This window comes from Oncorhynchus clarkii, chromosome 18 (genome assembly GCF_045791955.1).
Source record: "Oncorhynchus clarkii lewisi isolate Uvic-CL-2024 chromosome 18, UVic_Ocla_1.0, whole genome shotgun sequence".
NCBI lineage: Eukaryota > Metazoa > Chordata > Actinopteri > Salmoniformes > Salmonidae > Oncorhynchus > Oncorhynchus clarkii.
In genome coordinates, this window is record NC_092164.1 from 2,790,126 (window position 1) to 2,857,434 (window position 67,309).

At 40.8% G+C, this 67,309-nt stretch overlaps 3 protein-coding genes and 1 pseudogene across 4 annotated transcripts in view; all 4 read right to left on the bottom strand.

Annotated features, from left to right (window-relative positions):
- LOC139372858 (oocyte zinc finger protein XlCOF22-like) overlaps positions 1-9,974 on the bottom strand; it is an 18,004-nt gene extending 8,030 nt beyond the window's left edge. Inside the window, exons 1-3 of the mRNA XM_071112697.1 lie at positions 9,865-9,974; positions 5,124-5,372; positions 387-635 (exon numbers count right to left, since the gene is read on the bottom strand). Coding sequence (XP_070968798.1) covers positions 387-635; positions 5,124-5,372; positions 9,865-9,967 — 601 coding nt within the window. The 5' untranslated portion in view covers positions 9,968-9,974. The remainder of the gene's footprint in view (positions 1-386; positions 636-5,123; positions 5,373-9,864) is intronic.
- Positions 9,975-21,402: 11,428 nt separating this feature from the next.
- LOC139372856 (zinc finger protein 135-like) lies at positions 21,403-33,584 on the bottom strand. Of its 2 annotated transcripts, XM_071112694.1 has the most exons (4): positions 29,671-29,868; positions 23,919-24,563; positions 23,427-23,750; positions 22,737-23,267 (listed from the first exon to the last, which is right to left on the bottom strand). In XM_071112694.1, exons 1-4 carry the CDS (start codon positions 29,771-29,773, stop codon positions 23,077-23,079), a joined length of 1,263 nt encoding a protein of 420 aa, XP_070968795.1. In that variant the 5' UTR covers positions 29,774-29,868; the 3' UTR covers positions 22,737-23,076. The 2 variants fall into 2 exon arrangements, with proteins under 2 accessions (XP_070968794.1, XP_070968795.1); XM_071112693.1 differs by adding an exon at positions 33,512-33,584 and having other exon boundaries at positions 21,403-24,563; positions 29,671-29,919.
- A 6,868-nt stretch (positions 33,585-40,452) lies between these two features.
- Positions 40,453-49,169, bottom strand: LOC139372876 (zinc finger protein 135-like). The gene is made up of 2 exons (XM_071112729.1): positions 49,070-49,169; positions 40,453-44,402 (listed from the first exon to the last, which is right to left on the bottom strand). Exons 1-2 carry the CDS (start codon positions 49,167-49,169, stop codon positions 43,255-43,257), a joined length of 1,248 nt encoding a protein of 415 aa, XP_070968830.1. The 3' UTR covers positions 40,453-43,254.
- Positions 49,170-55,434: 6,265 nt separating this feature from the next.
- LOC139373919 (zinc finger protein 135-like) lies at positions 55,435-60,268 on the bottom strand (annotated as a pseudogene).
- Between the last annotated feature and the right edge of the window lie 7,041 nt (positions 60,269-67,309).

Consider the following 67,309-nt stretch of genomic DNA (forward strand, 5'->3'; position numbering starts at 1 on the left):
CCAAACAGTAATCCAAGAAGATTTAAATGCATATTCCCATGAAATTGATTGAGATCAAACGATTGGCATGCAGACGCAGCTTGATCATTTCACTGGTAAAACGTGAAGAATTATAATTCAATATTGACAGTGATGAAGCCATGGCCTTTTTTGAAATGAGGTATGCCTAACTTAGTGATTGAGAGTGTTAAACATTTTCAACGTTCTTGAGACAATGTGTGGGCAAAGACAGGAGTTACAAGTTTAAATTGTTTTTGCTTCACTGTGAAGTCTTGAGTTGTTCAGGGATGCGTGATGTCAGAATTACAGAATTCAACCTAGCAATAGACTGGTCATAACTTATGGAGGTCTAATTTATGAAGTTAACTTATAGAACCTGCTCTTACCATGACTAACAGATGTACCAATCTCCTCCTCCTCTTCTTCATCTTTAATGATGACATTCAGCTTCAGTGTTTGACTGCAGTCTTCCAGCTTCACTGATGTCATCTCTGGATCCTGCAGAGCAAACTGGGCTCCACTGTCACAATCAGGACCCAGTGACTGTAGGTTTGGACTCAGTGTGGAAGGAGAGTGAAAGGATTGGTTTGTCCTCACTGTTGATGTTACCGGCTTCAGACTTAATCTGAGTCGGTCTGTAGTAATAAAGACAAACGGAAACAAAAGTTATTTTCTTGACAGTTCTGGCACTTTATTCTGTAAAAATATTTTCTTGTTTATCTTGTTCAATTATCTAATTTCAGTCAATCAGGTAGATAATCCCTGACAATACATTCATTCACATTAGACACAAAGTACACATTTTAAATTGCACAACATAAGTGCACTTAATCTATAGTAGATTTCCTAAATTCACATAAATGTATAAATTACTCAACAACCATTTAGTACAAGATCACAGTATGTTTCAGGCAGCACTATGTACTATTTTATGAATAACCTTGTCTTCACTGTTTTATTTCACTCACAAAAACCAAATGTATTTCCCATTCACACCATATTAAGAATTATCAGGAGTCGTACAGTGGCAAGTCAAATTCAAGGACTTTCAAGCACTAATATTTATTTACTTGAAGCCCCATGTGAAAACCCTGAATTATAGATAAATATAGAAACAACTGAATGTGTCTGAATATTAGTAAAGAACTGATAATCATTACATTCAGCTTCAGAACTGTAGAGCAACTGAAATGTTCTCTCTCTGATGAGGCACTACCTGCACTGAAGTCCGTTGATGCAGACCTCCTATGGTATCATGGAGGTCCACAAACAAACGTTTAAGGTGCATGTCTGTCTAATTCTGTACTAAGAAAATAAAACAAGAAATCCCTATTAACTCCTACCACACCCTCCCCTTCCCCAAAAACCCTCCCACACCCCCCAATAAACTATATCAATAGATTGCTTTCTGTGTTTGCAAACATTGGGGTTTTTATCATGCTGAGACAATCCACCCCCAGATTATCCAGTTTATCAAAAACCATACCGACAGTAACATCTGTTACCCCCAACAACTCTGCTGCAGTTTACAAGATAACTTTAAACCTGGTATTTCTGCTTTACACAATCCAAGTTGCTGATAACCTCACCAATGAAAGCTATGAAGTACATTTTATTCAATATTAAAGTATCCTTTGTCACAGTGCATTTATGGACGCAAGATTTCTGAACAGGCCTCGAAACCATGTCAGGACTAGTAGAAAGACCAGTTCTGACAGTAGGTCCTCTTACTACGGGACCAGCCATGGAAGCTCCATCAGTCTGACAGTAGGTCCTCTTACTACGGGACCAGCCATGGAAGCTCTATCAGTCTGACAGTAGGTCCTCTTACTACGGGACCAGCCATGGAAGCTCCATCAGTCTGCACTGTAGTTCCACCAGTCTGTCTTACAGCCTCTGCATATGATACATCATGACAGATTCTATATCTCTGAGCATCTCTCTGCACCTGGAATCCACCAAATGCTGCTCTTTGTCCTCCACACAATTGCAACACTTAACTGTCACATTGCTCCAACATTCAGCGTAATCAAGTTCCCCACCACACTTGGCACATCTTTTCACTCAACAGCTACATGTCCAATTCTTTGGCATTTAAATATACTGTGATGATTCACCGTTGCTGATCCAGTTTCAACTGTTCTGCCTGCTGTCATGGAACCCTGACCTGTTCACCAGATGTGCTACCTGTCCCAGACCTGCTGTTTCCAACTCTCTAGAGACAGCAGGAGCAGAAGAGAAACTCTCAATGATCGGCAATGCAAAGCCAACTGACATTTACTCCTGAGGTGCTGACCTGTTGCACCCTCCACATGCACTGTGATTATTATTATTTGACCCTCTTGGTCATCTATGAATATCTCCATCCAGCACAGCCAGAAGAGGACTGGCCACCCCTCAAAGCCTGGATCCTCTCTAGGTTTCTTCATTGGTTCTGGCCTTTCTAGGGAGTTTTTCCTAGCCACTGTGCTTCAACACCTGCATTGCTTCCTGTTTGGGGTTTTAGGCTGCGTTTCTGTACATCACTTTGTGACTTCTTTAACCCTCTTTCCTACTGATCAACCTTTAGGCTTCAACCACTCTGTCTCCCATCACATGGTCTTTAACAATATCATCCATGGACATAGATATTGGGACCGCAGAGATTTTTACTCCCTTCAATTTAGCATAAACTCCAGGGTCATGGCTTCTGAGCTTCGTCCCATTATGATTTCCCATTTGAAGAATCTTCCCTTGCTGAACCTGACCAGCACAAGATATTAACAATCTACCATTTTCAATATTTTATTTCACCTTTATTTAACCAGGTAGGCTAGTTCAGAACAAGTTCTCATTTACACAGCTGCATCCCAGTTTAACTTCACCTCTTTTTATGGCCTTGGTTAATCAGGGTGTAAATGAGGCCCTGTGGTCTCCTCAAACACCATCCCAACTTTCCACATTATTACTCTAGCTCCCTACCTTGGGCCTCTAGTTACTATACTACATGCGCCCCTGCTTCCAGTATCATTATCTCGGTTCTTCCTATGTCTTCCCACTACAGACCATTCACATACTAGGCCCTCATCCTCCCGCTCCATATCATCACAACTGTCCCCCACATTGATCGCATTCCAACACAGCTGTTGCTTCTCAAACTCTCCATTTCCATTGTTTCATTGGTGCAAAACTCATTCCATTGAGGGCCAATTCTCACCAGGTGTTCCTTTTTTCCTTTCAATTAAAACCTAGACAATCAGATGAGGGGAGTTCCTTTCTAATTAGTGACCTTAATTCATTAATCAAGTACAAGGGTGGAGCGAAAACCCGCAGACACTTGGTCCTCCGTGGAATGGGTTTGATACGTGCACCGATTCATCCTCATTAATCGACGCCATTCCATGCAGTTGGCCTCTCTCTCCAAATGGTGAAGGATAACTTCAGTTAGCTTCCCTCTATTTTGACACTTCATCACGCAGCCTCATGTCGCCATTTCACCACGAGCAAACTCATAGAAAGACGACCGAAACCTTTGAAGCCGCCATTTGACTTGCCTCGTCCGAATCATCCTGATCTCGCGAGCTTACATTAACGAAACAGTGTATGTAAACTCGCGAGAACAGGATGGTTCGGACGAGGCTATTTACCAGCTCATAAACATTTTACACAAAACCAAGAACATGTAAAAACGACCTCAAATAAGTGGAATCTTAATGAAATGACTTTGACGAAAATATGTACATACACTCAGATAAACCCAAAGTCTAGTTATGTGACTTGTAAAATCGTTTTTAATCACGTTCTTCACTCACTCGGTTAGACTCCAAAATAACACATACAATTAAAACCATTACCAGGCGTGAAACGGATTTGTTACCTAGCATGTTATATATTCTTTCGACATTAGAAAGTTTAAACATGCTATTACATACCTACAATGATACAAACGGAACGGAAAAATGGCTGTGTTTTTTTGACTTGGCTATGACCTAACATGTTGTGCTTTCGCTGTAAATCACTTTTTAAATCGGACACCATGGGTAGATTAAGTGACCCCAAACTTTTGAATTGAGCTCAGGTGCATCCTGTTTCCATTGATCATCCTTGAGATGTTTCGACAACTTGATATATCAAAATATTAAATATATATGTATCAGATATAAATCATCAGGATGTGACAGTCCACTGGTTATGTTCAACACTTCTCCAATCGTTGCCTAGTAAAATAAAGGTTAATAATAATAGTTAGGCTCTCCATGAGCATTAGCTGCTACTTCTCTCAATCCCGTTTTAAAAAGTCTCCCTGTGTGACATTCCTTGAGACCAACCAGAAATGTTTCCTTGGCCAAATATTCCCAGATTGTCATAAAAACAACATGTTCTCTCATTTCTGCATCACCAAATGTTGAGCGAGACAAAAGAGTAGGCTAGGTGAGCATCAATCACTAGTTCGGTGCAGCAGACTGCAGGGGTGTAGTGCTGCAAGAGTGATGAGCCGCCACAATGGTGTTTGTTTAGTAGTTAGATCAATGTCTTGGACGATCACCTAATGATTAATGAGCAGTCCACATCACCAAATATTATAGCATAACATTACTGTTACAACAAAAACAACACCTATTTTCTTAGGAGATTTTAGGATGGTTTGCTGAATCGTCCCAAACTCAACAGCACGCGCCATTAGGCAGAATGTGCTTGGATTAAAACAAAATACAGAAAGTAGAAAATAATTGAACACCATCTGCTCTAATTTGCTCACCAAACAGTAATCCAAGAAGATTTAAATGCATATTCCCATGAAATTGATTGAGATCAAACGATTGGCATGCAGACGCAGCTTGATCATTTCACTGGTAAAACGTGAAGAATTATAATTCAATATTGACAGTGATGAAGCCATGGCCTTTTTTGAAATGAGGTATGCCTAACTTAGTGATTGAGGGTGTTAAACATTTTCCACGTTCTTGAGACAATGTGTGGGCAAAGACAGGAGTTACAAGTTTAAATTGTTTTTGCTTCACTGTGAAGTCTTGAGTTGTTCAGGGATGCGTGATGTCAGAATTACAGAATTCAACCTAGCAATAGACTGGTCATAACTTATGGAGGTCTAATTTATGAAGTTAACTTATAGAACCTGCTCTTACCATGACTAACAGATGTACCAATCTCCTCCTCCTCTTCTTCATCTTTAATGATGACATTCAGCTTCAGTGTTTGACTGCAGTCTTCCAGCTTCACTGATGTCATCTCTGGATCCTGCAGAGCAAACTGGGCTCCACTGTCACAATCAGGACCCAGTGACTGTAGGTTTGGACTCAGTGTGGAAGGAGAGTGAAAGGATTGGTTTGTCCTCACTGTTGACGTTAACGGCCTCAGACTTAATCTGAGTCGGTCTGTAGTAATAAAGACAAACGGAAACAAAAGTTATTTTCTTGACAGTTCTGGCACTTTATTCTGTAAAAATATTTTCTTGTTTATCTTGTTCAATTATCTAATTTCAGTCAATCAGGTAGATAATCCCTGACAATACATTCATTCACATTAGACACAAAGTACACATTTTAAATTGCACAACATAAGTGCACTTAATCTATAGTAGATTTCCTAAATTCACATAAATGTATAAATTACTCAACAACCATTTAGTACAAGATCACAGTATGTTTCAGGCAGCACTATGTACTATTTTATGAATAACCTTGTCTTCACTGTTTTATTTCACTCACAAAAACCAAATGTATTTCCCATTCACACCATATTAAGAATTATCAGGAGTCGTACAGTGGCAAGTCAAATTCAAGGACTTTCAAGCACTAATATTTATTTACTTGAAGCCCCATGTGAAAACCCTGAATTATAGATAAATATAGAAACAACTGAATGCGTCTGAATATTAGTAAAGAACTGATAATCATTACATTCAGCTTCAGTACTGTAGAGCAACTGAAATGTTCTCTCTCTGATGAGGCACTACCTGCACTGAAGTCCGTTGATGCAGACCTCCTATGGTATCATGGAGGTCCACAAACAAACGTTTAAGGTGCATGTCTGTCTAATTCTGTACTAAGAAAATAAAACAAGAAATCCCTATTAACTCCTACCACACCCTCCCCTTCCCCAAAAACCCTCCCACACCCCCCAATAAACTATATCAATAGATTGCTTTCTGTGTTTGCAAACATTGGGGTTTTTATCATGCTGAGACAATCCACCCCCAGATTATCCAGTTTATCAAAAACCATACCGACAGTAACATCTGTTACCCCCAACAACTCTGCTGCAGTTTACAAGATAACTTTAAACCTGGTATTTCTGCTTTACACAATCCAAGTTGCTGATAACCTCACCAATGAAAGCTATGAAGTACATTTTATTCAATATTAAAGTATCCTTTGTCACAGTGCATTTATGGACGCAAGATTTCTGAACAGGCCTCGAAACCATGTCAGGACTAGTAGAAAGACCAGTTCTGACAGTAGGTCCTCTTACTACGGAACCAGCCATGGAAGCTCCATCAGTCTGACAGTAGGTCCTCTTACTACGGGACCAGCCATGGAAGCTCTATCAGTCTGACAGTAGGTCCTCTTACTACGGGACCAGCCATGGAAGCTCCATCAGTCTGCACTGTAGTTCCACCAGTCTGTCTTACAGCCTCTGCATATGATACATCAAGACAGATTCTATATCTCTGAGCATCTCTCTGCACCTGGCATCCACCAAATGCTGCTCTTTGTCCTCCACACAATTGCAACACTTAACTGTCACATTGCTCCAACATTCAGCGTAATCAAGTTCCCCAACACACTTGGCACATCTTTTCACTCAACAGCTACATGTCCAATTCTTTGGCATTTAAATATACTGTGATGATTCACCGTTGCTGATCCAGTTTCAACTGTTCTGCCTGCTGTCATGGAACCCTGACCTGTTCACCAGATGTGCTACCTGTCCCAGACCTGCTGTTTCCAACTCTCTAGAGACAGCAGGAGCAGAAGAGAAACTCTCAATGATCGGCAATGCAAAGCCAACTGACATTTACTCCTGAGGTGCTGACCTGTTGCACCCTCCACATGCACTGTGATTATTATTATTTGACCCTCTTGGTCATCTATGAATATCTCCATCCAGCACAGCCAGAAGAGGACTGGCCACCCCTCAAAGCCTGGATCCTCTCTAGGTTTCTTCATTGGTTCTGGCCTTTCTAGGGAGTTTTTCCTAGCCACTGTGCTTCAACACCTGCATTGCTTCCTGTTTGGGGTTTTAGGCTGCGTTTCTGTACATCACTTTGTGACTTCTTTAACCCTCTTTCCTACTGATCAACCTTTAGGCTTCAACCACTCTGTCTCCCATCACATGGTCTTTAACAATATCATCCATGGACATAGATATTGGGACCGCAGAGATTTTTACTCCCTTCAATTTAGCATAAACTCCAGGGTCATGGCTTCTGAGCTTCGTCCCATTATGATTTCCCATTTGAAGAATCTTCCCTTGCTGAACCTGACCAGCACAAGATATTAACAATCTACCATTTTCAATATTTTATTTCACCTTTATTTAACCAGGTAGGCTAGTTCAGAACAAGTTCTCATTTACACAGCTGCATCCCAGTTTAACTTCACCTCTTTTTATGGCCTTGGTTAATCAGGGTGTGAATGAGGCCCTGTGGTCTCCTCAAACACCATCCCAACTTTCCACATTATTACTCTAGCTCCCTACCTTGGGCCTCTAGTTACTATACTACATGCGCCCCTGCTTCCAGTATCATTATCTCGGTTCTTCCTATGTCTTCCCACTACAGACCATTCACATACTAGGCCCTCATCCTCCCGCTCCATATCATCACAACTGTCCCCCACATTGATCGCATTCCAACACAGCTGTTGCTTCTCAAACTCTCCATTTCCATTGTTTCATTGGTGCAAAACTCATTCCATTGAGGGCCAATTCTCACCAGGTGTTCCTTTTTTCCTTTCAATTAAAACCTAGACAATCAGATGAGGGGAGTTCCTTTCTAATTAGTGACCTTAATTCATTAATCAAGTACAAGGGTGGAGCGAAAACCCGCAGACACTTGGTCCTCCGTGGAATGGGTTTGATACGTGCACCGATTCATCCTCATTAATCGACGCCATTCCATGCAGTTGGCCTCTCTCTCCAAATGGTGAAGGATAACTTCAGTTAGCTTCCCTCTATTTTGACACTTCATCACGCAGCCTCATGTCGCCATTTCACCACGAGCAAACTCCTAGAAAGACGACCGAAACCGTTGAAGCCGCCATTTGACTTGCCTCGTCCGAATCATCCTGATCTCGCGAGCTTACATTAACGAAACAGTGTATGTAAACTCGCGAGAACAGGATGGTTCGGACGAGGCTATTTACCAGCTCATAAACATTTTACACAAAACCAAGAACATGTAAAAACGACCTCAAATAAGTGGAATCTTAATGAAATGACTTTGACGAAAATATGTACATACACTCAGATAAACCCAAAGTCTAGTTATGTGACTTGTAAAATCGTTTTTAATCACGTTCCTCACTCACTCGGTTAGACTCCAAAATAACACATACAATTAAAACCATTACCAGGCGTGAAACGGATTTGTTACCTAGCATGTTATATATTCTTTCGACATTAGAAAGTTTAAACATGCTATTACATACCTACAATGATACAAACGGAACGGAAAAATGGCTGTGTTTTTTTTGACTTGGCTATGACCTAACATGTTGTGCTTTCGCTGTAAATCACTTTTTAAATCGGACACCATGGGTAGATTAAGTGACCCCAAACTTTTGAATTGAGCTCAGGTGCATCCTGTTTCCATTGATCATCATTGAGATGTTTCGACAACTTGATATATCAAAATATTAAATATATATGTATCAGATATAAATCATCAGGATGTGACAGTCCACTGGTTATGTTCAACACTTCTCCAATCGTTGCCTAGTAAAATAAAGGTTAATAATAATAGTTAGGCTCTACATGAGCATTAGCTGCTACTTCTCTCAATCCCGTTTTAAAAAGTTTCCCTGTGTGACATTCCTTGAGACCAACCAGAAATGTTTCCTTGGCCAAATATTCCCAGATTTTCATGAAAACAACATGTTCTCTCGTTTCTGCATCACCAAATGTTGAACGAGACAAAAGAGTAGGCTAGGTGAGCATCAATCACTAGTTCGGTGCAGCAGACTGCAGGTGTGTATTGCTGCAAGAGCGATGAGCCGCCACAATGGTGTTTTTTAGTAAAGTTAGATCAATGTCTTGGACGATCACCTAATGATTAATTAGCAGTCCACATCACCAAAGATTATAGCATAACATTACTGTTACAACAAAAACAACACCTATTTTCTTAGGAGGTTTTAGAATGGTTTGTTGAATCGTCCCAAACTCAACAGCGAGCGATTAAGCATAATGTGCTTTGATTAAAACTAAATACAGGAAGTCTAAATAATTTAACACCATCTACTCTAATTTGCTAACCAAACAGTATTTCAAGAAGATTTAAATGCATATTCCCATGAAATTGATTGAGATCAAACGATTGGCATGCAGACGCAGCTTGGTCATTTCACTGGTAAAACGTGAAGAATTATAATTCAATATTGACAGTGATGATGCCTTGGCCTATTTTGAAATGAGGAATGCCTAACTTGGTGATTGAGGGTATTAAACATTTTCAATGTTTTTGAGACAATGTGTGGGGAAAGGCAGGCGATACAAGTTTTTTTTTTAAATTGCTTCGCTGTGAAGTCTTGAGTTGTTCAGGAATGTGTGATGTTAGAATTACAGAATTAGACCTAGCAATAGACTGGTCCTAACTTATGGAGGTCTAATTTATGAAGATAACTTCTAGATAGAACCAGCTTTTACCATGACTAACAGTTGTCCTAATCTTCTCCTCCTCTTCTTCATCTTTAATGTTGGCATTCAGCTCCAGTGTTTGACTGCAGTCTTCCAGCTTCACTGATGCCATCTCTGGATCCTGCAGTGCAAACTAGGCTCCACTGTCACAATCAGGACACAGTGACTGTAGGTTTGGACTCCTTGTGGAAGGAGAGTGGCAGGCTGGGTTTGTCCTCACTGTTGATGTTAACGGCCTCAGACTTAATCTGAGTCGGTCTGTAGTAATAAAGACAAACGGACACAAAAGTTATTTTCTTGACAGTTCTGGCACTTTATTCTGTAAAAATATTTTCTTGTTTTTCATGTTCAATTATCTCATTTCAGTAGATCGGGTAGATAATCCTTGACAAAACATTCATTCATGTTAGACACAAAGTACACATTTTAAATTGCACAACATAAGTGCACTTAATCTATAGTAGATTTCCTAAATTCACATAAATGCATAAATGACTAGACAACCATTTAGTACAAGATCACAGTATGTTTCAGGCAGCACTATGTACTATTTTCCTGAATAACCTTGTCTTCACTGTATTATTTCACTCACAAAAACCAATTGTATTTCCCGTTCACACCATATTAAGAATTATCAGGGTTCGTACAGTGGCAAGTCAAATTCAAGGACTTTTCAGCCACTAATATTTATTTACTTGAAGCCCAGTGTGAAAACCCTGAATTATAGATAAATATAGAAACAACTGAATGTGTCTGAATATTAGTACACATGTAAAGAACTGATAATCATTACATTCAGCTTCAAAACTGTAGAGCAACTGAAATGTTCTCTCTCTGATGAGGCACGAGCTGCACTGAAGTCCGTTGATGCAGACCTCCTATGGTATCATGGAGGTCCACAAACAAACCTTTAAGGTCCATGTCTGTCTAATTCTGTACTAAGAAAATAAACCAAGAAATCCCTACTAACTTCTACCACACCCTCCCCTTCCCCCAAAAAACTCTCCCACACCCCCCAATAAACTATATCAATAGATCCCTTTCTGTTTTTGCAAACATTGGGGTTTATATCATGCTGAGACAATCCACCCCCAGATTATCCAGCTTATCAAAAACCATACCGACAGTAACATCTGTTACCCCCAACAGCTCTGCTGCAGTTTACAAGATAACTTTAAACCTGGTATTTCTGCTTTACACAATCCAAGTTGTTGATAACCTTACAAATGAAAGCTATGAAGTACATATTATTCACAATTAAAGCATCCTTTGTCACAGCATATTTATGGGCACAAGAACAGGCCTCGAAACCATGTCAGGACTAGTAGAAAGACCAGTTCTGACAGTAGGTCCTCTTACTACAGGACCAGCCATGGAAGCTCCATCAGTCTGACAGTAGGTCCTCTTACTACAGGACCAGCCATGGAAGGTCCATCAGTCTGACAGTAGATCCTCTTACTACGGGACCAGTCATGGAAGCTCCATCAGTCTGACAGTAGGTCCTCTTACTACGGGACCAGCCATGGAAGCTCCATCAGTCTGACAGTTGGTCCTCTTACTACGGGACCAGCCATGGAAGCTCCATCAGTCTGACAGTAGGTCCTCTTACTACAGGACCAGCCATGGAAGGTCCATCAGTCTGACAGTAGATCCTTTTACTACGGGACCAGTCATGGAAGCTCCATCAGTCTGACAGTAGGTCCTCTTACTACGGGACCAGCCATGGAAGCTCCATCAGTCTGACAGTTGGTCCTCTTACTACGGGACCAGCCATGGAAGCTCCATCAGTCTGACAGTAGGTCCTCTTACTACTGGACCAGCCATGGAAGTTCCATCAGTCTGCACTGTAGTTCCACCAGTCTGTCTTACAGCCTCTGCATATGATAGATCATGACAGATTCTATTACACTGAGCATCTCTCTGCACCTGGCATCCACCAAATGCTGCTCTTTGTCCTCCACACAATTGCAACACTTAACTGTCACATTGCTCCAACATTCACCGTAATCATGTTCCCCACCACACTTGGCACATCATTTCACTCAACAGCTACATGTCCCATTCTTTGGCATTTAAAAACACTGATGATTCACTGTTGCTGCTCCAGTTTCAACTGTTCTGCTATGGAACCCTGACCTGTTCACCGGACGTGCTACCTGTCCCAGACCTGCTGTTTCCAACTCTCTAGAGACAGCAGGAACGGTAGAGAAACTCTCAATGATTGGCAATGAAAAGCCAACTGACATTTACTCCTGAGGTGCTGACCTGTTGCACCCTCGACATCCACTGTGATTATTATTATTTGACCCTGCTGGTCATCTATGAACATTTGAACATCTTGGCCATGTTCTGTTATAATCTCCACCCAGCACAGCCAGAAGAGGACTGGCCACCCCTCATAGCCTGGTTCCTCTCAAGGATTCTTCCTAGGTTCTGGCCTTTCTAGGGAGTTTTTCCTAGCCACTGTGCTTCTACACCTGCATTGCTTGCTGTTTGTTGTTTTAGGCTGCGTTTCTGTACAGCACTTTGTGACTTCTTTAACCCTATTTCCTACTGATCAACCTTTAGGCTTCAACCACTCTGTCCCCCTTCACATGGTCTTTAACAATATCATCCATGGACATAGATATTGGGACCGCAGAGATTATTACTCCCTTCAATGTAGCATCAGCTCCAGGGTCATGGCTTCTGAGCTTCGTCCCATTATGATTTTCCATTTGAAGAATCTTCCCTTGAACCTGACCAGCACAAGATATTAACAATCTACCACTTTCAATTTCACCTTTATTTAATTAACCAGGTAGGCTAGTTCAGAACAAGTTCTCATTTACCCAGTTTAACTACACCTCTTTTTATGGCCTTGGTTAATCAGGGTGTAAACGAGGCCCTGTGGTCACCTCAAACACCATCCCAACTTTCCACAATAAAACATTATCACTCTAGCTCCCTACCGTGGGCCTGTAGTTACTATACTACATGCGCCTCTGCTTCCAGTATCATTATCTCTGTTCTTCCTATGTCTTCCCACTACAGAGAACATTCACATACTAGGGCATCATCCTCCAGCTCAATGTCATCAGAACTGTCCCCCACATTGATCGCATTCCAGCACAGCTGTTGCTTCTCAAACTCTCCATTTCCATCGTTTCAGGGGTGTCAAACTCATTCTATTGAGGGCCAAATCTCATCAGGTTTTCCTTTCAAATAAAACCTAGACAATCAGATGAGGGGAGTTCGTTCCTAAATAGTGAGCTTAATTCATTAATCAAGTACAGGTGTGGAGCGAAAACACGCAGACACTTGGTCCTCCATGGAATGAGTTTGATACGTGCTCCGATTCATCCGCATTAATCGACGCCAATCCATGCAGTTGGCCTCTCTCTCCAAACGGTGCAGGATAACTCCAGTTAGCCTCCCTCTATTTTGACACTTAATCACGCAGCCTCATGTTGCCATTTCACCACGAGCAAACTCCTAGAAAGACGACCGAAACCGTTGAAGACGCCATTTGACTAGCCTCGTCCGAACCATACTGATCTCGCGAGCTTACATTAACGAAACACTGCATTAACGAAACACTCGCGAGAACAGGATGGTTCGGACAAGGCTATTTACCAGCTCATAAACATTTTACCCAAAACCGAGATCATGTAAAAACTTAAATAAATGGAATCTTTATGAAATGACTTTGACGAAAATATGTACATAGGCTCAGATAAACCCAAAGTCTAGTTATGTGACTTGTAAAATAGTTTTTAATCACGTTCTTCACTCACTCGGTTAGACTCCAAAATAACACATACAATTAAAACCATTACCAGGCGTGAAACGGATTTGTTACCTAGCATGTTATATATTCTTTCGACATTAGAAAGTTTAAACATGCTATTACATACCTACAATGATACATTTGAAACGGACACAACCACTATCGACACAACAGCACAGCTCTGTCGTTTCGACCCGGAACTTCCTGTTCCCCACCTCGACAATGCAACAGCGTCATCTTCTTCTCTGGTATACTGACATTTACACAAATATAACCTCTCTGCCGCCACCTACTGTAAGGTTAGTAAACTGTAGAAGAAAATACATTTCCTCTGCGGAAAAGGGGAAGGGGAACAACGATATCAAAACCAAATACATAAATAGATAAATAACAACATTCCACTCGTTCAGTCACAGTCCTATTCAAATCACATCCCTACACAGTCTCATGGGCCTCGTAGGGAGGAACATCTTTAAACAGTATTCCCTGCAATTAGTGATGTAAAGTACATAAGTACAAATATTTTAAGTACTTTTGGGTGTCAGGGAAAATGTATGGAGTTTTGGGAGTATCTGTACTTTACTTTTGATATTTTTGACAACTTCCCCTTTTACTCCACTACATTCCTAAAGAAAATAATGTACTTTCAACTCCATACATTTTCCCTGACACCCAAAAGTACTCGTTAGATTTTGAATGATTAGCAGGGCAGGACATTTTTTCAATTCGCGCATCCCTACTGCATCTGATCTGTTGGACTCACTAAACACAAATACTTTGTTAGTAAATTATGGATGTGATCTTAAAAATTCAATCTGGAGTGCCAGAGTGCGCTTGGTCGTTCGTAAATTCAGAGCGTTGTCAGACTGTCAGTTCGTATCGCTCTCGGAGCGTTCAGAGCCACACTGGACGCTCTGGCGGAGGAGGAGGGTTGATTCAAGCGTTCTGACCTCACAACGGCAGTCATGCATCCAAGATAACTGGTTAGCATTGGCTAGCTTGCTAGCTACTTTCAGTACAAATTAGAGAAGTCTGACCATTTTACTCGCCTTAGCAGAGCTGGTTAGGCTGTGTTTATGTTAACTGTGCTACACGCAACAATTTAATTACGCTTTTTTTGCCGACGTTTACTGACACCGGCTGTTTTCAAGGGACGTTGAGCGTTCCTTTTTCATCAATTATTCTGCCCTCTGGCACTTAGACCAGAGTGCTCTGAAATTGGAGTATATAGCCAGAGCGAATTTAGGAACGCACGCCATGCCTGTGTTGGAGTGTGCCCCTGACTATCCGAACATTTACATTTCAAGAAAAGCGTGCTGTCTATTTCTCTAAATATAATGAATTCGAAATTATTTATACTTTTACCTTTGATACTTATGTATATGTCAAACCAAATACTTTTAGACTTTTACTCAAGTAGTATTTTACTGGGTGGCTTTCACCTTTTCCTTGACTCAAGTATCTTTACTTTAACTCAAGTATGACAATTGGGTACTTTTTAACCACTGCCTGCAATGCTTCCAATGTTAATTCCTGAACTCCCAAAAACCTTTCAGCCGCACGAACAATTCATATTTACCATCGGTATCCTTCAACTGGTAAACGTCATTATGATTCTCAACAGGCTGCGGGCCATCCACTGCCATAGCTTCCTCAGCACCAATCACTCTTTAATCTATTTCCCGCGCCTCCCAGTAGGAGAACTACTGTACAGTTTCTTGATGTGGATGTTCCCTGATATAATTGGTCAGTTTCGGTGTTATGAAACTGATGGAGACTATTGGTGAAAAAACAAATATATATATATATATATATATATATTTATTTAACTAGGCACAAAGCATACATAACAGGTTAGGATAATTAAAGTGGAGGTCAGGAGACTGAGGTTAAGGTTAGGAAAAGGGTTAGGGTTAGGGATTTGTTTACCATGCAGGATTGGATAACGAATGTGGCAGGTTATGATAATTAACGGTGGTTATGAGACTGAGATTAAGGTTAGGAAAAAGGTTAAGGTTAGGCATAGCTACAATTCTACAGTTCTCAACAACTGTTGTACCCAACGCAAAAGAAACAGCCACGGACCAATGGGGAGCATCAATTGGTGTAAACTTGATATCATGAAACACCCGATATCAGAGAACGCCCCTAATTGCGGTCTGCAATTATATCCTTCTCGGATCAAGGGGCCAGGCTTCCAGTCTACACGCATGCTTTCCACTGTGCTCAGAGGGCATTTTCGGTACTGCAGTTCAGCTGAATCATGGCCCAATTCCCATTGACGGCCCCATAGCGAAGTCAATTTCTTTTTTTAATTAAACAAGACAAATTACTCATCAAATGTGTAAACAAAACATCCATTGAATTATTCAAGTAATTGCCGTAGTCAGATTTTTTCCCCATCACTCACAGCCAAGGTTAACCATTTTAGATTCATGATGTGAGGTGGGTGAGATTATGCCACATGCAGATGCTGAAGGGAAAACACACCTATTGATCTGGGTGTTTATAATGTAGGTCAAGGAGCAGCCTCGTCTCATAGACTCGATGTAACATAGAAAGTATAATCCAGGACTCTCAAAACAAAATGATATGTTACATTATGGTTCCATAAGACAGATGGTTACTTAATAAATGGAATTTGGTGGTGCTGTACTGTAACAGCGAGCTGAGCCAGTTGAAAGTATTGTCGCCAGGGACATATTGTTGGTGACTGTGTGTTCCTGAAGTGTTGTGGCCCTGTGTGCTCCTTCATTAGTTTTGTGTTTTTTATTCATTTATTTCTGGTACCCTCCTACATGAGAGGCATGAGGCCTGTGTGGCGTTGCACTGTTAAAATCATCCCAGTGTGGAGATGAAACACCTGTGTGTTACAAAGCCACATGCTCTGTCCTCTCTGCTCTACCTAGGTGTTTTAATGTGGGTAATACAGAGATAATACTAATACCAAGAGAACCACTGCCCTACCTAGGTGTTTTAATGTTGGTAATACTAATATATAGATAATACTAATAGAGATAACCACTGCTCTACCTAGGTGTTTTAATGTTGGTAATACTAATATAGAGATAATACTAATACAGACAACCACTGCTCTACCTAGGTGTTTTAATGTTGGTAATACTAATATAGAGATAATACTAATACAGACAACCACTGCTCTACCTAGGTGTTTTAATGTTGGTAATAGTAATATAGAGATAATACTAATAGAGATAACCACTGCTCTACCTAGGTGTTTTAATGTTGGTAATACTAATATAGAGATAATACTAATAGAGATAACCACTGCTCTACCTAGGTGTTTTAATGTTGGTAATACTAATATAGAGATAATACTAATAGAGATAACCACTGCTCTACCTAGATGTTTTAATGTTGGTAATACTAATATAGAGAGAATACTAATAGAGACAACCACTGCTCTACCTAGGTGTTTTAATGTTGGTAATACTAATATAGAGATAATACTAATAGAGATAACCACTGCTCTACCTAGATGTTTTAATGTTGGTAATACTAATATAGAGAGAATACTAATAGAGACAACCACTGCTCTACCTAGGTGTGTTACAAAGCCACATGCTCTGTCCTCTCTGCTCTACCTAGTTGTTTTAAATGTGGATAATACTAATACAGAGATAACCATTGGACATGTATTTTCCATTATGCCATTGTGTTTACCACTTCAGAACCTTACATCTGTAGTTTGAATCATATACAGGGCAATAATCATTGACTTTTTCCAAATTTTGTTACGTTACTTATTTGAAAATGTATTACATTAATCTTTCCCTCGTCAATATAAACACAATACCTCATAATGATAAACCGAAAACAGGTTTTTAGACATTTTTGCAAATTTATACCTCATTTATTTTTTTGTGAATTTTACCTATTTTTCTCCCCAATTTCGTGGTAGCCAATTGTTTTTAGTAGCTACTATCTACACCTGGCAACCTTGGCTAGCGCGCACTGCGCCCGGCCTGCCACAGGAGTCGCTGGTGCGCGATGAGACAAGGATTTCCCTACCGGCCAAACCCTCCCTCTCTTGTGGTGCAGCTGGCGCTGCAGTACAGCGCCCTTAACCACTGCGCCACCCGGGTAGCCTAACTGCGCCACCCAACTAGCCTAACCAGGTAGGCTAGTTGAGAACAAGTTCTCATTTACAACTGCGACCTGGCCAAGATAAAGCATAGCAGTGTGAACAGACAACAACACAGAGTTACACATGGAGTAAACAATAAACAAGTCAATAACACAGTATATATATTTTTTAAATAAAGAGTCTATATACATTGTGTGCAAAAGGCATGAGGAGGTAGGCGAATAATTACAATTTTGCAGATTAACACTGGAGTGATAAATGATCAGATGGTCATGTACAGGTGTGCAAATGAGCAGAAAAGTAAATAAATAAAAAACAGTATGGGGATGAGGTAGTTAAATTGGGTGGTCTATTTACCGATGGACTATGTACAGCTGCAGCGATCGGTTAGCTGCTCAGATAGCAGATGTTTAAAGTTGGCGAGGGAGATGAAAGTCTCCAACTTCAGCGATTTTTGCAAAGTGAGCTCAAGTGCATCCTGTTTCCATTGATCATCCTTTAGATGGTTCTACAACTTGACTGGAGTCCACCTGTGGCAAATTCAAATGATTGGACATGATTGGAAAAGGATCACACCTGTCGATATAAGGTTCCACAGTTGACAGTGCATGTCAGAGCAAAAACCAAGCAATGAGGATGAAGAAATTGTCTGTCGAACTTCGAGACAGGTTTGTGGCGAGGAACAAATCTGGATAAGAGTACCAACACATTTCTCAAATCTCTGTTGAATGGGCTCCCTGCTTGTGCCGTCAAACTCCTGCTTCACATTGGGAGCAAACCTTTCATGGGCTCCCGAGTGGCGCAGCGGTCTAAGGAACTGCATCTCAGTGCAAGAGGCATAACTACAGTCCCTGGTTCGAAGCCATGCTAAATCACATCTGACCGTGATTGGGAGTGCCATAGGGAAGCACACATTTGGCCCAGCATCGTCTGGGTTTTGCCGGGGTAGGCCGTCATTGTATATAAGAATTTGTTCTTAACTGACTTGACTAGTTAAATAAAGATTAATTAAAAACTTTTAAAAAGTGGGATGCATGCCAGCAAATCCACTACACAACACATTACTAAACAATACATTAATTGTAACACAAACTGTTACATAAAGCTGACCAAACAGCATAGTCCCAACAACTTACCACTGCTACACCTGGCTATCAGCGGAACCATGTCTGGCAACGAAACAGTTCAATCAGCCTCATTTACTGTCTTTTAAAGTAACATGGTTGACTTACTTAAACAAATGTGGTTTCTACTGACATTTGAGATGTACAAACTATGGCATAAGGGGACGACAAGCAGATAAGAGGCAATCCGTAATTTCGATTAAGACATTAATGAGCGAGCTAGGACGGACGTAGTCAATATAACTATTTGTTCAGCACTTTTGAAATGTACAGCGACAGAATTCAGAACATGGGCTGTTCTTACAGTGTTCTCCCTGTACGCCAAGTCAGAACCGTAGGATAAATAAAAGGGCATATATGCAGACAATGAAAATTCGTACAATATTAAATTTCTCAAAAACATGTTATAAGCTTCATGTGAACCACCAAGTCAGAACAATAGGCAAAATTAAGAGGTGAAACAAGACCAAAATATTAGGGTGAGGCACATGGGCTACTAACATCTTACTACACAACATACACTTGGTATTACTTTCTTAGCTACAGTACACACATCTCCCTGGCATGTTACATCATTTATGCAGAAGCAAACAAGACATTTTTGGACTCACCTTGTTGTGCTGTGCTCACTCGAACAGGAAGGTGGCGCGGCGGTCCTTCGTGGGTTTATTTTGTCATCAAACTTCATCAAAGTCTGGCATTCTCTGGATTTATGGTGCTTTCAAGACAACTGGGAACTCAGGAAAAAAATGATGACGTCAGTGATTTTCAGGTCGTAGCTGTAGAAAGAGGCCCGAGTTCCCAATTTACAATTCTGAGTTGGATGAAAGTTCAAAACATATTTTCTCAGTCATAGCTTGTTTTTCCCCAAGTCCCCAGTTGTTTTGAACTCACACAAGTCAGATTTTGCAGTACCGAGTTAAGTTGATTTGAGCGTGGCACAAATCAAGCTTCATTGACAGCATGGCCAATGTTGAATGTTTACAGTTTTAAACTAGGAAAAGAGCCCCTTAATCTTAGACTTGGGACCACAGAGCCACTCCACTGAATAGTAGACTAATGATTGCTTTGCAATGCTTGCAGTTTGCCACTGATTCCTTCCAAACCACTCATTGTTGAATTTGCAATTTGTTGTGTAATGTTTATGTCCAATGACCGATGAGCACCGACACATTTTATCTATAATTTCTCATTATTTCTCTTCATATGACAAAGATTAAAAAGGATTTGCCAGTAGACTGTCAACTTGATTCATGATGATGACTGCTAGCTCAGATGTTGAAAGTATGATGCTGACATGATCAGTCCAATCAAAGCGACTGTAGATATCACATGATTTGAAGTTATTCTATCTGTGGACAATGACCTTAAGCCTTCTTGGATGGGCACTTCTCAAGGCAGCACCCAAGAGGCTTGAATTTTCAATTTCTACCCTTAGACTTGGAAGTGACGTATTGTCCCCATGAATGACAGAACACTGAGCCAGTCACGGCGCAAAGCTCCCTATTTTCTGCGGGCTTGCCCCACCTCCACAGAAGGCTGAAGACCTGCATTTTGGAGCTGCCTTACTCAAGAAAACAAAAAAAAGAGTCCATGTTTGTATGCAGCTTTATTAATAACTCAATTATATGTTTTTTAACATTGTTTGCAAACAAATCATTTATTTCACACTGTTTTATCGCTAAAACTGTGGGGCTCACAACAGGTGGCTCACCTGCCCTGAATGATGGGTCTCCACTGAACTTATCTAGAACACTGCAGTCCGTCTGGGTGTTTAACCTTCCCAAGATCCCTCAGGTCACCCTGCTCCTCCGTACATTCCACTGGCTTCCAGTCAAAGCTCACATCCACTACAAGACAATGGTGCTTAATTACGGTGCAGCAAGAGGAACTGCCCCATCTCTACTTTCAGGCTCAAACCCTGTATCCCAACCCAAGCACTCAGTTCTGCCACCTCTGATCTCATGGCCGTCCCACTGCTACAGGAGGTCAAGCTCCCTCTCAGCCCAGTCAAAGCACTTCTCTGTCCTGGCACCACAATGGTGGCACCAGCTTCCCTCTGATGCTAGGACAGCAGAGTCCCATCTGCCCATCTGCCCGAAAAGGTCTGAAACAGCTACGTCTTTAAAGAGTACCCCCCCAAATACAAATACAAATAATAATAATTTAGCACTGACTAATTGAGGGGAAATGTATTTACTGTGATATGTGGTTGTCTCACCTGGCTATCTCAAGATGAATGTACTTAATATGCTGGTGACGTCACAGGGTCAGAGAGAACTCCTGACTGTAGTCATACAAAAACACTCCAGGCACTCAGCCCAAAATAACCATTCATACTGTCAGATCTAATATGAAGAACTGAACACAACCATAAGAACCATTCATACTGTCAGATCTAATATGAAGAACTGAATACAACCATAAGAACCATTCATACTGTCAGATCTAATATGAAGAACTGAATACAACCATAAGAACCATTCATACTGTCAGATCTAATATGAAGAACTGAATACTAAAGAGAAGAAGAGGTTGACCAGTACATATTCATGTAACTTTATTTTTCATTGGCAGATCAATAAAGTTTGCTTCAATGCAGTTATCCAAACACATTCATGATCAGTAACTAAAATAACTAATCTAGTTTAAAAGACCATTAATAAACACATGGATTCATTTCATAAACTGTGTATCATTAAATAAAGTTGTAAAATAATCCCCCCAAACTAGTGGTGAAAAGTGATCATCACACCATCTCTATCTGATACATGTTAGGGGCGGAAGGTAGACTTGTGGTTGGAGCGTTGGGCCAGTAACCAAAAGGTCCCCGAGCTGACAAGGTAAAACTCTGTTGTTCTGCCTCTGAACAAGGCAGTTAACCCACTGTTCCTAGGCCATCATTGTAAATAAGAATTTGTTTTTAACAGACTTGCAGAGTTAAATAAAGGTTAAAACATTTTTTGTTAAAGAAGTGTCTACTAGCTCAATCACACAGAATACTGCAGAGGGACAACTTGGTCTCAGAGCAAAACGTATTATGTATTACAAAAACATCCGTGCCACTCCATTTAGTATGTTAGGTTACATTACAATACCAATAAAAACTGAACTAAAATATGAACTAAACATGTAAAGTGTTGGTTTCATGAGCTGAAATAAAACATTCCAGCAATGTTCCATGTGCAGAAAAAGCTAATTTCTCTCAAATGTTGTGCACAACTTTGTTACTATCCCTGTTCGTGAGCATTTCAGCCTTTGTCAAGATAATCCATCCACCTGACAGGTGTGAAATATCAAGATGCTGATAAAACAGCATTATCATTACACAAGTGCACCTTGTGCTGGGGGACAATAAAAGGCCACACAACACAATGTCACATATATCTCAAGTTCAGGGAATGTGCAATTGCATGATGACTGCAGGAGAGAATTCAATATGTATATCTCTACCATAAGCCACCTCTAACGTCTTTTTAGAGAATTTGGCAGTACATCCAACCGGCCTCACAACTGCAGATCACATGTAACTACGGCATCCCAGGACCTCTTCACCTGCAGGATTGTCTTGGAGGGGGCTGAGTAGTATTTCTGTCTGTAATCAAGACCTTTTGTGGGGAAAAACTCATGCCGATTGAATGGGCCTGGCTCCCAAGTGGGCCTATGCCCTCCCAAGTCCCACCCATGGCGGAGCCCCTGCCCAGTCATGTGAAATCCATAGATTATGGCCTCTTATTTAAAATGACTGATTTCCTTGTACAAACTATAAATCTTTGAAATTGTTGTGTTTAAATTGTTCAGTATAATACGACTTGTAGGACGTATCGTATGTTACGAATTACAATTCTTACGTTATTTTACGAACGTAATATGTATGATATGTTACGAATTCCAATTTGTTGTTGCTAATGTTAGCTAGGTTAGGGGTGAGGGGTTAAATGGTTTTAGGGGAAAGGTTAGCTAACATACTAAGTAGTTGCATGCTAAGCTAACATGCTAAGTAATAGCTAAAAAGTAGTAAGTAGTTGCAAAGTTGCTGATTAGCTAAAATGCTACAGTCCTCCTTGATGAGATTCTAAACACAGCAGCCTTTGGCTAGAAGTTTGAGTTACACGCCCACCCTTCCACAGAGCAGGAGTAAGACTTCTCTCCTGTGTGACTACATTGGTGTGTTAAGTTGCTATGGTGAGAGAAACTCACCCAAAAGTCAGAGCAGACACTCATGCGTGTGTTCTCTGATGAACTATTAGCTCGGTTGCTGTTTTGAAGCATTTTACACAAACAGAGCAGGAGTATGGCTTCTCCCCTGTATGTATACGTTCATGTGATTTTAAGCTGGAAAGTTGCGAGAAACTAGTTCCACAGTCAAAGCAGACGTAAGGCTTCTCTCCTGTGTGTGTTCTCTGGTGAACTTTTAGCTCATTTGATGTTTTAAAACATTTTCCACAGTCAGAGCAGGAATAAGGCTTCTCTCCTGTGTGTGTTCTCTGATGAACTTTTAGCTCATTTGATGTTTTAAAACATTTTCTACAGTCAGAGCAGGAATAAGGCTTCGCTCCTGTGTGTATACGTTGGTGTGTTTTTAAGGTGCCCAGCTGAGAGAAACTCGCCCCACAGTCAGAGCAGAAGAAAGGCTTCTCTCCTGTATGTATACGTTCATGTGATTGTAAATGGGAAAGTTGAGAGAAACTAGTTCCACAGCTAGAGCAGACGTAAGGCTTCTCTCCTGTATGTGTTCTCTGATGAACTTTTAGCTCATTTGATGTTTTAAAACGTTTTCCACAGTCAGAGCAGGAGTATGGCTTCTCCCCTGTGTGTGTTCTCTGATGAACTTTTAGATGAGTTGATGTTGTGAAGTATTTTCCACAGTCAGAGCAGACGTAAGGCTTCTCTCCTGTATGTATACGTTCATGTGTTTTTAAGATGGAAAATTTAGAGAAACTAGTTCCACACTCAGAGCAGTAATACGGCTTGTCTCCTGTGTGTGTTCTCTGATGAACTTTTAGCTCAGTTGATGTTTTGAAGCATTTTCCACAGTCAAAGCAGAAGTAAGGCTTCTCGCCAGTGTGTATAAGTTGGTGTGTTTTTAAGGTGCCCAGATGAGAGAAACTCGCCCCACAGTCAGAGCAGAAGAAAGGCTTCTCTCCTGTGTGAGTCTTCTGATGAACCTTTAGCTCATTTGATGTTTTAAAACGTTTTCCACAGTCAGAGCAGGAATAAGGCTTCTCTCCTGTGTGTGTTCTCTGATGAACTTTTAGATGAGTTGATGATGTGAAGCATTTTCCACAGTCAGAGCAGACGTAAGGCTTCTCTCCTGTGTGTGTTCTCTGATGAACTTTTAGCTCATATAATGTTTTAAAACATTTCCCACAGTCAGAGCAGGAGTATGGCTTCTCCCCTGTATGTATACGTTCATGTGATTTTAAGTGGGAAAGCTGAGAGAAACTAGTTCCACAGTCAGGGCAGAAGAAAGGCTTCTCTCCTGTGTGTGTTGTCTGATGAACCTTTAGCTCATTTGATGTTTTAAAACATTTTCCACAGTCAGAGCAGGAGTAAGGCTTCTCTCCTGTGTGTATTTTTAGGTGTATTCTTAGCTTTGATAGAAATGGGAAAATCTCTTCACAATGTGGGCAGTGATGAGACTTCTTAGCTCTCTGATCTCCCTGCTGTTGCTCTCTGGATGTGGAGAATGTCTCAACATGGTACCCTGTGTGAACATCAGAAAAAACAGTCAGTTGGTGTGATATACATGTTAATCAAATGTATTTTATGAAGCACTTTTTACATCAGTAGTTGTCACAAAGTGCTTAACCTGTCTGGTTCAAATCCCATAATTAAAATTATTTTACACCATTTTAAAGATAAACTTCTTGTAAATCCAGCCAGAGTCTTCGATTTCAAATAGGCTTTACGGCGAAAGCACACCAAACGATTATGTTAGGTCAGCACCTAGTCACAGAAAACTACAGTCATTTTCCAGCCAAGGAGAGGTCTCATAAGTCAGAAATAGCGATTAAATTAATCACTAACCTTTGATGATCTTCATCAGATGGCACTCACAGGACTTCAAGTTACACAATAAATGTGTGTTTTGTTCGATAAAGTTAATCTTTATGTCCAAAAACCATTTGAAATTGGTGTGTTGTGTTCAGAAATGCATTGTCTCAAACAAACATCCAATTAAAGTAAAGAGAGCCACATCAAAAAACAGAAATACTCATCATAAACATTGATAAAAGATACAAGTGTTAAACATACAAATGCAGATAAACTTCTCATTAATGCAACCGCTGTGTCAGATTTCAAAAAGGCTTTACGGTGAAAGCACACTCTGCGATTATGTTAGTTCAGCGACGAGACACAGAAACCCATACAGCCATTTTCCAACCAAGGAGAGCTTCACAAAAGTCAGAAATAGCATTAAAATTAATCACTTACCTTTGATGATCTTCATCTGGTGGCACTCCCAGGTCTCCATGTTAGACAATAAATGTGTGTTTTGTTCGATAAAGTTCATCTTTATGTCCAAATACCTCCGTTTTGTTGGTGCGTTTAGTTCAGAAATCCAAAGGCACAATAAGCACTCTCGAAAAGTCAAAAAACACAATAAAAGATAGTAGAAACATGTCAAACGATGTTTAAAATCAATCTTCAGGTTGCTTTTGTCATAAATAATCAATAATATTTCAACCGGACAAAAGCTTCGTCGATGGAAAAGGGTAAACAAGAAATGCGCGCTCCCGATCACGTGCCTGGCTCATGGATGGAAATTTCCACTGTCCTCTCATTAAAAGCGGTGTAGCTCCCTCATTTTTCAGAGTAAAACCCTAAAACAATGCCTAAAGACTGGTCAAGTGTTGAGGAAGCCATAGAGATCTGAAACAATGCCTAAAGACTGGTCACATGTTGAGGAAGACAGATTTCCACTGGGTCCTAAGTCTTTGTATGGTGGATAGGCTTTCAATGGAAAAACATCCTTTCAAAATAATAGTACTTCCCACTCCTCTTTCTATTCTGGTTAGAGCCAGTTTGCACTGTTCTGTGAAGGGAGTAGGACACAGAACTGCACGAGATCTTCAGTTTCTTGGAAATTTCTCATATGGAATAGCCTTCATTTCTCAGAACAAGAATAGACTGACGACTTTCAGAAGAAAGGTCTTTGTTTCTGGCCATTTTGAGCCTGTAATCGAACCGACAAATGACCCAGATACTCAACTAGTCTAAAAAGGACCGTTTTATTGCTTCTTTTATCAGCACCACAGTTTTCAACTGTGCTAACATAATTGCAAAAGGGTTTTGTAATGATCAATTAGCCCTTATAAATGATAAACTTGGATTAGCTAACACAACATGCCATTGGATCACTGGAGTGATGGTTGCTGATAATGGGACTCTGTACACCTATGTAGATATTCCGTTTTAAAAAATCATCCGTTTCCAGCTACAAGTCATTTACAACATTAACAACATCTCCACTGTATTAATGGTCAATTTGATGTGATTTTAATGGACAAAAAAAAACAATTTTCTTTCAAAAACAAGGACATTTCTAAGTGACCCTAAACTTTTCAACGGTAGTGTATGTATTCATTTCAGTAGGCTGAATGGGAATGGGAATAAAACTATTCTAAAACTGGGTAAGAGTCAAAAACTAATAAGAGGCAAAAGTGGTGAAAATGATTAGCTATACCATCCTCCACTCAACATCACAAGGGTGATAGTAGAATTTGTGTTTAAAGTAATGACTAAGATATTTCACCCTGAAACTGTATCACTGTGTGTAGAAAAGGCCCATGAAGTTGGTGGAATAATCCTTTAATTCATTGCCATTTACTCAGCTGGGCCAGGGGAGCTTTAATTAGGTCAGGTGGAAATGTCAGACAGATCTCAACTCCATAAAAGGAGGAAATTGCCATCGCCTGATCTCGCTGCTTTCTCTTCCTTAACTCCATCTGATCCAGAAGTTCTGTGCGTCCATGAATCCACACTACTCAGTAAATATACCACTTTATGGTTAAAGGAATTCCTGCCTCAGTCTCATCCATTCCTCTGTCACCTGACACGTGTTCACCTTCACTGTCAGACATCCTACCTGTCCAGCTACCCACACAGATTCCACTAATCTTTCACTGTGTGTGAACTCCATTTGACACATAAGACTATAAGTTGGTAATATGTGCAGCGTTGGCAGGATATAATTAGAACACTGTGTTCCTTACAGGACATTCTGTCCCCACCCAGAGAGGAGAAACTGTTAGGTTTGCAGAAAATCATGAAACATGTTGCAGAATATGATAAACAATGTAAGTGTACAGTGGAACAATACAGCCATCCTAAAGCGGGGTGGGGTTCTCGACTGATGTGTGTATAAAAGATGGGCTCTGAACTTGAGAGGGCAGAGCTCTCTGAATAAAGAACTGATCATTTGTATGCTGGGACTCTGTTTATTAAAACTTAGAGCCTTACAACCTCTAGGATACAGATGGAGTTATAAAATAGTTCAGTTAGAACATTGGGATAGAAATTCTCGTGACAAAGGGGATTAGTAACTACACAGACTCATTTCACAGAACTTCAAAACACTGGCAGTTTGTCTACTCCACTTCTTTAGTCTACACTCTGATCACTCCAGATAGCCCAGTGAATAAAACAAATGCTGGCAATACTGTTGTCATCCATACAAGTCTTAGCAGCATGAAATAACGTCTACAATGCATTCAAAAAGGATTCAGACCCCTTGGCTTTTTGTTTTTGTTACATTACAGTCTTATTCTAATTCTCATCAGTCTACACACAATACCCATAATGACAAGGGCAAAAACAGGTTTTTAGAAATAACATGAAATATTACATTTATGTAAGTATTCAGACCCTTCACACAATAGTTAGTTGAAGCACCTTTGGCAGTGATTACAGCCTTGAGTCTTGTTGGGTATGAAGCTACAAGCTTGGCACAATTGTATTTGGGGAGTTTCTCCCATTCTTCTCTGCAGATCCTCTCAAGCTCATGGTTCTTTAGGTGCCTCAGAGTTCTTTAGGTGCCTTTTGGCAAACTCCAAGTGGACTGTCATGTGCCTTTTACTGAGGAGTGGCTTCCGTCTGGGCACTCTACCATAAAGACCTGATTAGTGGAGTCCTGCCGAGATGATTGTCCTTCTGGAAGATTCTCTCGTCTCCATAGAGGAACTCTGGAGCACTGTCAGATTGACCATCGGGTTCTTGGCCACCTCCCTGACCAAGGCCCTTCTCCCCCGATTGCTCAGTTTGTCCGGGTGGCCAGCTATAGGAAGAGTCTTGATGGCTCAAAGTCCTTCCATTGAAGAATAATGGAGGCCTCTGTGTTCTTGGGACCATTAATGCTGCAGAAATGTTTTGGTACCGGTCTCCAGATCTGTGCCGACACAATCCTGTCACGGAGCTCGACGGACAAATCCTTCCACCTCATGACTTGGTTTTAACTCTGACATGCAGTGTCAAATGTGGGACCTGACATAGACAGGTGTGTGCCTAATCATGTCCAATCAATTGAATTTACCACAGGTGGACTCCAAGTTGTAGAAACATCTCAAGGATCATCTCATAGCAAAGGGTCTGAAAACTTATGTAAATAAGCAATTATTATTTAAAAACATTACATTTTCAAGAATTTCTAAAAACCTGTTTTGGCTTTGTCATTATGGGGTATTGTGATGTCATTATGGGGTATTGTGATGTCATTATGGGATATTGTGATGTCATTATGGGATATTGTGTGTAGATTGACGGGGAAAAACATGTAATCAATTTTAGAAGAAGGCTGTAACGTACCAAAATGGGAGAAATGGGAAGGGGTCTGACTGTGCCCTCTGAAAGTATTCAGACCACTTGACTTTTCCACATTGTTATGTTACAGCCAAATTCTATAATTAAATAAAAAAATATCCTCAGCAATCTACACACAATACCCCATAATGACAAAGTGAAAACAGGTTTAGGCATTTTTGCAAATGTATAAAAACAAAAAAAATTAAAACAAGAGACTAAAAATTGAGTTCAGATGCTTCCTGTGTCCAATGATCATCCTTGAGATGTTTCTACAACTTGATATATACAAAATATTAAATATCCACTACTGTTCAAATGTTTGGAGTCACTTAGAAATGTCCTTGTTTTGAAAGAAAAGCACATTGTTCATCCATTAAAATAACATCAAATTGATCATAAATAGAGTGAAGACATTGTTATTGTTGTAAATGACTATTGTAGCTGGAAATGGCAGATATTTTATGGAATATCTACATAGGCGTACAGAGGCCCATTATCAGCATCCATCACTCCTGTGATCCAATGGCATGTTGTGTTAGCTAATCCAAGTTGATCATTTTAAAAGGCTAATTCATCATTAGAAAACCCTTTTGAGGGCCTCCCTGGTGGCGCAGTGGTTAAGGGTGCTGTACTGCAGTGCCACCAGAGACTCTGGGTTTGCGCCCGGGAGGTCCGTGGGGCGACGCACGTCGTCCGGGTTAGGGAGGGTCTGGCCAGCGACTCCTGTGGCGGGCCGGGCGCAGTGCACACTAACCAAGGTTGCCAGGTTCACAGTGTTTCCTGTATGCCTAACTTGCTGATTGAGGGTATTAAACATTTTCAGCATTCTTGAGACAATGTGTGGGCAAAGGCAGGCGTGACAAGTTTTTAAATGTTTTGCTTCGCTGTGACTTTGAGTTGTTCAGGGATGTGTGATGTCAGAATTACAGAATTCAAACAAGCAATAGACTGGTCATAACCTATGGAGGTCTAATTTATGAAGATAACTTATAGATAGAACCAGCTCTTACCATGACTAACAGTTGTCCTAATCTTCTCCTCCTCTTCTTCATCTTTAATGTTGACATTCAGCTCCAGTGTTTGACTGCAGTCTTCCAGCTTCACTGATGCCATCTCTGGATCCTGCAGAGCAAACTGGGCTCCACTGTCACAATCAGGACCCAGTGACTGTAGGTTTCTACTCAGTGTGGAAGGAGAGTGGCAGGCTGGGTTTGTCCTCACTGTTGATGTTAACAGCCTCAGACTTAATCTGAGTCGGTCTGTAGTAATAAAGACAAACGGAAACAAAAGTTATTGTCTTGACAGTTCTGGCACTTTATTCTGTAAAAATATTTTCTATTTTTTCATGTTCAATTATCTTATTTCAGTAGATCAGGTAGATAATCCCTGACAAAACATTCATTCACATTAGACACAAAGTACACATTTTAAATTGCACAACATAAGTGCACTTAATCTATCGTAGATTCCCTAAATTCACATAAATGCATAAATGACTCAAGATCACAGTACAAGATCACAGTATGTTTCAGGCAGCACTATGTACTATTTTCCTGAATAACCTTGTCTTCACTGTATTATTTCACTCACAAAAACCAAATGTATTTCCCATTCACACCATATTAAGAATTATCAGGGGTCGTACAGTGGCAAGTCAAATTCAAGGACTTTTCAGGCACTAATATTTATTTACTTGAAGCCCCGTGTGAAAACCCTGAATTATAGATAAATATAGAAACAACTGAATGTGTCTGAATATTAGTACACATGTAAAGAACTGATAATCATTACATTCAGCTTCAGAACTGTAGAGCAACTGAAATGTTCTCTCTCTGATGAGGCACTACCTGCACTGAAGTCCGTTGATGCAGACCTCCTATGGTATCATGGAGGTCCACAAACAAACCTTTAAGGTCCATGTCTGTCTAATTCAGTACTAAGAAAATAAACCAATAAATCCCTACTAACTTCTACCACACCCTCCCCTTCCCCCAAAAAACTCTCCCACACCCCCCAATAAACTATATCAATAGATCCCTTTCTGTGTTTACAAACATTGGGGTTTATATCATGCTGAGACAATCCACCCCCAGGTTATCCAGCTTATCAAAAACCATACCGACAGTAACATCTGTTACCCCCAACAACTCTGCTGCAGTTTACAAGATAACTTTAAACCTGGTATTTCTGCTTTACACAATCCAAGTTGTTGATAACCTTACCAATGAAAGCTATGAAGTACATTTTATTCAATATTAAAGTATCCTTTGTCACAATGCATTTGTGGTTGCAAGATTTCTGAACAGGCCTCGAAACCATGTCAGGACTAGTAGAAAGACCAGTTCTGACAGTAGGTCCTCTTACTACGGGACCAGCCATGGAAGCTCCATCAGTCTGACAGTAGGTCCTCTTACTACGGGACCAGCCATGGAAGCTCCATCAGTCTGACAGTAGGTCCTCTTACTACAGGACCAGCCATGGAAGCTCCATCAGTCTGACAGTAGGTCCTCTTACTACAGGACCAGCCATGGAAGCTACATCAGTCTGACAGTAGGTCCTCTTACTACGGGACCAGTCATGGAAGCTCCATCAGTCTGACAGTAGGTCCTCTTACTACGGGACCAGTCATGGAAGCTCCATCAGTCTGACAGTAGGTCCTCTTACTACGGGACCAGCCATGGAAGCTCCATCAGTCTGACAGTAGGTCCTCTTACTACGGGACCAGCCATGGAAGCTCCATCAGTCTGACAGTAGGTCCTCTTACTACGGGACCAGCCATGGAAGCTCCATCAGTCTGCACTGTAGTTCCACCAGTCTGTCTTACAGCCTCTGCACATGATACATCAAGACAGATTCTGTATCTCTGAGCATCTCTCTGCACCTGGCATCCACCAAATGCTGCTCTTTGTCCTCCACACAATTGCAACACTTAACTGTCACATTGCTCCAACATTCACCGTAGTCATGTTCCCCACCACACTTGGCACATCATTTCACTCAACAGCTACATGTTCCATTCTTTGGCATTTAAAAACACTGATGATTCACTGTTGCTGCTCCAGTTTCAACTGTTCTGCTATGGAACCCTGACCTGTTCACCGGATGTGCTACCTGTCCCAGACCTGCTGTTTCCAACTCTCTAGAGACAGCAGGAGCGGTAGAGATACTCTCAATGATCGGCAATGAAAAGCCAACTGACATTTACTCCTGAGGTGCTGACCTGTTGCACCCTCGACATCCACTGTGATTATTATTATTTGACCCTGCTGGTCATCTATGAACATTTGAACATCTTGGCAATGTTCTGTTATAATGTCCACCCAGCACAGCCAGAAGAGGACTGTCCACATCTCATAGCCTGGTTCCTCTCAAGGATTCTTCCTAGGTTCTGGCCTTTCTAGGGAGTTTCTCCTAGCCACTGTGCTTCTACACCTGCATTGCTTGCTGTTTGTTGTTTTAGGCTGCGTTTCTGTACAGCACTTTGTGACTTCTTTAATCCTCTTTCCTACTGATCAACCTTTAGGCTTCAACCACTCTGTCTCCCTTCACATGGTCTTTAACAATATCATCCATGGACATAGATATTTGGACCTCAGAGATTATTACTCCCTTCAATGTAGCATCAGCTCCAGGTTCATGGCTTCTGAGCTTCGTCCCATTATGATTTTCCATTTGAAGAATCTTCCCTTGCTGAACCTGACCAGCACAAGATTAACAATCTACCACTTTCAATTTCACCTTTATTTAATTAACCAGGTAGGCTAGTTCAGAACAAGTTCTCATTTACCCAGTTTAACTACACCTCTTTTTATGGCCTTGGTTAATCAGGGTGTAAACGAGGCCCTGTGGTCACCTCAAACACCATCCCAACTTTACTCAATAACACATTATTACTCTAGCTCCCTACCGTGGGCCTGTAGTTACTATACTACATGCGCCTCTGCTTCCAGTATCATTATCTCTGTTCTTCCTATGTCTTCCCACTACAGAGAACATTCACATACTAGGCCCTCATCCTCCCGCTCCATATCATCAGAACTGTCCCCCACATTGATCGCATTCCAGCACAGCTGTTGCTTCTCAAACTCTCCATTTCCATTGTTTCAGGGGTGTCAAACTCATTCTATTGAGGGCCAAATCTCATCAGGTTTTCCTTTCAAATAAAACCTAGACAATCAGATGAGGGGAGTTCCTTTCTAAATAGTGACCTTAATTAATTAATCAAGTACAGGTGTGGAGCGAAAACACGCAGACACTTGGTCCTCCATGGAATGGGTTTGATACGTGCTCCGATTCATCCGCATTAATCGACGCCATTCCGTGCAGTTGGCCTCTCTCTCCAAATGGTGCAGGATAACTCCAGTTAGCCTCCCTCTATTTTGACACTCTATCACACAGCCTCATGTCGCCATTTCACCAGGAGCAAACTCCTAGAAAGACGACCGAAACCGTTGAAGCCGCCATTTGACTTGCCTCGTCCGAATCATCCTGATCTCGTGAGCTTACATTAACGAAACACTGTATGTAAACTCGCGAGAACAGGATGGTTCGGACAAGGCTATTTACCAGCTCATAAACATTTTACCCAAAACCGAGATCATGTAAAAACGAACTTAAATAAATTGAATCTTTATGAAATGACTTTGACGAAAATATGTACATAGACTCAGATAAACCCAAAGTCTAGTTATGTGACTTGTAAAATCGTTTTTAATCACGTTCTTCACTCACTCGGTTCGACTCCAAAATAACACATACAATTAAAACCATTACCAGGCGTGAAACGGATTGGTTACCTAGCATGTTATATATTCTTTCGAAATTAGAAAGTTTAAACATGCTATTACATACCTACAATGATACATTTGAAACGGACACAACCACTATCGACCGACACAACAGCACAGTTCTGTCGTTTCGACCCGGAACTTCCTGTTCCCCACTACGACAGTCCATCAGCGTCATCTTCTTCTCTGGTATACTGACATTTACACAAATATAACGTGTCTGCCGCCACCTACTGTAAGGTTAGTAAAATGTAGAAGAAAATACATTTCATTTGCCGAAAAGGGGAGGGGGAACAACGACATCAAAACCAAATACATAAATAGATAAATAACAACATCCCACTCGTTCAGTCACAGTCCTATTCAAATCACATCCCTACACAGGGACCCTGGGCCTCGTAGGGAGGAACATCTTCAAACAGTATTCCTTGCAATCAGTGATGTAAAGTACATAAGTACAAATATTTTAAGTACTTTTGGGTGTCAGGGAAAATGTATGGAGTTTTGGGAGTATCTGTACTTTCCTTTTGATATTTTTGACAACTTCCCCTTTTACTCCACTACATTCCTAAAGAAAATAATGTACTTTCAACTCCATACATTTTCCCTGACACCCAAAAGTTCTCGTTACATTTTGAATGATTAGCAGGACAGGACATTTTTTCAATTCACGCATCCCTACTGCATCTGATCTGTTGGACTCACTAAACACAAATACTTTGTTAGTAAATTATGGATGTGATCTTAAATTCAATCTGGAGTGCCAGATATACTTTTTTTTATACTTTTACCTTTGATACTTATGTATATGTCAAACCAAATACTTTTAGACTTTTACTCAAGTAGTATTTTACTGGGTGGCTTTCACCTTTTCCTTGACTCAAGTATCTTTACTTTAACTCAAGTATGACAATTGGGTACTTTCTCCACCACTGGCTGCAATGCTTCCAATGTTAATTCCTGAACTCCCAAAAACCTTTCAGCCGCACGTACAATTAATCTCTACTATCGGTATCCGTCAACTGGTAAACGACATTATGAATCTCAACAGGCTGCGGGGCATCCATTGCCATAGCTTCCTCAGCACCAATCACTCTTTAAACTATTTCCCGCGCCTCCCAGTAGGAGAACTACTGTACAGTTTCTTGATGTGGATGTTCCCTGATATAATCCAAATTGACACATGACATTTCGGTGTTATGAAACTGATGGACCCTATTTAAAAACATTTTATATATATATATATATATATATATATATATATATATATTTATTTAACTAGGCACAAAGCATACATGACAGGTTAGGATAATTAAAGTGGCAGGTTAGGACAATTTAAGTGGAGGTTAGGAGACTGAGGTTAAGGTTAGGAAAAGGGTGAGGGTTAGGGATTTGTTTACCATGCAGGTTTGGATAACGAATGTGGCAGGTTATGATAATTAACGGTGGTTATGAGACTGATATTAAGGTTAGGAAAAAGGGTTAAGGTTAGGCATAGCTACAATTCTACAGTTCTCAACAACTGTTGTACCCAACGCAAAAGAAACGGCCACGGACCAATGGGGAGCATCAATTGGTGTAAACTTGATATCATGAAACACCCGATATTAGATAACGCCCCTAATTGCGGTCTGCAATTACACACTTCTCGGATCAAGGGGCCAGGCTTCCAGTCTATTTGCATGCTTTCCACTGTGCTCAGATGGCATTTTCGGTACTGCAGTTCAGCTGAATCATGGCCCAATTCCCATTGACGGCGAAGTCAATTTCTTTTTTAATTAAACAAGACAAATTACTCATAAAATGTGTAAACAAAACATTCATTGAATTATTCAAGTAATTGCCTTGGTCAGTTTTTTTTCCCATCACTCACAGCAAAGGTTAACCATTTCAGGTTCATGATATGAGGTGGGTGAGATTATATCACATGCAGATGCTGAAGGGAAAACACACCTCTTGATCTGCGTGTTTATAATGTAGATCAAGGAGCAGCCTTGTCTCATAGACTAGATGTAACAGAGTAAACATAAATCCGGGACTCTCAAAATAGTGTGATATGTTACATTATGGTTCCATAAGACAGAAGGTTACTTAATACATGGAAAATTGGTGGTGGTGTACTGTAACAGCGATCTGAGCAGGTTGAAAGTATTGACAACAGTGACATATTGTTGGTGACTGTGTGCTCCTTCATTAGTTTTGTGTTTATTATTATTTTACTTCTGGTACCCTCCTACCTGAGAGGCATGAGGCCAGTGTGGCGTTGCACTGTTAAAATCATCCCAATGTGGAGATGAAACACCTGTGTGTTACAAAGCCACATGCTCTGTCCTCTCTGCTCTACCTAGGTGTTTTAATGTGGGAAACACAGAGATAATACTAATACCGAGAGAACCACTGCTCTACCTAGGGTAATACAGAGATAATACTAATACCGAGATAACCACTGCACTACCTAGGTGTTTTAATGTGGATAAAACTAATACAGCGAACCATTGGACATGCATTTTCCATTATGCCATTGTGTTTACCACTTCAGCTCCTTACATTGTACATTTAAAGCATGTACAGGGCATCCCTAGACTTTTTCCACATTGTGTTGCTTAACAGCCTTATTCAAAAATTGATTAAATGCATTTTTTACTCCTCATCAATGTACACACACAATACCCCATAATGACAAAGCGAATTTAGCAAATGTATAAAATGCATCAAATTTATTTAGCAAATTTATTAAAAATGAACACCTTATTTGCATAAGTATTCAGACCCTTTCCTCAGACTCAAAATTGAGCTTAAGTGCATCCTGTTTCCATTGATCATCCTTGAGATGTTTCTACAACTTGACTGGAATCCACCTGTGGTAAATTTAAATGATTGGACATGATTGGAAAAGGAACACACCTGTCTATATAAAGGTCCCACAGTTGACATTGCAAGTCAGAGCAAAAACCAAGTAATGAGGTCGAAGAAATTGTCCGTCGAGCTCCGAGACAAGTTTGTGGCGAGGCACAGTTTTGGGGAAGAATCCCAAAACATTTCTCAAATCTCTGTTGGCTGGGCTCCCCGCTTGTGCCGTCAAACTCCTCTCCCACGTTGGGCGCAAACCTTTTAAGGGCACCCGAGTGGCGCAGCTGTCTAAGAAACTGCATCTCAGTGCAAGAGACAACACTACAGTCCCTGGTTCGAATCCAGTCTGAATCACATCCGGCCGTGATTGTGAGTCCCATAGGGAAGCGCACATTGGCCCAGCATCGTTTGGGTTTGGCCAGGGTCGGCCGTCATTGTAAATAAGAATATGTTCTTAAATGACTTACCTAGTTAAATAATGATTCAGTTAAAAAGTGGGATGCATGCCAGCAAAGCCATTACACAACACAATACTAAACAATACATTAATTGCACAATAACGGTGCACACAAACTGTTAGGGCCTACATAAAGCTGTCCCAACAACTTACCACTGCTACACCTGGCTATCAACGGAGCCTTGTCTGGCAACGAAACAGTTCATTCATCCTCATTTCCTGCTTTTAAAATGTACTGCTTTTAAAAAAACATGGCTGACTGACTTAAACAAATGTGGTTTCTACAGACAATTGAGATGTACAAACTATGGCATAGGGGGACGAAAAGCGGATTAGAGAAAATCTGTAATTTCGAATAAGACATTAATGAGCGAGCTAGGACGGAGTCAATATAACTATTTGTGCAGCCCTTTTGAAATGCAAAGTGACAGAATTCAGAACATGGACCATTCTTAGTGTTCTCCCTGTACACCAAGTCAGAACCGTAGGATAAATAAAGGGGCATATATGCAGACAATGGCATATTACATAATTTATGCAGCAGCATACAAGACATTGTTTGACTCACCTTGTTGTGCTGTGATCACTTGAACAAGAAGGTTCAGTCGTGGGAATATTTTGTCATCAAAGTCTGGCATTCTCTGGATTTATGGTGCTTTAGAGACAACTGGGAACTCAGGAAAAAAATGATGACGTCAGTGATCTTCAGGTTGTAGCTGTAGAAAGAGGCCCAAGTTCCCAATTTACAATTCCGAGTTGGAGGAAAGTTCAAAACATATTTTCCCAGTCGAAGCTTGCTTTTCCCTGAGTTCCCAGTTGTCTTGAACTCACTCAAGTCAGATTTTGCAGTACCGAGTTAAAATCAAATCAAATCTTTGTCACATACACATGGTTAGCAGATGTTAATGCAAGTGTAGCAAAATGCTTGTGCTTCTAGTTCCGACAATGCAGTAATAACCAACAAGTAATCTAGCTAACAATTCCAAAACTACTACCTTATAGACACAAGTGTAAGGGGATAAAGAATATGTACATAAAGATATATGAATGAGTGATGGTACAGAGCGGCATGGGCAAGATACAGTAGATGGTATTGAGTGCAGTATATACACATGAGATGAGTATGTAAACAAAGTGGCATAGTTAAAGTGGCTAGTGATACATGTATTATATAAAGATGCAGTAGATGATATAGAGTACAGTATATACATATACATTTGAGATGAATAATGTAGGGTATGTAAACATTATATTAGGTAGCATTGTTTAAAGTGGCTAGTGATATATTTGACATAATTTCCCATCAATTCCCATTATTAAAGTGGCTGGAGTTGAGTCAGTGTGTTGGCAGCAGCCACTCAATGTTAGTGGTGGCTGTTTAACAGTCTGATGGCCTTGAGATAGAAGCTGTTTTTCAGTCTCTCGGTCCCAGCTTTGATGCACCTGTACTGACCTCGCCTTCTGGATGATAGCGGGGTGAACAGGCAGTGGCTCGGGTGGTTGTTGTCCTTGATGATCTTTATGGCCTTCCTGTGACATCGGGTGGTGTAGGTGTCCTGGAGGGCAGGTAGTTTGCCCCCGGTGATGCGTTGTGCAGACCTCACTACCCTCTGGAGAGCCTTACGTTTGTGGGCGGAGCAGTTGCCGTACCAGGCGGTGATACAGCCCGACAGGATGCTCTTGATTGTGCATCTGTAGAAGTTTGTGAGTGCTTTTGGTGACAAGCCGAATTTCTTCAGCCTCCTGGGGTTGAAGAGGCGCTGCTGCGCCTTCTTCACAATGCTGTCTGTGTGGGTGGACCAATTCAGTTTGTCTGTGATGTGTACGCCGAGGAACTTAAAACTTACTACCCTCTCCACTACTGTTCCATCAATGTGGATAGGGGGGTGTTCCCTCTGCTGTTTCCTGAAGTCCACAATCATCTCCTTAGTTTTGTTGACGTTGAGTGTGAGGCTATTTTCCTGACACCACACTCCGAGGGCCCACACCTCCTCCCTGTAGGCCGTCTCATCGTTGTTGGTAATCAAGCCTACCACTGTTGTGTCGTCCGCAAACTTGATGATTGAGTTGGAGGCGTGCATGACCACGCAGTCGTGGGTGAACCGGGAGTACAGGAGAGGGCTCAGAACGCACCCTTTTGTGGGGCCCCAGTGTTGAGGATCAGCGGGGTGGAGATGTTGTTGCCTACTGGGGGCGGCCAGTCAGGAAGTCCAGTACCCAGTTGCACAGGGCGGGGTCGAGACCCAGGGTCTCGAGCTTGATGACGAGCTTGGAGGGCACTATGGTGTTAAATACCGAGCTGTAGTCGATGAACAGCATTCTCGCATAGGTATTCCTCTTGTCCAGATGGGTTAGGGCGGTGTGCAGTTGTGTTGTTGAGATTGCATCGTCTGTGAACCTATTTGGGCGGTAAGCAAATTGGAGTGGGTCTAGGGTGGCAGGTAGGGTGGAGGTGATAAGTTGATTTGAGCGCGGCACAAATCAAGCTTCATTGACAGCACGGCCAATGTTGAAATGTTACAATTTTAAACTAGGAAAAAAGCCACTTAATCTTAGACTTGAGACCACAGAGCCACTCCAATGAATAGCAGGCTAATGATTGCTTTGCAATGCTTGCAGTTAGCCACTGATTCCTTCCAAACCACTCATTGTTGAATTTGTCATTTGTTTTGTAATGTTTATGTCCAATGACGATGAGTACCGATACCTTTTCTCTATAATTTCTCATTATTTCTCTTCATATGACAAAGATTAAAAAGGATTTGCCAGTAGATTGTCGACTTGATTCATGATGATGACTGCTAGCTCAGATGTTGAAAGTACGATGTTGACATGATCAGTCCAATCAAAGCGACTGTAGAAATAACATGATTTTACGTTATTTTATCTGTGTACAATGACCTTGAGCCTTATTGGATGGGAACTTCTAATGTAACTCTCTCGCAGCACCCAAGGGGCTTGAATTTTCAAGTTCTACCCTTAGACTTGGCAGTGATGTATTGTCCCCATGAATGACAAAACCCTGAGCCAATCACAGCGCTAAGCTCAGTATTTTCTGCTGGCTTGCCCCACCTCCACAGAAAGCACTGATGTAGGCTTAAACACCTGCATTTTGGAGATGCCTTACTCAAGAAAACCAAATAGACCATGTTTGTATGCGGCTTTATTAACAAGTCAATAACATGTTTTTTGACATTGTTTGCAAACAGATACTTTATTTTCTCACTGTTTTATTGCTAAAACTGTGGTGCTCAAAACAGGTGGCTCACCTGCCCTGAATGATGGGTCTCCACTGAACTTATCTAGAACACTGCAGTCTGTCTGGGTGTTTAACCTTCCCAAGATCCCCCATGTCACCCTGCTCCTCCGTACATTCCACTGGCTTCCAGTCGAAGCTCACATCCACTACAAGACAATGGTGTTTACTTACGGTGCAGCAAGAAGAACTGCCCCATCTCTACCTTCAGGCACAAACTCTGGATCCCAACCTGAGCACTCAGTTCTGCTACCTCTGGTCTCATGGCCGTCCCACTGCTACAGGAGGTCAAGCAACCTCTCAGCCCAGTCTAAGCACTTCTCTGTCCTACTGTCAGATCTAATATGAAGAACTGAATACAACCATAAGAACCATTCATACTGTCAGATCTAATATGAAGAACTGAATACTAAAGAGAAGAAGAGGTTGACCAGTACATATTCATGTAACTTTATTTTTCATTGGCAGATCCATAAAGTTTGCTTCAATGCAGTTATCCAAACACATTCATGATCAGTAACTAAAATAACTAATCTAGTTTGAAAGACAATTAATAAACACATGGATTCATTTCATAAACTGTGTATCATTAAATAAAGTTGTAAAATAATCCCCCCAAACTAATGGTGAAAAGTGATCATCTCTATCTGATACATGTTAGGGGCGGAAGGTAGCCTAGTGGTTAGAGCGTTGGGCCAGTAACCAAAAGGTTGCAAGATCGAATCCCTGAGCTGACAAGGTAAAAATCTGTTGTTCTGCCTCTGAACAAGGCAGTTAACCCACTGTTCCTAGGCCATCATTGTAATTAAGATTTTGTTCTTAACTGACTTGTCTAGTTAAATAAAGGTTCAATAAAAAAAGTGTCTACTAGCTCCTTCACACAGAATACTGCAGAGGGAAAACCTGGTCTCAGAGCAAAACGTATTATATATTACAAAAACATCCGTGCCACTCCATTTAGTATGGATTTCACATGACTGGGCAGGGGCTCAGCCATGGGTGGGACTTGAGAAGGCATAGGCCCACTTGGGAGCCAGGCCCGGCCAATCAGAATGAGTTTTTCCCCACAAAAGGTCTTGATTACAGATAGAAATACTACTCAGCCCCTCCCCCCACCACCTCGGACAATCATGCAGGTGAAGAGGTCCTGGGCTGCCGTGGTTACATGTGATCTGCAGTTGTGAGGCCGGTTGGATGTACTGCCAAATTCTCTAAAAGGACGTTAGAGGTGGCTAATGGTAGAGATATAAATATTGAGTTCTCTGGCAACAGCTCTGGTGGACATTCCTGCAGTCATCATGAGAATTGCACATTCCCTAAACTTGAGACATCTGTGATTGTGTTGTGTGGCCTTTTATTGTCCCCCAGCACAAGGTGCACCTGTGTAATGACCATGCTGTTTTATCAGCATCTTGATATGCCACACCTGTCAGGTGGATGGATTGTCTTGACAAAGGCTGAAATGCTCACTAACAGTATATATAAACAAAGTTGTGCACAACATTTGAGAGACATTAGCTTTTTGTGCTGGATCTTTTTATTTCAGCTCATGAAACCAACACTTCACATGTTTAGTTTATATTGGAGGTCCAATGTAATGTAACCTAACATAGATTAGGGCCTCATTTATTTCAATTGACTGATTTCCTTATACAAACTGTAAATCTTGGAAATTGTTACGTTTAGATTGTTGTTTAGTACAATACGACTTGAAGGACGTATCGTATGTTAAGAATTACAATTCATATGTTATTTCACGCATTGTTATTCATACATATTACAAGTTCGTAACATATTGTATGATATGTTACGAATTCCAATTTGTTGTTGCTGACGTTAGCTAGGTTAGGGGTGAGGGGTTTAAGATAGAGTTAAATGGGTTTAGGAGAAAGGGTAGCTAACATGCTAAGTAATAGCTAAAAAGTAGTAAGTAGTTGCCAAGTTGCTAAAATGCTAAAGTCCTCCGTGATGAGATTCAAACACTCAACCTTTGGCATGACGTTTGAGTTTACACGCCCACCCTTCCACAGAGCAGGAGTAAGGCTTCTCTCCTACGTGTAAACGTTGGTGTGTTTTTAAGCTGCCCAGTTGAAACTCTCCCCACAGACAGAGACAGACCAGGCTGAGAGGGAAGCAGTACCACCCAGTCAATTGGCAGACTAGTGTTTGTTTTCAAAATGAGAAGAATAACAGAGGGTATTCAACACCAAGTGCAAATCTTTACAGTAGAAGCCAACAAAACACACCAAAACTGACAAGGTGCAAAGTAAAGAGAGGCTAAAATTTTATAACGCTCCCTTTCCTCTGCACAGTTCTCTCACAGTGAGAACCAATAGGATTACAGTGTTCTATGCTTTCTTCATTTGATCCAATTACAACTTCTTTTATGAGATGAGAATTAAGTGATGGAGTGACTTTATTCTTAGCTGGTCAGAGAACCGATGAGGCTTTTCTCCTTGACCTCACTAGGCTAGGGGTCACTATTTTCACCTCCGGATTAAAAGCGGAAAGGGATAAGACCCAGATCCCGTTCCCTATGGCTAACACTAGATGCGAACAGTCTTTAGACATTGTTTCAGGCTTGTATTCTGAAAAATGAGGGAGAATGACCACATTGAGTCAGTGGATAGTGGGATGTCCCCAGAGCTGGGTCCTGCAGAGAGCACCTTTCTTGTTTTTCTTTTATATTGACAACGCTGTTGCCAGTTTAAATATTATAGATTATTTAGGCTAAAAACAACATGAGGATTGATTAAACACCGTTTTACATGTTTCTACAAACTTTACGGATACTATTTGGAATTTTCGTCTGCCTCTTGTGACCGCATTTGAGCCATTGGATTACAGAACAAAATGTGCCAACAAAATGGAGGTTTCAAGATATAAAGAGGGACTTTATCGAACAAAATGAAAATTTATTGTGTAACTGGGAGTGTTGTGAGTGCAACCATATGAAGATCATCAAATTTCTGACTTTTGTGACTAGTCTACTTGGCTGGTATGTCATGTTTTGTGTGCTGAGAGCCATCCTCAGATAATCGCATGGTTTGCTTTCGCCTTAAAGCCTTTTTGAAATCTGACATAGCGGCTAGATTAACAACAAGTTAAGCTTTATTTTGATGTATTACACTTGTGATTTCATGAAATGTAAATATTTATAGTAATTAAATTTGAATTGGTCACTCTACAATTTCCCCGGATGTTGAACAGGTGGGACGCAACAGTCCCAGGTACCCACATGAAGTTAATGTATACGTTGGTGTGTTTTTAAGTTGCTCTTGTCAGAGAAACTCCTCCCACAGTCAGAGCAGAAGTAAGGCTTCTCTCCTGTATGTATACGTTCATGTGATTTCAAGGTATCCGATCGGGAGAAACGTTTTCCACAGAAAGAGCAGTAGTAAGGCTTCTCTCCTGTATGTATACGTTCATGTGATTTCAAGGTACCCGATCGGGAGAAACGTTTTCCACAGTCAGAGCAGGAGTGAGGCTTCTCTCCTGTATGTATACGTTCATGTGATTTCAAGGTAGTCGACAGGGAGAAACTCTTCCCACAATCAGAGCAGAAGTAAGGCTTCTCTCCTGTATGTATTAATTGGTGTGCTTTTAAGCTGGTCTTTTGAGAGAAACTCTCCCCACACTCAGGGCAGAAGTAAGGCTTTTCTCCTGTATGGATACGTTGGTGTGTTTTTAAGGTATCCAGTCGAGAGAAACTCACTCCACAGTCAGAGCAGGAGTAAGGCTTCTCTCCTGTATGTATACGTTCATGTGATTTCAAGGTACTCGATAGGGAGAAACTCTTCCCACATTCAGGGCAGAAGTAAGGCTTTTCTCTTGTATGGATACGTTGGTGTGTTTTTAAGGTATCCAGTCGAGAGAAACTCACTCCACAGTCAGAGCAGGAGTAAGGCTTCTCTCCAGTATGTACTTGTTTGTGTGATTTTAGGGTGCTCATTTGAGAGAATCTCTCACCACAGTCAGAACAGGAGTAAGGCTTTTCTCCTGTGTGTGTTCTCTGATGAACTTTTAGATAAGTTGACCTTGTGAAGCATTTTCCACAGTCAGAGCAGGAGTAAGGCTTCTCTCCAGTGTGAGTTCTCTGATGAACTTTTAGATCAGTTGATGTTGTGAAGCATTTTCCACAGTCAGAGCAGGAGTAAGGCTTCTCTCCTGTGTGTGTTCTCTGATGAAGTTTTAGATCAGTTGATGTTGTGAAGCATTTTCCACAGTCTGAGCAGGAGTATGGCTTCTCTCCTGTGTGTATTTTTAGGTGTATTTTTAGCTTTGACAGAAATGGGAAAATCTCTTCACAATGTGGGCAGGGGTGAGACCTCTTAGCTCTCTGATCTTCCTGCTGTTGCTCTCTGGGTGTAGAGAATGTCTCAACGTGGTATCCTGTGTGAATATCAAAAGAACCATACATGTCATTCAAATGATATACATGTCATTCAAATGTATTTTATGAAGCCCATTTTACATCAGTAGTTTTCATAAAGTGCCCAACAGAAACCCAGCCTAAAATCCCCAAAGAGCAAGCAATGCAGATGTAGAAGCACAGTGGCCACAAAAAAATCCCTAGGAAGCAGGAACCTAGGAAGAAACCTAGAGAGAAACCAGGCTCAGAGCGGTGATCAGTCCTCTTCTGGCCATAACAGGTGACAGGTAGCCTAGTGGTTAGAGCAACCAAAAGGTTGCAAGATCGAATCCCCGAGCTGACAAGGTAAAAATCTGTCGTTCTGCCCCTGAACAAGGCAGTTAACCTCTCTAGGGTACGTGATACGGTAGCATCCCACCTCTTCAACAGCCAGTGAAACTGCAGGGTGCCAAATTCAAAACAGAAATCCCATAATTAAACATACATGTATTTTACACCATTTTAAAAGATACACTCGTTGTAAATCCATCCACAGTCTCCGATTTCAAAAAGGCTTTACGCCGATAGCAAACCAAACGATTATGTTAGGTGAGTGCCTATTCACAGAATAACACAGCCATTAATCCAGCCAAAGAGAGGATTCACAAAAAGCAGAAATATAGATTAAATGAATCACTAACCTTTAATGATCTTCATCAGATGACACTCATAGGACTTCATGTTCCACAATACATGCATGTTTTGTTGGGTAAAGTTCATATTTATATCCAAAAATCTGAGTTTACACTGTCGCCTTACGAGAGCCACATCAATTTACAGGAATACTCATAATAAACATTACTAAAAGATACAACTGTTATGCAAAATTTGAGATGCACTTCTCCTTAACGCAACCGCTGTGTCAGATTTCAAAAAAGCTTTACGGAAAAATTAAACCATGCAATAATCTGAGTCGGCGCTCAGAGCCCATCAAGACACAAATATAACCGCCATATTAAGCAGTCAACAAAATAAATAGCATTATAAATCTTCACTTACCTTTGCTGATCTTCGTCGGAATGCACTCCCAGGACTCCCACAAGAAATGTTCGTTTTGTTCGGTAATGTCCATCATTTATGTCCAAATAGTTACTTTTGTTAGTGCATTTGGTAAACAAATCCTAGGTCACGAAGCGCGTTCACTAACAGCAGACAAAATATCAAAAAGTTCCATAACAGTCAGTAGAAACATGTCAAACGATGTATTGAATCAATCTTTAGGATGTTTTTAACATAATTCTTCAATAATGTTCCAACCGGAGAATTCCTTTGTCTTCAGAAAAGCAAATGGAACTGGTGCATACTCTCATGTCAACGGGCATGGTCAGCTCGTGGCTGCTGGCAGACCTCTGACTCATTCCACTCTCCTTCAGCGCCACTTCACAGTAGAAGCATCAGACAAAGTTCTAAAGACTGTTGGCATCTAGTGGAAGCCGTAGGAAGTGCAACATTACCAATATCCCACTGTATCTTCAATAGGAGCCGAGTTGAATATAGACCAAACTCAGATTTCCCACTTCCTGGTTGGATTTTTTCTCTCAGGTTTTTGTCCATTAAAATAACATCCCTAGTGACCCTAAACTTTTCAACGGTAGTGTATGTATTCATTTCAGTAGGCTGTATGGGAATAAAACTATTCTAAAACTGGGTAGGAGTCAAACACTAACAACAGTAAAAAGTTGTGAAAATGATGAGCTATATCATCCTACACTCAACATCACAAGGGTTAGTAACTATACAGACTCATTTCATAGAACTTTAAAACACTGGCAGTTTGTCTACTCCACTTCTTTAGTCTACACTCTGATCACTCCAGATAGACCAGTGAATAAAACAAATGCTGGCAATACTGTTGTCATCCATACAAGTCTTAGCAGCATGAAATAACGTCTACAATGCATTCAAAAAGTATTCAGACCCCTTGACTTTTTCCACATTTTGTTACATTACAGCTTTATTCTAAAATTGATTAAATTGTTGTTTTTCTCATCACTCTACACACAATACCCCATTATAACATCACAATACCCCATTATAACATCACAATACCCCATAATGACAAAGCAAAAACAGGTTTTTAGAAATAACTGAAACATTACATTTACGTAAGTATTCAGACCCTTTATACAATAGTTAGTTGAAGCACCTTTGGCAGCAATTACAGCCTTGAGTCTTGTTGTGTATGAAGCTACAAGCTTGGCACACTTGTATTTGGGGAGTTTCTCCCATTCTCCTCTGCAGATCCTCTCAAGCTCTGCCAGGTTGGATGGGGAGGGTTCTCTCCAGAGATGTTTGATCGGGTTCAAGTCCAGGCTCTGGCTTGGCCACTCAATGACATTCAGAGACTTGTACCGAAGCCACTCCCACGTTGTCTTGGCTGTGTGCTTCGGGTCGTTGTCCTGTTGGAAGGTGAACCTTCACCCCAGTCTGAGGTCCCGAGCGCTCTCAAGTAGGTTTTCATCAAGGATCTCTCTATACTTTGCTACGTTCATCTATCCCTTGATCCTGACTAGTCACCATGTCCCTGCCGCTGAAAAACATCCCCACAGCATGCTGCTGCCACCACTCTGCTTCACTGTAGGGATGGTGCCAGGTTTGCTCAGGAAATGACACTTGGCATTCAGGCCAAAGAGTTCAATCTTGGTTTCATCAGACCAGAGAATTTTGTTTCTCATGGTCAGAATCCTTTAGGTGCCTATAGCCAATCTCCAAGCGGAATGTCATGTGCCTTTTACTGAGGAGTGGCTTCCGTCTGGGCACTCTACCATAAAGGCATGATTAGTGGAGTCCTGCAGAGATGGTTGTCCTTCTGGAAGATTCTCTCATCTCCATTGAGGAACTCTGGAGCTCTGACAGAAGAACCATCGGGTTCTTGGCCACCTCCCTGACCAAGGCCCTTCTCCCCAGGTAGCTCAGTTTGGCCGGGTGGCCCGCTCTAGGAAGAGTCTTGGTGGTTCCAAACTTCTTCAATTGAAGAATGATGGAGGCCTCTGTGTTCTTGGGGACATTTAATGCAGCAGAAACGTTTCAGTACCGGTCCCCAGATCTGTGCCGACACAATCCTGTCTCGGAGCTCTACGGACAAATCCTTCCACCTCATGACTTGGTTTTTACTTTAACATTCACTGTCAACTGTGGGACCTGACATAGACAGGTGTGTGCCTGTCCAAATCATGTCCAATCAATTGAATTTACCACAGGTGGACTCCAAGTTGTAGAAACATCTCAAGGATCATCTCATAGCAAAGGTTCTGAATACTTACGTAAATAAGCAATTATTATCTTTTTTTGTGTTTTTTTTTTAACATTTGCAAGACTTTCTAAAAACCTGTTTTGGCTTTGTCATTATGGGGTATTGTGATGTCATTATGGGGTATTGTGATGTCATTATGGGGTATTGTGATGTCATTATGGGGTATTGTGATGTCATTATGGGGTATTGTGATGTCATTATGGGATATTGTGTGTAGATTGACGAGGAAAAACATGGAATCAATTTTAGAATAAGGCTGTAACCTACCAAAATGGGAGAAATGGGAAGGGGTCTGACAGTGCCCTCGGAAAGTATTCAGACCACTTGACTTTTTCCACATTGTTATGTTACAGCCTTATTCTAAAATTAACTAAAAATATGCTCAGCAATCTACACACAATACCCCATAATGACAAAGTGAAAACAGGATTAGACATAAAATAAAGGTTAAAAAATAAAATAAAAAATAAATACACTACCATTAGTGGTGAAATAAATGAATAAATTCAAAAGTTTGGGGTTACTTAGAAATGTCCTTGTTTTGAAAGAAAAGCACATTGATTGTCCATTAAAATAACATCAAATTGATCAGAAATACAGTGAAGACATTGTTATTGTTGTAAATGACTATTGTAGCTGAAAACGGCAGATATTTTATGGAATATCTACATAGGCGAACAGAGGCCCATTATCAGCAACCATCACTCCTGTGATCCAATGGCATGTTGTGTTAGCTAATCCAAGTTGATCATTTTAAAAGGCTAATTCATCATTAGAAAACCTTTCTAAATGTATGTTAGTACAGCTAAAAACTGTGGTTCAGACTAAAGAAGCAATAAAACTGGCCTTTGCAACTCTGCCTAGAAGGCCAGCATCCCGGAGTCGCCTCTTCGCTGTTGACGTTGAGACTGGTGTTAAGTGACCCCAAACTTTTGAAATTAACTCAGGTGCATCCTGTTTCCATTGATCATCCTTGAGATGTTTCTACAACTTGATCTATAAAATCTTAATTATATATGCATCAGATATAAATCATCAGGATGTGGTAGTCTACTGGTTATGTTCAACACTTCTCCAATCGTTGTTGAGATCTGATATTCTGTGCAGCAAACAAATTATAATTCAATATTGACAGTGATGATGCCATGGCCTATTTTGAAATGAGGTATGCCTAACTTGGTGATTGAGGGTATTAAACATTTTCAAAGTTCTTGAGACAATGTGTGGGGAAAGGCAGGCGTTACAAGTTTAAATAGTTTTTGCTTCGCTGTGAAGTCTTGAGTTGTTCAGGGATGTGTGATGTCAGAATTACAGAATTAAACCTAGCAATAGACTGGTCATAACTTATGGAGGTCTAATACATGAAGATAACTTATAGATAGAAACAGCTCTTACCATGACTAACAGTTGTCCTAATCTTCTCCTCCTCTTCCTCTTTAATGTTGACATTCAGCTCCAGTGTTTGACTGCAGTCTTCCAGCTTCACTGATGCCATCTCTGGATCCTGCAGAGCAAACTGGGCTCCACTGTCACAATCAGGACCCAGTGACTGTAGGTTCCTACTCAGTGTGGAAGGAGAGTGGCAGGCTGGGATTGTCCTCACTGTTGATGTTAACGGCCTCAGACTTAATCTGAGTCGGTCTGTAGTAATAAAGACAAACGGACACAAAAGTTATTTTCTTGACAGTTCTGGCACTTTATTCTGTAAAAATATTTTCTTGTTTTTCTTGTTCAATTATCTTATTTCAGTAGATCAGGTAGATAATCCCTGACAATACATTCATTCACATTAGACACTAAGTACACATTTTAAATTGTACAACATAAGTGCACTTTGTCCCATTATGATTTTCCAATTGAAAAATCTTCCCTTGCTGAACCTGACCAGCACAAGATATTAACAATCTACCACTTTCAATGTTTTATTTCACCTTTACTTAACCAGGTAGGCTCGTTCAGAACAAGTTCTCATTTACACAGCTGCATCCCAGTTTAACTTCACCTCTTTTTATGGCCTTGGTTAATCAGGGTGTAAATGAGGCCCTGTGGTCTCCTCAAACACCATCCCAACTTTCCACTCTAACACATTATTACTCGCAGACACTTGGTCCTCCATGGAATGAGTTTGACACGTGCTCCGATTCATCCGCATTAATCGACGCCATTCCATGCAGTTGGCCTCTCTCTCCAAATGGTGAAGGATAACTTCAGTTAGTGTCAAAATAGAGGGAAGCTATCACACAGCCTCATGTCGCCATTTCACCACGAATAAACTCATAGAAAGACGACCGAAATCGTTCCCGCCATTTGACTTGCCTCGTCCGAACCATCTCGATCTCGCGAGCTTTCATTAACGAAACAGTGTATGTAAACTCGCGAGAACAGGATGGTTCGGCCGAGGCTATTTACCAGCTCATAAACATTTTACACAAAACCAAGAACATGTAAAAACGAACTCAAATCAGTGGAATCTTTATGAAATGACTTTAACGAAATTATGTACATACACTCAGACAAACCCAAAGTCTATCTATGTGACTTGTAAAATATTTCTTTACACGTTTTACGTAAATTTTTTTAACACGTTCTTCACTCACTCGGTTTGACCCCAAATAACACATACAATTAAATCCTTTACCAAACGTGATAATACATTGACGGATTTGTTACCTATCGTGTTATATATTCTCTCGACATTAGAAAGTTTAAACATGCTATTACATACCTACAATGGTACATTACAAACGGACACAACCACTATCGACTTCACAACACAGTTCTGTCGTTTCGACCCGGAACTTCCTGTTCCCCACTACTATAGCGCAGCAGCGTCATCTTCTTCTCTGGTATACTGACATTTACACAAATATAACGTGTCTGCCGCCACCTACTGTAAGGTTAATAAACTGTAGAAGAAAATACATTTCCTTTACGGAAAAGGGGAGGGGGAACAACGACGTCAAAACAAAATACAAAAATAGATAAATAAAAACATTCCACTCCTTCAGTCACAGTCCTATTCAAATCACATCCCTACACAGTCTCATGGGCCTCGTAGGGAGGAACATCTTCAGTCAGTATTCCCTGCAATCAGTGGTGTAAAGTACTTAAGTACAAATATTTTAAGTGCCACATCAGTAGTTTTTGGGGGTATCTGTACTTTACTTTTTATATTTTCTTTATAACTTCTACTCCACTACATTCCGAAAGAAAATAATGTACTTTCAACTCCATACATTTTCCCTGACACCCAAAAGTTATCGTTACATTTTGAATGATTAGCAGGACAGGATAACATTTAAATTCGCGCATCCCTACTGCATCTGATTTGGCGGACTCACCAAACACAAATACTTTATTTTTAAATTATGGATGTGGTCTTAAATTCAATCTGGAGTGCCAGAGTGCGCTTGGTCGTTCGTAAATTCAGAGCGTTGTCAGACTGTCAGTTCGTATCGCTCTCGGAGCGTTCAGAGACACACTGGACGCTCTGGCGGAGGAGGAGGGTTGATTCAAGCGTTCTGACCTCACAACGGCAGTCAAGCATCCAAGATAACTGGTTAGCATTGGCTAGCTTGCTAGCTACTTTCAGTACAAATGAGAGAACTCTGACCATTTTACTCGCCTTAGCAGAGCTGGTTAGGCTGTGTTCATGTTATCCAGAGAGCATTGGTGACTTTAACTGTGCTTCAGGCAACAATTTAATAAAGCATTTTTTGACGACACTTACTGACACCGGCGGTATTCAAGGGGTGTTGAGCGTTTGTTTTTCATCAATTATTCTTCCCTCTGGCACTCAGACGAGAGTGGTCTGAAATCGGAGTATATAGCCAGAGCGAATTTAGGAACGCAGACTATGTCTGAGTGTTGGAGTGTGCCCCTTACAGGTTAGGATAATTAAAGTGGCAATTTAGGTGAATTACCGTGGCAGGTTAGGAGACTGAGGTTAAGGTTAGGAAAAGGGTTAGGGTTAGCTACAATGTAACAGATGTCAACAACTGTTGTCCCAACGCAAAAGAAACGGCCACGGACCAATGGGGAGCAGCAATTGGTTTAAAGTAGATATCATGAAACACCCGATATCAGAGAACGCCCCTAATTGCGGTCTGCAATTACAGCTCTTTCGGATCAAGGGGCCAGGCTTCCAGTCTGTAAGCATGCTTTCCACTGTGCTCAGAGGGCATTTTCCATACTGCAGTTCAGCTGAAGCACGGCCCAATTCCCATTGATGGCACCATTGCGAAGTCACTTTTTTTTTAAAACAAGACAATTTACTCATCAGGTCTGTATACAAAACATCCATTGAATTATTCAAGTAATTGCCGTAGTCAGATTTTTTCCCCATCACTAACAGCCAAGGTTAACCATTTTAGATTCATGCTGTGAGGTGGGTGAGCTTATGCCACATGCAGATGCTGAAGGGAAAACACACCTCTTGACCTGCTGTGTATAATTTAGGTGCAGCCTCCTCTCATAGACTAGGTGTAACATAGTAAATATAAATCAGGGACTCTCAAAACAGTATTATGTTACGTTTTTCTGGTTACAAAAGACAGATGGTTACTCAATACATGGAATTTGGTGGTGCTGTGCTGTAACAGCGATCTGAGTCAGTTGAAAGTATTGACAACAGGGACATATTGTTGGTGACTGTGTGTTCCTGAAGTGCTGTGGCCCTGTGTGCTCCTTCATTAGTTTTGTGTTTTTTATTCATTTATTTCTGGTACCCTCCTACCTGAGAGGCATGAGGCCTGAGAGGCATTGCACTGTTAAAATCATCCCAGTGTGGAGATGAAACACCTGTGTGTTACAAAGCCACATGCTCTGTCCTCTCTGCTCTACCTAGGTGTTTTAATGTGGGTAATACAGAGATAATACTAATACCGAGAGAACCACTGCTCTACCTAGGTGTTTTAATGTGGGAAACACAGAGATAATACAAATACGTAAAGAACCACTGCTCTACCTAGGTGTTTTAATCTGGGTAATACAGAGATATTACTAATACGGAGAGAACCACAGCTCTACCTAGGTGTTTTTATGTTGGTAATACTAATACAGATAACCACTGCCCTACCTAGTGTTTTAATGTGACTCATACAGAGATAACCATTGGACATGCATTTTCCATTATGCCTTTGTGTTTACCACTTCAGATCCTTAAATTGTAGTTTAAAGCATATACAGGGCATTATACAAGACCCCTTGACTTTTTCCACATATTGTTACGTTACAGGCTTATACAAAAATTGATTAAATGCATGTTTTACCCCTCATCAATATACACATAATGACAAAGTGAAAAAAGTTTAGAAATTTGTCAATTTATAAAAATGAATACCTTATTTGCATAAATATTCAGACTGTAACGCTCAATGAGTGAATGGGTGTGGAGTCAGGCGCAGAGAGCAAAGGATGTGGGAAAAAACACGCTTTAATGTCCAAAATCAAAGGAACAAAATAGTTATACCCAACACAGGAGTAACTATAAAAACAAAAATAGTACCCTTAGGTAAAATACTAGTAAATACTAGTAATACTAGTAAAATACCTGTTCACCCACGACTGCGTGGCCACGCACGCCTCCAACTCAATCATCAAGTTTGCGGACGACACAACAGTGGTAGGCTTGATTACCAACAACGACGAGACGGCCTACAGGGAGGAGGTGAGGGCCCTCGGAGTGTGGTGTCAGGAAAACAACCTCACACTCAACGTCAACAAAACTAAGGAGATGATTGTGGACTTCAGGAAACAGCAGAGGGAACACCCCCCTATCCACATCGATGGAACAGTAGTGGAGAGGGTAGCAAGTTTTAAGTTCCTCGGCATACACATCACAGACAAACTGAATTGGTCCACTCACACAGACAGCATCGTGAAGAAGGCGCAGCAGCGCCTCTTCAACCTCAGGAGGCTGAAGAAATTCGGCTTGTCACCAAAAGCACTCACAAACTTCTACAGATGCACAATCGAGAGCATCCTGGCGGGCTGTATCACCGCCTGGTATGGCAACTGCACCGCCCTCAACCGTAAGGCTCTCCAGAGGGTAGTGAGGTCTGCACAACGCATCACCGGGGGCAAACTACCTGCCCTCCAGGACACCTACACCACCCGATGTCACAGGAAGGCCATAAAGATCATCAAGGACATCAACCACCCGAGCCACTGCCTGTTCACCCCGCTATCATCCAGAAGGCGAGGTCAGTACAGGTGCATCAAAGCTGGGACCGAGAGACTGAAAAACAGCTTCTATCTCAAGGCCATCAGACTGTTAAACAGCCACCACTAACACTGAGTGGCTGCTGCCAACACACTGACACTGACTCAACTCCAGCCACTTTAATAATGGGAATTGATGGGAAATGATGTAAATATATCACTAGCCACTTTAAACAATGCTACCTTATATAAATGTTACTTACCCTACATTATTCATCTCATATGCATACGTATATACTGTACTCTATATCATCGACGGTATCCTTATGTAATACATGTATCACTAGCCACTTTATACTATACTATGCCACTTTGTTTACATACTCATCTCATTTGTACATACTGTACCCGATACCATCTACTGTATCTTGCCTATGCTGCTCTGTACCATCACTCATTCATATATCCTTATGTACATATTCTTTATCCCCTTACACTGTGTACAAGACAGTAGTTTTGGAATTGTTAGTTAGATTACTTGTTATTACTGCATTGTCGGAACTAGAAGCACAAGCATTTCGCTACACTCGCATTAACATCTGCTAACCATGTGTATGTGACAAATAAAATTTGTTTTGATTTGATTTGATTTGATTTAGTAGACCGGCGACGACGGCCGCCGAGCGCCACCCGAACAAGAAGGGAGCCACCTTCGGTAATATTTGTGACAGGCCTTGTTCTGGATATTTAAAATGCATATGCCACAGCCAATACCCCAGGACATTCCTGCTTCATCAGATAACAACCATAAGGGCAATAAAACTGGGGGTGGGGGACATACACGTTCAAAAGTTCAAACACTCAACCCCCCCAGTTCAACCAGGCCCCTAGACATCAATCACCATGACTACTTCAAAGGATGCAATATAGATATAAAATAACACACACCCTCTAACACGTGACCACAGGAACAGGATGGCCTGGCCGGAGGCCCATATTTGGACATGTACACGTCATCATGACACAGGGTCATAAATCAATTACTTTGACCCGTGCCGTCTACTTTATTCTCTCTCCCCTGCCCAGTCATGTGAAATCCATAGATTATGGCCTCTTATTTAAAATGACTGATTTCCTGATACAAACTATAAATCTTTGAAATTGTTGTGTTTAAATTGTTCAGTATAATACAACTTCTAGGAAGTATCGTATGTTACGAATTACAATTCTTACGTTATTTTACACATTGCTATTCATACAATATGTTACGAACTTGTAATATGTATGATATGCTAACATGCTAAGTAATAGCTAAAAAGTAGTAAGTAGTTGCAAAGTTGCATGCTAAGCTAACATGCTAAGTAATAGCTAAAAAGTAGTAAGTAAGTAGTTGCAAAGTTGCTGATTAGCTAAAATGCTACAGTCCTCCTTGATGAGATTCTAAACACAGCAGCCTTTGGCTAGAAGTTTGAGTTAAACGCCCACCCTTCCACAGAGCAGGAGTAAGACTTCTCTCCTGTGTGACTACATTGGTGTGTTAAGTTGCTATGGTGAGAGAAACTCACCCAAAAGTCAGAGCAGACGTAAGCAGGCTTCTCTCATGCGTGTTTCCTCTGATGAACTATTAGCTTCGTTGCTGTTTTGAAGCATTTTACACAAACAGAGCAGTAATAAGGCTTCTCTCCTGTGTGTGTTCGCTGGTGAACTTAAAGCTTATTTGATGTTTTAAAACTTTTTCCACAGTCAGAGCAGGAATAAGGCTTCCCTCCTGTGTCTGTTCTCTGATGAACTGTTAGCACAGTTGACGTTTTGAAGCATTTCCCCAGTCAGAGCAGGAGTATGGCTTCTCCCCTGTATGTATACGTTCATGTGATTTTAAGTTGGAAAGATGCGAGAAACTAGTTCCACAGTCAGAGCAGACGTAAGGCTTCTCTCCTGTGTGTGTTCTCTGATGAACTTTGAGCTGAGTTGATGTTTTAAAACATTTTACACAGTCAGGGCAGAAGAAAGGCTTCTCTCCTGTGTGTGTTCTCTGATGAACTTTTAGCTCTTTTGATGTTTTAAAACATTTTACACAGTCAGAGCAGGAATAAGGCTTCTCTCCTGTGTGTGTTCTCTGGTGAACTTTTAGATGAGTTGATGTTGTGAAGTATTTTCCACAGTCAGAGCAGGAATAAGGCTTCTCTCCTGTGTGTGTTCTCTGATGAACTTTTAGCTCTTTTGATGTTTTAAAACATTTTCCACAGTCAGAGCAGGAATAAGGCTTCGCTCCTGAGTGTATACGTTGGTGTGTTTTTAAGGTGCCCAGCTGAGCGAAACTTGCCCCACAGTCAGAGCAGAAGAAAGGCTTCTCTCCTGTGTGTGTTCTCTGGTGAACTTTTAGCTCATTTGATGTTTTAAAAAGTTTTCCACAGTCAGAGCAGGAGTATGGCTTCTCCCCTGTGTGTGTTCTCTGATGAACTTTTAGATGAGTTGATGTTGTGAAGTATTTTCCACAGTCAGAGCAGACGTAAGGCTTCTCTCCTGTATGTACACGTTCATGTGTTTTTAAGATGGAAAATTTAGAGAAACTAGTTCCACACTCAGAGCAGTTATACGGCTTGTCTCCTGTGTGTGTTCTCTGATGACGTTTTAGCTCAGTTGATGTTTTGAAGCATTTTCCACAGCCAGAGCAGGAGTAAGGCTTCTCTCCTGTGTGTATTTTTAGGTGTATTTTTAGCTGTGATAGAAATGGGAAAATCTCTTCACAATGTGGGCAGTGATGAGACCTCTTAGCTCTCTGATCTTCCTGCTGTTGCTCTCTGGATGTGGAGAATGTCTCAACATGGTATCCTGTGTGAACATCAGAAAAAACAGTCACTTGGTGTGATATATATGTTAATCAAATGTATTTTATGAAACACTTTTTACATCAGTAGTTGTCACAAAGTGTGTAACCTTTCTGGTTCAAATCCCACAATTAAAATTATTTTACACCATTTTAAAGATAACCTTCTTGTAAATCCAGCCACAGTGTTCGATTTCAAATAGGCTTTACGGCGAAAGCACACCAAATTATTATGTTAGGTCAGCACCTAGTCACAGAAAACCATACAGTCATTTTCCAGCCAAGGAGAGGTCTCATAAAAGTCAGAAATAGCGATTAAATTAATCACTAACCTTTGATGATCTTCATCAGATGGCACTCACAGGACTTCATGTTACACAATAAATGTGTGTTTTGTTCGATAAAGTTAATCTTTATGTCCAAAAACCTCATTTGAAATTGGTGTGTTGTGTTCAGAAATGCATTGTCTCAAACAAACATCCGATGAAAGTAAAGAGAGCCACATCAAAAAACAGAAATACTCATCATAAACATTGATACAAGATACAAGTGTTAAACATACAAATACAGATAAACTTCTCCTTAATGCAACCGCTGTGTCAGATTTCAAAAAGGCTTTACGGCGAAAGCACACTCTGCGATTATGTTAGTTCAGCGACTGGAAACAGAAACCCATACAGCCATTTTCCAACCAAGGAGAGCTTCACAAAAGTCAGAAATAGCATTAAAATGAATCACTTACCTTTGATGATCTTCATCAGATGGCACTCACAGGACTTCATGTTACACAATAAATGTGTGTTTTGTTCGATAAAGTTCATCTTTATGTCCAAAAACCTCAGTTTTGTTGGTGCGTTTAGTTCAGAAATCCAAAGGCACAATAAGCACTCTCAAAAAGTAAAAAAACACAATAAAAGATAGTAGAAACATGTCAAACGATGTTTAAAATCAATCTTCAGGTTGCTTTTGTCATAAATAATCAATAATATTTCAACTGGACAAAAGCTTCGTCAATGGAAAAAGGTAAACAAGAAATGCGCGCTCCCGATCACGTGCCTGGCTCATGGATGGAAATTTCCACTGTCCTCTCATTGAAAGCGGTGTATCTCCCTCATTTTTCAGAGTAAAAGCCTGAAACAATGCCTAAAGACTGGTCACGTGTTGAGGAAGCCATAGAGATCTGAAACAATGCCTAAAGACTGGTCACATGTTGAGGAAGACTGGGTCTTTGTATGGTGGATAGGCTTTCAATGGAAAAACAGCCTTTCAAAATAATAGTACTTCCTGGTTGGATTTTCCTCGGGTTTTCGCCTGCCATATCAGTTCTGTTATACTCAGACATTATTTTAACATTATTTTAACAGTGTTTTCTATCCAAATCGTCTAATTATATGAATATCCTAGCTTATGGGCCCGAGTAGCAGGCAGTTTAATTTGGGCACGCTTTTCATCCAAAATTCCAAATGCTGCCCCCTACCCTAGTGAAGTTAACTTCTTTGGGGTAGGGGGCAGTATTGGGTAGCTTGTATGAAAAACGTGCCCAAATTAAGCTGCCTGCTACTCAGCCGAAAAATCTAGAATATGCATATAAATAGGACATTTTGATAGAAAACACTCTGACGTTTCTAAAACTGTTTGAATGATGTCTGTGAGTATAACAGAACTTATATGGCAGGTAAAATCCTGAGAAAAATATCCTACCAGGAATTGGGAAATCTGAGGTTTGTAGTTATTCAACTCAACTCATTGAAGATACCGTGTGATGTTAGTTATTTTTCACTTCCCAAGGCTTCCACTAGATGTCAACAGTATTTAAAACCTGTTTAGAGGATTCTACTCTAAAGGAGGGGCTCATAAGGGCTCTATGAGTGAGTGGTCTGGCAGAGTGCCACAGCCTCAGTCTGGCGCGCTCACGTGAAAGGTAGCTAGCTACGTTCCACTTCATTTGTACAGACAAAGGAATTGTCCGGTTGGAACATAAATCTTCATTAATGTTAAAAACGCCCTAAAGATTGATTCTAAACATCGTTTGACATGTTGCTATGGACTGTAACGGAACTTTTTTTGACTTTTCGTCTGAAACTAGTAACGCGCTTGGTGAGTTTAGATTGTGTACTGAACACACCAACAAAAGGAGCTGTTTTGAAATAAATTATGTACATTATCGAACAGTACAAGCACTTACTGTGGACCTGGGATTCCTGGGAGTGCATTCTGATGAAGATCATCAAAGGTAAGTGAATATTTATCATGTTATTCTGACATCTCTCGACTCCAACATGGCAGACATTTGTTGGGCTTGATTTTGTTGTCTGAGCGCCGTACTCAGATTATGCTTTTTGGGTAAAGTTTTTTTGAAATCGGACACAGCGGTTGCATTAAGGAGAAGTGTATCTATAATTCCGTGCATAATTCTTGTATTTTCATCAACATTTATTATGAGCATTTCTGTAATTGATGTGGCTTTCTGCAAAAATCACCGGATGTTGTGGAACTACTGAACGTAACGCTCCTATGTAAACTTAGATTTTTGGATATAAATATGAACTTTACCGAACAAAACATACATGTATTGTGTAACATGATGTCCTAGGAGTGTCATCTGATGAAGATCATCAAAGGTAAGTGATTAATTTTATCGATATTTCTGCTTTTTGTGACTCCACTCTTTGGTTGGAAAATGGCTGAATGCTTTCTGTGACTTGGCTCTGACCTAACATAACGATATGTTCTGCTTTCGCCGAAAATAGTTTTTGAAATCGGACACTGGTTGGATTAACGACAATTGTATCTTTAAAATGGTGTAAAATACTTGTATGTTTGAGGAATATTAATTATGGGATTTCTGTTGTTTTGAATTTGGCGCCCTGCAGTTTCACTGGCAGTTGAAAGGTGGGACGCTCGCGTACCAAACGGTCCCAGAGAGGTTAACAGAAACCCAGCCTAAAATCCCCAAAGAGCAAGCAATGCAGATGTAGAAGAACAGTGGCCACAAAAAAACTCCCTAGAAAGCAGGAACCTAGGAAGAAACCGAGAGGAACCAGGCAGAGTGGTGACCAGACCACTCTTCTGGCCATACCGGGTGACAGGTAGCCTAGTGGTTAGAGCAACCGAAAGGTTGCAAGATCGAATCTCCGAGCTGACAAGGTAAAAATCTATCGTTCTGCCCCTGAACAAGGCAGTTAACCCAATGTTCCTAGGCCGTCATTGAAAATAAGAATTTGTTCTTAACTGACTTGCCTATGTCCAAACGCTAGCAGGACACCGACGACAACATCCGGTGAAATTGCAGAGCGCGAAATTCAAAATACAAAAATCGGAATATTAAACATTCATGAAAATAGAAGTGTCTTACATCATTTAAAAGCTTCTTGTTAATCCAACTGCGTTGTCAGATTTGAAAAAGGCTTTACGGAGAAAGCATACCATGCGATTATCTGAGGACAGCTCCCCACGTCAAAATACTTTTTCAACCAGCACAGGCGTCACAAAATCACAGACAGCAATTAAATAAATCACTTACCTTTGACGATCTTCCTCTGATTGCAATCCCAAGGGTCCCAGCTACACAATGAATGGTCGTTTTCTTCGATAATATCCTTCATTATATCCCAAAATATCAGTTTAGATGGCGCGCTTGATTCAGTAGGTCACTCGTTCAACATGCACACAAACGAATCCTTAAGGTTACCAGTAAAGATCGTCCAAAAAAGTAAAACGAAGTTTCCAATTAATCCTCAGGTATTCTAATATGTAAATAAACAATAATATTTAAGACGGAGAATAGTGTGTTCAATAGCAAAGATAAATAACGAAGAGCGTACTCTCGTTGATGCGTGCAACATGACTACTTTTCTAATGGGGGACATCTTGGAAAAACTACAATTACTCATTTTTCAAAAAACAAGCATGAAACCCTTTCTAAAGACTGTTGACATCTAGTGGAAGCCAAAGGAACTGCAATCTGGGTCCTATCAATTTGAATATCCCATAGGCAAGAATTGAAAAAAATCTTTGACCTCAATAAATAAAAATTCCGGATGGATTTTACTCAAGGTTTTCGCCTGTCATATCAGTTCTGTTATACCCACAGACATTATTTTTACAGTTTTAGAAACTTCAGAGTGTTTTCTATCCAATGCTATCAAGTATATGCATATCCTAGCTTCTGGGCAGTTTACTTTGGGCACGTCAGTCATCGGAAATTCTGGACAATAACCAGTATGCTAAGAAAGTTAAATAAAGGTTAATTTTTTTTTTTTAAATACACTACCATTAGTGATGAAATAAATGAATACATTCTAAAGTTACAAATGTCCATGTTTTTGAAAGAATAGCACATTTTTGTCCATTCAAATAATGTCAAAGTGATCAGAAATACAGTGTAGACATTGTTAATGTTGTAAATGACTATTGTAGCTGGAAACGGCTGAAGATCTCGTACAACGCTGTGTACTACTCTCTTCACAGAACAATGCAAACAGTCTCTAACCAGAATAGTGTCTAGAAGGCCAGCATCCCGGAGTCGCCTCTTCACAGTTGACATTGAGATTGGTGTTTTGCGGGTACTATTTAATGAAGCTGGCAGTTGAGGACTTGTGAGACATCTGTTTCTCAAACTAGACACACTAATGTACTTGTCCTCTTGCCCAGTTGTGCACCGGGGCCTCCCACTCCTCTTTCTATTGTGGTTAGAGCCAGTTTGCACTGTTCTGTGAAGGGAGTAGTACACAGAACTGCACGAGATCTTCAGTTTCTTGGAAATTTCTCACATGGAATAGCCTTCATTTCAGAAGAAAGGTCGTTGTTTCTGGCCATTTTGAGCCTGTAATCGAACCGACAAATGACCCAGATACTCAACTAGTCTAAGGACCGTTTTATTGCTTCTTTTATCAGCACCACAGTTTTCAGCTGTGCTAACATAATTGCAAAAGGGTTTTGTAATGATCAATTAGCCCTTTAAAATGATCAACTTTGATTAGCTAACACAACATGCCATTGGATCACAGGAGTGATGGTTGCTGATAATGGGCCTCTGTACACCTATGTAGATACTCCATTTTAAAAAATCATCAGTTTCCAGCTACAAGTCATTTACAACATTAACAACGTCTACACTGTATTAATGGTCAATTTGATGTGATTTTAATGGACAAAAAAAAACAATTTTCTTTCAAAAACAAGGACATTTCTAAGTGACCCTAAACTTTTCAACAGTAGTGTATGTATTCATTTCAGTAGGCTGTATGGGAATGGGAATAAAAACTATTCTAAAACTGGGTAGGAGTCAAAAACTAATAAGAGGCAAAAGTGGTGAAAATGATGAGCGATATCATCCTCCACTCAACATCACAAGGGTTAGTAACTACACAGACTAATTTCAGAGAACTTGAAAACACTGGCAGTTTGTCTACTTCACTTCTTTAGTCTCCTCTCTGATCACTCCAGATAGACCAGTGAATAAAACAAATGCTGGCAATACTGGTGTCATCCATACAAGTCTCAGTAGCATGAAATAACATCAACACCGCATTCAAAAAGTAAATAGACCCCTTGATTTTTTTCCCACGTCTTGTTACATTAAATCAAATCAAATCAAATCTTATTTGTCACATACACATGGTTAGCAGATGTTAATGCGAGTGTAGCGAAATGCTTGTGCTTCTAGTTCCGACAATGCAGTAATAACCAACAAGTAATCTAACTAACAATTCCAAAAAAAATTGAAACCTAAGATGACCTGGGGTACTAATGTAAGAAATAACACGTAAAAAAAACAAAAAACTGCATAGTTTCCTAGGAACGCGAAGCGAGGCGGCCATCTCTGTCGGCGCCGGAAGTTTAGTGGTGTGGGGGCAGCCTTATTCTAAAATTGATGAAATCGTTTTTTTCCCCTTCACATCAATCTACAGACAATACCCCATAATGACATCGCAATACCCCAAAATGACATCACAATACCCCAAAATGACATCACAATACCCCAAAATGACATCGCAATAACCCAAAATGACATCGCAATACCCAAAAATGACATCGCAATACCCCATAATGACATCACAATACCCCATAATGACATCACAATACCCCCATAATGACATCACAATACCCCCATAATGACATCACAATACCCCCATAATGACATCACAATACACCATAATGACATCACAATACCCCAAAATGACATCGCAATACCCCAAAATGACATCACAATACCCCAAAATGACATCACAATACCCCAAAATGACATCACAATACCCAAAAATGACATCACAATACCCAAAAATGACATCGCAATACCCCATAATGACATCACAATACCCCATAATGACATCACAATACCCCAAAATGACATCGCAATACCCCATAATGACAAGGGCAAAAACAGGTTTTTAGAAATAACTGAAATATTTCATTTACGTAAGTATTCAGACCCTTTATACAATAGTTAGTTGAGGCACCTCTGGCAGCGATTACAGCCTTGAGTCTTGTTGGGTATGAAGCTACAAGCTTGGAACACTTGTATTTGGGGAGTTTCTCCCATTCTTCTCTGCAGAAGCTCTCAAGCTCTGTCAGGTTGGATGGGGATCGTCTCTGCAAAGCTATTTTCAGGTCTCTCCAGAGATGTTTGATCGGGTTCAAGTCCGGGCTCTGGCTGGGCCACTCAATGACATTCAGCCACTCCCACGTTGTCTTGGCTGTGTGCTTGTCTTGGCTGTGTGCTTGTCCTGTTGGAAGGTGAATCTTCACCCCAGACTGAGGTCCCGATTGCTCTCAAGTTGGTTTTCATAAAGGATCTCTCTATACTTTGCTACGTTCATCTGTCCCTTGATCCTGACTAATCACCCAGTCCCTGCCGCTGAAAAACATCCCCACAGCATGCTGCTGCCACCACCATGCTTCACCGTAGGGATGGTGCCAGGTTTGCTCCAGACATGACGCTTGGCATTCAGGCCAAAGAGTTCAATCTTGGTTTCATCAGACAAAAGAATCTTGTTTCTCATGGTCAGAGTCATTTAGGTGCCATTTGGCAAATTCCAAGCGGACTGTCATGTGCCTTTTACGGAGGAGTGGCTTCTGTCTGGGCACTCTACCATAAAGGCATGATTAGCGGAGTTCAGCAGAGATGGTTGTCCTTCTGGAAGATTCTCTCATCTCCATAGAGGAACTCTGGAGCTCTGACAGAGAAGAACCATCGGGTTCTTGGCCACCTCCCTGACCAAGGCCCCTCTCCCCCCATTTGCTCAGTTTGGCCGGGTGGCCAGCTCTAGGAAGAGTCTTGGTGGTTCCAAACTTCTTCCACTGAAGAATAATGGAGGCTTCTGTGTTCTTGGGGACCTTAAATGCTGCAGAAATGTTTTGGTACCTGTCTCCAGATCTGTGCTGACACAATCCTGTCACGGAGCTCGACGGACAAATCCTTCCACCTCATGATTTGGTTTTAACTCTGACATGCAGTGTCAAATGTGGGACCTGACATAGACAGGTGTGTGCATGTCCAAATCATGTCCAATCAATTGAATTTACCACAGGTGGACTCCAATCAAGTTGTAGAAACATCTCAATGATCATCTCATAGCAAAAGGTCTGAAAACTTATATAAATAAGCAATTATTATTTAAAAAAATTACATTTGCAAGAATTTCTAAAAACCTGTTTTGGCTTTGTCATTATGGGGTATTGTGATGTCATTATGGGATATTGTGATGTCATTATGGGATATTGTGTGTAGATTGACGAGGAAAAACATGGAATCAATTTTAGAAGAAGGCTGTAACGTACCAAAATGGGAGAAATGGGAAGGGGTCTGACAGTGCCCTCGGAAAGTATTCAGACCCCTTGACTTTTTCCACATTGTTATATTACAGCCTAATTCTAAAATTAAATACAAAAATATCCTCAGCAATCGACACACAATACCCCATAATGACAAAGTGAAAACAGGTTTAGGCATTTTTGAAAATGTATAAAAACATTTTTTTTTTATAAACAAGAGACTCAAAATTGAGTTCAGATGCATCCTGTTTCCAATGATCATCCTTGAGATGTTTCTACAACTTGATATATACAAAATATTAAATATCCACTAATGTTCAAACGTTTGGGGTCCCTTAGAAATGTCCTTGTTTTGAAAGAAAAGCACATTGATTGTCCATTAAAATAACATCAAATTGATCAGAAATACAGTATCGACATTGTTATTGTTGTAAATGACTATTGTAGCTGGAAACGGCAGATATTTTATGGAATATCTACATAGGCGTACAGAGGCCCATTATCAGCAACCATCACTCCTGTGATCCAATGGCACGTTGTGTTAGCTAATCCAAGTTGATCATTTTAAAAGGCTAATTCATCATTAGAAAACCCTTTATGAGGGCCTCCCAGGTGGCGCAGTGGTTAAGGGCCACCAGAGACTCTGGGTTCACGCCCAGGCTCTGTCGTAACCGGCCGCGACCGGCGACGCACAATTGGCCTAGTGTCGTCCGGGTTAGGGAGGGTTTGGCCGGTAGGGATATCCTCATCGCGCACCAGCGACTCCTGTGGCGGGCCGGGCTCAGTGCACGCTAACCAAGGTTGCCAGGTGCACAGTGTTTCCTGTATGCCTAACTTGGTGACTGAGGGTATTAAACATTTTCAGCATTCTTGAGACAATGTGTGGGCAAAGGCAGGCGTGACAAGTTTTTAAATGTTTTGCTTCACTGTAAAGTTTTGAGTTGTTCAGGGATGTGTGATGTCAGAATTACAGAATTCAACCTAGCAATAGACTGGTCATAACTTATAATATATGAAGATAACTTATAGATAGAACCAGCTCTTACCATGACTAACAGTTGTCCTAATCTTCTCCTCCTCTTCTTCATCTTTAATGTTGGCATTCAGCTCCAGTGTTTGACTGCAGTCTTCCAGCTTCACTGATGCCATCTCTGGATCCTGCAGTGCAAACTGGGCTCCACTGTCACAATCAGGACCCAGTAACTGTAGGTTTCTACTCAGTGTGGAAGGAGAGTGACAGGCTGGGTTTGTCCTCACTGTTGATGTTAACAGCCTCAGACTTAATCTGAGTCGGTCTGTAGTAATAAAGACAAACGGCCACAAAAGTTATTTTCTTGACAGTTCTGGCACTTTATTCTGTAAATATATTTTCTATTTTTTCACGTTCAATTATCTCATTTCAGTCGATGAAATGTTAAATGTTAAATTGCACAACATAAGTGCACTTAATCTATTGTAGATTTCCTAAATTCACATAAATGCATAAATGACTCAACAACCATTTAGTACAAGGTTGCAGTATGTTTCAGGCAGCACTATGTACTATTTTATGAATAACCTTGTCTTCACTGTATTATTTCACTCACAGAAAACAACTGTATTTCCCATTCACACCATATTAAGAATTATCAGGGGTCGTACAGTGGCAAGTCAAATTCAAGGACTTTTTCAGGCACTAATATTTATTTACTTGAAGCCCCGTGTGAAAACCCTGAATTATAGATAAATATAGAAACAACTGAATGTGTCTGAATATTAGTACACATGTAAAGAACTGATAATCATTACATTCAGCTTCAGAACTGTAGAGCAACTGAAATGTTCTCTCTCTGATGAGGCACTACCTGCACTGAAGTCCGTTGATGCAGACCTCCTATGGTATCATGGAGGTCCACAAACAAACCTTTAAGGTCCATGTCTGTCTAATTCTGTACTAAGAAAATAAAACAAGAAATCCCTATTAACTCCTACCACACCCTCCCCTTCCCCAAACCCCCCCCCCCCACACCCCCAATGAACTATATCAATAGATCCCTTTCTGCGTTTGCAAACATTGGGGTTTATATCATGCTGAGACAATCCACCCCCAGGTTATCCAGCTTATCAAAAACCATACCGACAGTAACATCTGTTACCCCCAACAACTCTGCTGCAGTTTACAAGATAACTTTAAACCTGGTATTTCTGCTTTACACAATCCAAGTTGTTGATAAGCTTACCAATGAATGCTATGAAGTACATTTTATTCACAATTAAAGCATCCTTTGTCACAGCACATTTATGGGCACAATATTTCTGAACAGGCCTCGAACCCATGTCAGGACTAGTAGAAAGACCAGTTCTAACAGTAGGTCCTCTTACTACGGGACCAGCCATGGAAGCTCCATCAGTCTGACAGTAGGTCCTCTTACTACAGGACCAGCCATGGAAGCTCCATCAGTCTGACAGTAGGTCCTCTTACTACGGGACCAGCCATGGAAGCTCCATCAGTCTGACAGTAGGTCCTCTTACTACGGGACCAGCCATGGAAGCTCCATCAGTCTGCACTGTAGTTCCACCACTCTGTCTTACAGCCTCTGCATATGATACATCATGACGGATTCTATATCTCTGAGCATCTCTCTGCACCTGGCATCCACCAAATGCTGCTCTTTGTCCTCCACACAATTGCAACACTTAACTGTCACATTGGTCCAACATTCACTGTAATCATGTTCCCCACCACACTTGGCACATCTTTTCACTCAACAGCTACATGTCCCATTCTTTGGCATTTAAAAACACTGATGATTCACTGTTGCTGCTCCAGTTTCAACTGTTCTGCTATGGAACCCTGACCTGTTCACCGGATGTGCTACCTGTCCCAGACC

Coding starts and splice junctions, on each gene's coding strand:
- LOC139372856 (XM_071112693.1), bottom strand. CDS start 29,773: ATGGCATCAGTGAAGCTGGAAGACTGCAGTCAAACACTGGAGCTGAAT. Junction 24,564..29,670: donor TAGGACAACTGTTAGTCATG/GTAAGAGCTGGT, acceptor ATGTTCACACAG/GGTACCATGTTGAGACATTC.
- LOC139372876 (XM_071112729.1), bottom strand. CDS start 49,169: ATGGCATCAGTGAAGCTGGAAGACTGCAGTCAAACACTGGAGCTGAAT. Junction 44,403..49,069: donor TAGGACAACTGTTAGTCATG/GTAAGAGCTGTT, acceptor ATATTCACACAG/GATACCACGTTGAGACATTC.